Here is a 72,089-nt window from a genome sequence, read left to right on the forward strand (position 1 = left end):
TTTAAACAACTGTCTTTTCACATTAAATTTTATAGGAAAATAAATATTTGAGATTGGATTTGCACAGGAAAGACTATTTTCCCTTCTTCCATCTTCCTCATCTCAGTGATGAAACATATTCAAGTAATGAGTTCATAAGATTATTTGACAGTTATTTTGGAAAAGAGGAGAATAGTGAAGAAAGGAATATGCTTTTTTAAAAAAGTCAAACAAATCATGACTAAGACAATTCTGATTTAAAATAACACATGCAAAACAACATTGTGGTCTGATTCATCATACTTTCAAAACGAAAAAAAAAAAATCAAAGAAATTTAATAAGTCTTAAAAAAATCAATTCTGCTCTGCAAAAGCCAGAATACTAACACTGTAAGGAATACAAGCCTTTAACATGTATCAGAAGCCAATATCCTTGCTAACAGGGAGAGAGTGGGAGGTTCCTTTCAGGTGCCTTCTCCTTGGTGTTTTGTGTTATGGTTTTGTCCTGAATAAATGGTTTCATAAGTGAGCAGTTGAAGTAAATTGCCTTTAAATTACATTATGAATAAACTGTAAATAACAGAATCTTCACAGTGTATAGGAGAAATGTTATGTTCAGTTTTATTCCTTCTTGTATCTGAAAGACCTGAATATGTTGTAGAACAACATGCATATAACACAAATGCTACAGCATATTTATTTGCTTAGAGAAACTGCAGATCATCGACTCCATAAAAAGTCAATCCGTCCTCAACTGATATTCCAAAGAGTCCAGATAGGGAAGTTATGTGGTAATTTTCTGCAGTACCTTCCAGGTAAATCTGAGGTTTACTTTCAAAATCTAAGAAAGTTACCATCAATCAACTTTCAAAATTGATTTCTTGTGCATAATGAGATAAAGCTAAGCTACTTGTGGCTACCGAAACTATCAGCACACCTACAGAACACAACATACAAAGAGAGACTGAAGGATCTGTACTTATTTAGACTAGCAATAAGGACATTAAGACGTTTGCTGGTAGTGGCTACTATCTGCTCTTACTATGATAAGCACCTTTTTCTGAACCAGGGGAACAGCAGCACAAACACCCTGGGACCAGTAGCTAACGTAGGTGTTGGGGATGCAGAGTCATGGGCAACATAACTCGACCAACTTGGCCTACACATTCCTTCTGCTGGCTGAGACTGTCAACATTAATTCACACAAGAGAGCAGCCAGAGCAAGGAAGTCATAGCCCATAGACCAGACAGCAGCTGTCAGATAGTGATGATGTTTGATTTCTACCTGACCTGTCTCATTTCTTAGATACGAAAGGGTTTGCACTTCACTGATTCTTCTGCGAGCTAGCCAAACCTGCCTTGCCATCCCACCTAGAAATACAAATTGCTTAAAAAAAAAATAAATTCCTGACTGCTCAGGAATTGACCTCTGACAACGATAACATGAGAAGAGAAACATTATGTGAAAGTAAATAGCCTACACCTGAAAAAGGAATTCACTGCTTGAAATTTCACCATTAAAAGTAAAACCACAAAACCCACTTTATTTACCTTTCTCTGCTCACAGAAAAACATTCTACTTACCCTTTCCAAATGCCCTGGGGATTTTATGGGGATTCCTCCACAATAGCCATATTTTTTTGTTATTTTTTGGTGGGAAAAAGAAAAAGAAAACAAAGCAGATGAATATCATTCAGACTCTAGGACCTCTCCCTTAGTCCCCCACTGGGATATTTATGCTCACATTCCTGCCAGAGCTTCCTTTTCCTCCACCTCTGCAGGCTTTTGTAGCCACAACCACCAGCTTATGCCACAAAGTGAAGATCTTCAGCTCTTTTGCTAAAGCAGTGTTAGCATCAGCTGCTGGGACTTGGGACACCCCTCCTTCTGACTGGCAGGGGTGCTGTGGCCTTTATTACTTATGACAGAAAACACCCCCAAGCAAAGGAAACAGAGAGAGGGATCCCGCATCAGGCTTTTGCTGGAATGTGTTTTCCTTCCTGTAAGGCAATCCCTTGAGACCAGGACTCGTGGGTGTGCAACATATGGCATCCTCTTCCTGCACTGTGTTTTTGCAGGGCTCATTGAGCCACGTGGACATTTAAAATAAGAACTCCTCTCACAACATCCCCCCACCCCTACATAGATGTGTGTTATGGGCTATCCAAAACTCTCTCAGGTAAGAGAGAGGCCAGGTTATTTTTCAGTTCTGGTCTTTCAGGTCCTGAGACGTATCTTGTGCTGCAGTGCTGTGTCAGAGGGATGTACTTCTCCCAGCACACTTTTGATTCATGAGAGGACAGCCTTTGTAAGAGAAGCTGAGAACTTAAGCCATCTCTCTTTCCCTACTGGCGACCAGAGCTCTTGTTCTTAATGCTGCTTACAGATATTTATCTCCTGCACAAAACTATCTTATCTTGCTCCCATAAAGAACACTGTATGAGATGCATCTGGGAGCACTGGAGATGAATGCATGTTATCTGAGCCAGCCACTTTCAGGATGCCTTAGCTTAGAGATAGGGGAAAGGATGCTAGACCTTTTGTTTTCTACTGTGAAGAAAAAAAAAAAAATCCATGCTCTGGGGGCTGCTGAGAGACTTGAAATGAGAAATAAGGAGTCCTGAGGGGGGTGCAAAAAGAGTTCTCACAGAGATGAGGGTAAGAAAAAAATAGAAAGAAACAGAACTAGATGAAAGGGAAAGGGGTAAACAGGTATGAAGGGCAATGGAGAGAGCTAGTGAAACAGAGCTAGGAATGGAGAAAGGGAAGAAAAAGAAGACTGTTTTCTGGAGAGAAAGCACAGATCTAAATTCTGCAGGCCATTATCTATTTCTAAAGGAAAATGTCCAAACAGCAAGCAAAAAAAAAAAAAAAAAAAAAAAAAAGACCACATGACATCTCCCTCAGGACATGATCTTGTGGAAAGCCATGTGGGATGGCATCACTAACAGGTTGCTTTCCTGTGCAGGCAGGGATCTGGTTGTGCAGGGAGCCCAGTGCATCCCTAGAGAGATGAGAAGTCCGCATATCTGCTCATCCTGGCCCTGTTATTGGTTGGGGTCTGAGAGATGCACAGGGAAGAAACTGGGGCATTTTTGGCTGTCTATCTGGTTATCCAGGCACTGTTGTCTCCTTCCTCATGCTCTTCCTGGAAATCAGGAGCAAGTAATCTCCTTCCTTCCTCAGGCATTGCAAAGCTCCTCTGGATATAGTTCAAGAGGAAGAAGCCAGTGCAAGTTTTTGGGCTGCCAGGACATCACTTTGACCTTTGTGGTGCCCTCCTTTCCTTTCCCTTTCCCATGAAGATGATTCCAGCTGCTGTAGTTACTGTGTTTCTTTTGGGCTCCTTGTATGTAGGCATCACTGTGATAGAAGTTAGGGCTGACAGTTCAAGTACAGAGAAAAAGGGGCAATATTAATAACAATAATAATAGTATGAAAGATGTTATATATTACTTAATGAGACAGAGAGAAGAGAACAGGAGAGAAAGAAAGAGTAGGAAAGTATTCTGAGGTTCCAAGGCCTAAGATAGTCCAGCCTGTTCCCAGGAATTTTTTCTATCCTTCAGTATTGGTTGCATTGTGTTTTCCTTACAAATTTCTCACAAATCCAAAAGCCAGAGCTCCTACTGGCATGGAGAAATCCTTCAAAATAAATGTTAAAATAATTTACCTCACACCCCAGAGACACACTTTCATTTTGAACAGTTTGGCAGAGTTTCTGTTAGTTCCCAGTTTCATCCTCCAAATCCCAGAACAAACTAACACAAGCTACAGTCTGGAAAAAGAAACACCCATTTCTAAATTAAAGCTTTAAAATTCTTTCTACAAGTAGTTAGAAAAACTTTTTTAAATTGTTGTTATTATTACTTAGTAGATATCCAGGGAATCTAATCTAATGTGCCACCCTGCCTTGCAGTGTTGAAGTCCACCAAACTAAATTAATTAACTAAGTAGAATTAATTCCTTTGGGATCACCCAGTTGAGAACAGTGTTTTGTTGTTTTTAACCTTCAAAATGGTACCTGGGAGAAATGATTCTTTTTAAAGAAATATGTAAATGAAAAATTGTTCATGCTGAAAATAATGTATTTTCTATCTTGAACTAAGATTAATTAGGCTTCCTCCTCATAATGCCATTTCATACTGCCATTTTTCCTATTATTTTTTTGTCTGTCTACCATTCCAGATATTGAGGTAGAATATAAGATTTCAGGCCCAATTTAAGGCATAAAAGGCATAAGGCATAAATTAAGGCATAAAATATTTAGAACAGATCGAAAGAGCCTAAAGCACTGTTTCTTTCTCTCACTGTTTTATCACAGGTCATGTTTGCTAAAACAGTGATCATTCACTTGGTCTCCCCTGAACTCTCCTCTCCTCTAATACTTCACAAGTTTTCTGTAGAGGACTATAGGAAGATACACACAGTGGTTTATTTAAAGCCCTGTTTATCTAAAGCTCAGACAGCTTTCTATATTTTAATTGGTGACATTACCATTTATATCTTTATTTTCTCACGACATCATGCACATAACATGGCTTGTTCATCTGTTATGACCCTCCAACTGGAACAAATGATGTTATACTGCTACCTATTCCCCACCCTCTGTATGTGCTCTTAATTTCTCCTTTCTCACTCTGTCTCATTCTTCCTACTTCATATTTTGTCATTCCAGATTATTTCCAACCATGTTTACAACATACCAGAGTTAGTTTGAATCCTTACTTTCTTCTCCAGTGTCCTTGTAAGTCCCTCTCTGGTTATCTTTTACAGTTTTCATACCCAATTTCTATTGCATCTGGCAAGTTGTTAATGAAAAAGTTAAAAGAAATTCAGGCTATAGCTCTGCAAAGTTACATGCAAAATATTATTCAGTTTCAAGGACGTGGTCAATCATCGCTCATTTGTGGGAAGTAGAGAGTAATTTCTTTCCTCTGCACTTCCATATAGCTTTCATTTATTTTGTTTGTTTGTTTTCCTCCCTTTTTCCCCTTTCCCTTTTATTTCCCCTTAGTTAAATTGTTTAGTTCATGGTAGTCTTTATTTAATTATTATAATTATTTCCCTTTAATTAAATTATCCTTATCTCAACCTGTGAGTTGTTCTTTGCTTTACTTCTCCCCCTCCTTATCTAAAGGAGGGGGAGTGAGAGAGCGGTTGTGGGGTTTAGCTGCCCAGCACGGTAAAACCACCACAAGCCTGAATCACCAATAACTACTTTTTAGATGAGTTGGCACCCATTGTACATCAATTTAATCAGTCTTCCTCCCTCAGTTTTCTTTTACTGTTTCAGATAGTCACTGTGTACCCCTTCTCCACCAGCATCATCCCTTCACAACTGATGACAAGACAACACGATCAGGAAAAACACTGAGGTTTGACTGTTCAGTGTTCCTCAATTCCTGCCCAAAAGCCTGCCAGACCAAGTTTCTCCTGGTTCTTTACTTTGCTGCTAAACTGATACAGAGTGCACGAAGTATCGCTTTTTTTTTTTTTTTCTGGGGACTGGGGAAACACACCTTCCTATTAAAGACCATAAATAACTTCCTAGTATTGTCCCACCAGTGATGAAACCACTCATTTCCTTCTTCCTGGATGTACAAAAACATTTGTCCAGCCATGCCAGATTGCCTTTCTTGTTATTCACATATTATAGGGACATGCTACTTGGGGTAAAACAAATCAAAACAAACCTAAACCAGATATATTAATAAAACTGAGCAGAACGAAGGACCAAGGTCTATTGTCTATTCAAAGACACCTAATTTGGTAAAATACCCTTTTAATGTAATGTGTCAATCACTGTGGCTTTATTGTGCTTAATATATTTTAAAATATATTAAAAAAATATTTTTGAGAATCATATCCAACATTTCAAGACCATGTTCAGACTGCCTACTACAGCATCTAATGTAGAATTAGTCTACATTGTTTTATCTATTGCCAAGAACCAATAAGCAGTACAGACACAGATGGTGAAATTCATGTCACAGATGGTGAAATTCACATCACCTAACTTGTAAAGTCTTCAGGGTTTCTATCCACATCTAAAGTAGATAGTCTAGACTCCCTTTATGGAAAGTGGACAAAAATAGGAATTTCTCATTTGCAATTTCTCACTGTCTAAATTAAATGTTTAAAAAGGATTAAACAAATCATGGCCTGAAAACACCTATTTCTTTCCCTTAGTCACAAAAGGGATCAATATGATTTGTATATTCATACATGTTATCCATATTTAAGTTTGAAAAAGCATAATCTCATCTTGGAGCTGACATCCCACACAACCCACAGACAGAAGCAAAAGTTTTGGCCAAGTTATTTGACCTGTCCTGTCCTACCTTTCTTTGAAGACCTTATGGGAATTGACATGGGGAAGCTGTGAGAAAACATGGGCCCTGGAAATGCCACCATTCCCCAGAAATGGAGGGCTACATTAAGAGCTCAAGCTTCTTCCTCTTGTGCTAAATAGCAGAGAGGTGACAAATAATTGGACCATTCCAGTTTTCAAAACTGGGTCACAGAAGACAAAACAGTAAAGTTCATATGCCTAGCTTTTCTCTAAGAATCAACCTTTTGATTTGCTAACTTAAATTGAAGTGATATGTTAACAGGAAAGTGAACACATTTATTAGGCAGGCAGGCATCTTTAAGAATGCAACACTTGAAAGAAGTCTGATTCATGGCTTTGAAGGTGTTATACATAACCTTTTGAAATGCAGAGCAATGGATGTGACTTACACAGACTTCAGCAGGATCTTTCATATATCACCATGCATAGGCAAGTGAAGAACAATACCAGTGAAGGCAGGGGAAAGGACCAAGGATTTAGTTTGTAGAAATCGAAAGATGTAGTATTTAAACATAGCAGGTACCCAGAAACCATTGTTGGTAAACACAACATGAGGATCTAGCATTTTTTATCCATCCTTTTTTCAGGTTTGATTCTGAAGTATTTCAGTTGCAGGCTGCTGTTCGGAAGAGACAAGATTTGGTCAGAATATACAGGACCAGACCCTCAATTTAAAGGAGCTAAGTTTAAGCATATTAGTTGAAATAATTAGAATATCAGATACTTACAAATGGCACTTCATATTTGGGTAACAAAAAGTTGATGAAGAGACAGATTTCCAAGGTTTCAGAAAGCATACAGCAATACATCAGAGGAAAGGTAGTAAAGCATACAAATCCTCACTTAAGCAAAACCCTTCGCTTTCTTTTAAAATAAATATAAGTTTTCCAAGGGTGGAGGAAGCAAAGGAACTGGTGAGAGTCTGAGCAAGCAATACCATAAGTACCTCCTACCCAATATATTTGTGTTATTTATATAGAGAGAACCATCAACACCACTCAACACAAAGCCAGGCCTCAATAACTACCAGACGGTGATAGATGAATGGAAAGAGGAAGAACAGGCTTATGGTCTGAAATGGAAAAGTGTTCCAAAAAGCTCAGGAGAATAAACATGTTGAACTCAGGAAGGAGACAGCTAACTGTTTCAGACACCTTAAGGAAAAGTGCAGCCCTTTAGAGTGACCCAGCTGGTTTCCCTCTGTGAATCCATTTGAATATTGCTCCTTCCTTTCAGGGATCACCTCCAAAAAAAGCACTGGAAGCAACGATTTTTTTTTTTTTGTTTTGTTTTTGTTTTTTCCTGTTGATGTAGACAATGAAATTGTCTCTGATTTCCAAGGACATCCTGAAAGCAGGTAGCAAGCACTCTATGCTTCAACAAATGGATAACACATTAGAGATAAAAAAAAAAAAAAAAAAAAAAAAAAGCTTCAGCACTCCATTTTTTCTGAGACATTTCCTTTGTGTATCTTTCTGACTGGCTATTTAACATTGTTCCATACCAAGTGGTCACAGACACTACCATATTAAAGAGCACTGGGCAGAGTCTTCAGCTTCTGTAAGTTTTATATGACTTTCTATTAAACACAGTAGCTAAGCTACTATAGTCAAAAATATAACTAATTTGCAGTCAACCAGGTGAGATATGAACATACAGAATCCATGTCAGTATTCAGTAATTAGGGAGGCTTAACTCTATACTGCATGCTAAGAGATGCAGTCTGCTCTTCTAATTTCTAGACTATGACAACACAAGAAAGAACAAATCTCCAAGAACTGGAACCCCTACCCACCATGAATGTTATTTATGTTGGAGCTACATTTCCTGAAAAATAGAAAAACTAGGTAGGTGACAGATCTGCGTATGCAATTAAGCTTCTGCTTACATGACCTGTGTTACTCTGTTTATGCAAGAGTTACATCCTAGATCACTGTTGTATCAGCAAACTTCACAGACAAGATGATTTTTTTGCCATATTTACAGTCTTACCCTGAACTTTTTCAGTGATTTGGGGTGCTTTTACTCATTTTTGACTTCAGATATTTCTGCTCAGACAGAAATTATATGAATTTATAATTGCTTGATATAGTATTATCAATACCCAATATTTTTAAAACCACAAAAAATATTTTTCACAGGAGAAAAAGGAATTGATGACATTTCAAAAAGCAAATTATGATACAAGAATTTTCGAAGACAGTTTTTATTGGTACTATTGGTATTATTTAAGTAAATAAGTGATGTCTTAACTATATACGAAGAACTATAAAAGAATCTTCTACATGAAGGAAGAATAAAATATCTGCCCTAACCCTGACAAAGCAGCATCTCTTGTGATGGCATCCACCAGCAGCTGTCTGGAGAGGTAATTCCAAGATTCATCCTTGGTATTGTTGTTTTGGAAGACTCCTTTCTGACAAAATACTCTCAATGATAATTCATCTGTATTGGTTCCTATCTTATCCATCACTTTCCAAGAATATATTCCCCTGCTGGTAAATTACATACATACTACTCAGACTTCTGAAGCCTAATGGTAGATTTGAACCTGCACTACAGGAAAAAGTTTTCCAAGAGAGTTGCATTTGGTTCCAGAGCCTGCAACCTCATTCTGGGGCGCATGGCATTGCTTTGATACAAGCTCATTCCAGAAACTTCAGTAGAATTGCACATTGTATAATCCAGCCTGAGTGAATTTAGTAACAGATGCCCACAGCTTTCAAGACAGATGCCTCATAAGTAGCATCCAGACATCAAAAAACTTAAAGACTGCTGAGGACTTCACAAAACATAGGAAGTAACATTAATACATGGTTTTGTGGAGTTCAGTGCCAAAAATAAGAGCAGATATTAAAGCCATAAGAGCAGATACTAAAAGCAAACTTCAAAAAAATAACAGCTGTTTTGAATAGTTGCTAGTGTCAGGCATTGGGTGACTATAAAACTTCCTCAGCCATTCTCCTCACTGTCATCTTCCTACATCTCCACTAATACCCAAGCTACTGTTGTAATTTAATTTTACTTTATTGCACTGCTTGTCTAGCAATTCTAATGAGATAAAGATTTCTGACAATGTTGAAAGTTGAGGTGACAGCAATTTGTAAAACAGACCAGACAGTATCAGTTGCACAGGTTATAAACAAAAGGAAGAAGGAAAAAGAAACTTATTTTGCACTGTTTGTAATCAGCACAGAGATGAGGGATTGCAGTTCTCACTGCTAAGAGAGAGAGCATGTAGTTGGCTTAGCTCAGGAACATCCCATTCTGGGAACCCAACAAAACCAGCTTTCTGATTACTTTTAAAATTGCTTTTGTGTTGCAGGTACTTGAACCTTGCTCAGGAGGAATCACCAGTTTGAACCTCTTGAGTGACCTTTCACAGCTACTTTAGAAAATGCCTACATTGTGCAAGGCTGTGTCATGAAAAGATAGTTTATTTAGTAGCACTATACCCAGAAGCAATACAACTGTGGAAGTAAAGAGCATTGCTAGGGCTGCTTTCCTTTGTAGCAGAGCTCCACATAGTATTGGCACAGTTGCCCTGCTTCCTGACACCCTGAACAGAGACAGACAGACTACCTTCAGAGGTAGCTTGGTTTACTTTATTGCATCCTGTTCTGGACAGGATAGTCATTGCCTCTGCTCCTCTTTTGTCCTTTTTTTTTTTTTTCTCCTCCTAAACCAGCAGAGAATCTCTCTCCCACTTCTTTATTCTTCCCTGTTTTATCACAGTTCTGCAATATTACCTAATTTCTTATTGTTTCTAGAATACCATTACTGTTGCCTTCAATCTTATCTTTTACTAAATCATACGATTAACTCCTCAATTTTACACACCAAACCATCCTTGACCTCTATGTTTGCCATATGTTTTGTCAGCATAACTTTCCATCCTACCAATGAGTCCTTTTGAGAGGATTTTGGGAAAATAACAAGGTGGTTATTTTGGGGAGAGCATATTTTTGTCACATCAAGAAAGAAGCGGTTACATCACTAGGATAAGCACATCATGATTTCCAGGGGACTCCAATCTGTTTAGTAGCTGTAACTGCAGGTGTGAGAGAGCCCATGGCATCACGCTAATGTCCACAGCAGGATACCAGAGGAAGCCTGTAGTGAATGACTCTACAGCAAGAAACTTTGATGATTTGGGCTCATGCTGAGAAAAATAGTTGCACTGAAGTCATGAAATAAAGTAGAAAACAATATACCCTCCTACTCAATTGTTCTCTCTAGGTAGAGAATCCTGGGTCAGGATCTCTTTTATTACCAACAGAGGTCTATCATTTCACATCAGCAGAGAACCTGGCCCTCTCCTTAAGGGAGGGGGGCATGCATTAAATTCTACACTTAATGCACTCTCATTTCCATAATGATAAATGTGAAGTTACACTATTCTTTCAAGATCACAGTACAAAGTGCAAATGTGACAGATTTTTCCTACTTTTACAGTGGGATAACAGAAAACAGGACACTTCAGTACTTGAGGCCCAAAAGTAACATACGGTAAAAGAACTACATTTCCAAACAAATTATGGGGATTGTACAAACACAGGAAATAAAAACCTCCATAGGCAAGGAGAGAAGAGTTAAGACACTCTGCCTGGGATTGTAATCTATTTTCTTCTCCTGGTAAAAGCTGTCCTGGACCTGATATACCAGCTGCTGTCTCTGATATATGCCTCTTACCTCCCCATATGCTTCATGTATATGCTTACATATCACTCTGCAGTCAGCCAGCAGCTTTAAAATGTCACACTGATAGCTCGCCTGGTGACAATACGCACCCTCTGTGCTCATGGACTTAATTTATAGGTCTCAAGCCTACTTATATACATATAAAGGCAGAACCAAAGAAATGGTTTACAGTGACTACTGGACCAGCAGCTATTTCTTGGGCACTGTTACAACAGCAAACTCTGGAATGAGCTAATATAGATGGTCTCATCAGCCTGCGGCCTCTAGGAACAGAAAAGATACCACGATCATGTAGTCAGATACTCTGCACTTTACAGGCCATAGATTTTCATCGACTGATTCAGAGATTAATATCTTCAAGGCCACTCAGGCCACAGAATGATATTCAACTAATAACTTTTGTTTGACTCATAAATCTTCCAGTAAGGTGTTTGGAAGCTTTCAAGAAATAAGAAAAAAAACATACTTTTTGCTTATTTAAAAAATTGCCGCCACCCCCCCCCCACCCCCCCCCATCTGCATTGTTATGGATTAGATCAAGAACTTTTAACTCTCATTAAATTTTACTCCAAAACCCTTTTTAGTACCTGGTTGGTTCCTTCCCCCCCTTCCCATGGAGATACTTGCAAGTAATAGTCATATTACCCCTCAGTTTTATCTTTGGTAAGCTAAATACATATTTCTATAGCAAGACCTTGGCCTTGTTTGAACAATAAACGCATATATTTAAAGATACGATATCTACCTTCCTTGTTATCAAAATGGAAAGGAAAACTCCACAAAAGGCTGAAAAAAATTAAAATTAGAGTGTCTTCTGTGATGTAAAGAAAAGTGAGTATATACTGCTCAGGAGGCAACCAGAAAACACACAAAAAAAAAGGAAAAGAAACCTAGCTAGAGAGAGAGAAGGCCAATGGAGATTGTTTTCCAAAATGTTTGCAAGACATTGGGGGTTATTAATTACATGTTATTAATTAGGGGTTAGCTTAAGTCACCACAATTCCTAGGAGAGGTGAGGTCAGCTATTGGTGGTTCATCTCAGACTTAAAAAAAATAAAATATCTGCAGGTGATTTTTTTGTTATTTTGTTTTGTGTTTTTATTGAAGTGAAAAGACACATTTAGTTTCAAGTAGTCATCTGGCCTTCCCAGGAAACTCAGACAATACAAGTAAAGGGGAAGAAAGATTGAGTGGTCCTAGGTGCCTCTCACCTGTGAGCATTAAATCAGTGACTTCACTTGTTAGCAAAGAACTCTAATCACAGCTCTATGGCATAGCCCAAATAGAAGAGCACTATGCAAAGCCAAGCATTAATAAATAAAAATCAAGGGTTATCAATGCTCATCTGTGGAAAAGACACCAGTTGAGGTTAAAGTGTACATGCAGTGACTTCTAATTTTACAAGGAGGGACAATGATGATATATTTTTTACACAGTTGTCCACATTTCCTTGTCATTTTGTAAATGATAAAAGACTTAGATTTTAAGATTTAAGTTTTAGATCAACCTAATGCAGCTTCTAAATGGAGAAAAGCCCTTCAAATCTCAATATTATAGATACATTTCTCTTTGTAAATAATATCTGAAGTGTGAGTTGCTTTTAATTTTTTTCCCCAGTGATTTAAAACCTCAAAATTTCCAACTTTTTTTTTTTTTTTTTCTCCCAGTATACTGTAGTTCTTCTACTTCTCTAAGGAATCAACATCATTGCAAGCTCTCTGCCAGCAAACTATACAATTTTCTGATATCAGCTCACTAATGGAACATGGAGAATTGCTAGGAACATTCAGTATTTCTTCTTCTATTAGAATAAGTCCATGTATATAATTACTGAGTTTCCCTGTATACCTTCCAGAACTTGAAGGACACTGACCTGACAATGTTAAAAAGGGACTGACTATGAACTTAAATACTTCTGTATGTTTGTGCACGTTATCAATGTGTACATATTATCCATGACCATTCATTTGCTACTAAATTCACTAGTAAATCAATGATGACTTCTGTGGACAACATAAAAGCCTTAACTGATATAGTAATGACAAGGTTAGATTGTTCATATGCATGCATAACTACTTTGTTACAAGATACAGCTAACTGGATGCAGTTGTTAACACACTCAGTGTCCAGGTTGGAGTAACAGCAGGGTAGTTGTGCCACACCACCAGTGATTTGGGGGTTGGATGGGCAGATTAAGAGGCCAGCTCATACCGACCCCGGGCTAGTAACAAAAGTATATGGTAACATAAAAGGAGAAAGAATGCTGTTTGTTGAAAGTGCTTCTAATATTTTTTCAAACAAATTAAACATTTTGAAAACCTTGGGGAGACAAAATTTTGGCTCAATTAGCAGTGCAAGTCACAATGACCCCATGCATAGACAATATTGGGGTACTCTATTCAGTGAGAACAGATACCCGGTATATCAGTGTAATTATTCAGGCTATTTATTCACACAACATGGTGCATACAATTAGTTATGCTTACTAAATAAGTATTTGATCATCTACTATTCCAAAGCATCATAGCAATTATGCAGTAAAAGCAGGGAATCTCTGTATTTGTATTTACGTACAAGAGGATGGTCTCTGTGAGGAGCATGAAATGGTATCAGAAAACAAATAGCAAATTAAAATATTCCTAGAAATGCTACATTCTTTATGTTTGGGTCTCAGCAAAGAGCTTTTTCTTAGGAGGGAGACAAAACTGTTGGACATGATGTGGTTCATCACACCTAATTTTATCCAGTAAATGAGTCACCTTCAGGAAACCTCCATCTCTTTGACTCCAGATGGAATACAGAGCATTGGAATAGACCATGTTACTAATATTTCAGTGATTGAAGTTACATAAAATGAAGCTGACCCCTTATCTTTAAAAAGCTTCTTCAATAGACTGCCTCATTGTAGAGCCTGTATAATTAGGAAATTTAATTTGGCTGATGTAGGAGAGGAAGTGTCCATATATGAATATTTATAGGCAGTCTTCAATCAGCAGCAAAATCTTTAGGTATGCTTTCAACTTGGAAAAAGACCTGAGTATGTGCTTAATTTTAAGAAGTGCTTTGTGTTTTCTTAAATCAAAATAGCCATAAGGACATTTTTCAGTGATTTCATAATCACCGAGTTTGAGCTCCCCTGGTGCTACACAGAATTTCTGCAGATCTCATTCAATGTTAAAAAAAAAAAGAAAAAAAAAAAGATCCACTGATCCTAGAAGTTTCAGAACTACAGTCTTTCCCAAAACTCCTTACCTAAACCAATTCCACTCCTGAATTCTGACATATCTAGCTCTCCTTTTAGCCAGATTTTGTGTTAATTTATCTAGTAAAGAAAACATATGTTTAGATTATTCAGATATTTTTTCCTGTAGTTATGTTTATTGTTCTGACTGGTAACTTCCTGGGCAGCTCTTTTATTAAATAAGGAAGAAAACTATTTCTTAATAAAGCATTGCAGATTTCACAATGAAGCATATGTATGTATTAATAGACTTTGCTGTATCTCAGTACAAGAAAGGAACGATCACTACATGTTCTCTTTCAGCTTCTCTCCTTTTCTTTGCAGTTTAATGCTTTCCATCTCCAGGACAAACACAGGGACCATAAAAAGGAGACCTATGGGAGTGCTGCAGCAACAATGGCTAAAATTTTCAAAGGCATTCGTATATTCTGTTTACATAAGTTTCAAGAAATCCTATGACATTGTATCTAGAGTGAAACATTCTGACTCTGCACTAAACCAAACCAGCACTCATTGTATAACTTAGTCTGCAAAAGCAGAAACTGTACATCCCAGAGCCTGACCAGTTGTGAGTGGATCTGGTGAACTGTTGTAGTTGGGCTTGCTGCCATTCCAGCATGTGCAGTTTGGGAGTGTTTGTTTTTTTTTTGCTTTTTTTTTTTTTTTTTTTTTTTTTTTTTTTTTGCAGCTGTATATTCTTCTCCTGCTGAATGTTGAAAATCTTGAAGTAGAGCCAATCAGATATAGCTGAACTGCCTTTGCTGCAGTTTAAAAAAAAAAATCTGCATGCAGTTTATTTCAACAATAGACCACTCTAAACTCTCACTCCCTTCAGAGCAGACAGTTATATCCATTTTTTATATAAAAAAAAAAAAAAAAAAAAAAAAAAAAAGTTAGTACAAAGAACAGGAACAACAGATTAGATGGTTTTAAGGCCATATCCTATTTTAACTGGATTCACTGGGGGTGGACTTCAAGGATAGTTAAAACAAGTGCATTTAGCACGCTTCAGGGAATTCTGTCTCTTCTACTCCTACTGTAGTAAGTCTTTTTGGAAATAAAAAAAAGAAAGGTATTGCTGGTGACATACAAACAACACTCAAGTGAGGAGAACGTTTTACTATTTGAGTGAAGTACGAACTATCCATTGAGCAGGGGGTTGTGGAGCATTTTTAAAGTGCAAAGGAAAAACAAGACACCCAAGTGTCTCACTAACAGGAAGTGGGGAATCACATGGGTAATGCTTGGTTTTGGCTACTAAACACCTCTCTTGAGCTCTGTTTTTACAGTCTCTCATCCATTTAAATTTTGAAAATAGTCATTTGAAAGCAGTAGGATGAACTGTTTGCAGGATGTTAACAAATCCAGTCACATAACTATGCTGGTAAGACACATATTTGTATGGCAGGGGCTAAAACCCATGTCTTTTTCCTTACAGTACACCAGTGAGCAGATGAAGAAGTATTTCTATACTCTAACAATAAGTTTACACCACGGTTTTAGCCAGGGCTTCCAGAACCTTACGTCTATTGATTTATGGGTTGTTCAGAATAAGATTAAAATATTTAAAACAAAACCCCACCACCACAAACACAACACCTGCACAGAAGTAAACTAAGAGCTCCCAAACTTCATATTTGTGGTCCTTTGGGATGCCTTGCCTGCAGGATACAGCAATCAATTGCCACTTTGGGAATAGTCTGTGATAATCTATGGATCCACAAACACTGCACCCTGTGATCAGCAAAGAATGCAGCCTAAGTGAACTTGAGAGGACCCAGATCTGTGCTGTTTTGTAAGCCCTTTCTTCCTGCTGCAATGCTGGTGTGATCCTAATGAACTCAGTTAGGATTGCTGAGTACATCTCCTAATTATTTAGTTAATCACTTAAAGAAAGCAACTTGACTAAGTCAGTAAAAACAAACATCTTCATAATTGCTCTAGCAAGTTGCTGAATAAAAGAAAAGCATGTAAGTTTAAGATTGCTTTAAATTAAAAACAATTAAAATCACATAAGCCATGAGAAAAACAAAGTTCAAGCCTCCCCTGGGCTAGGAGTTTTGTAGAGTTATTTTTAAAGGAGTGATAGGAGATATGCTAAGCTACAGGTTCTCAGGGTCATCATAGCCATCTTCATTGGGCTGTAGTTTCATTCAGCGTAACTATGCCTTTATCACATGCCAGCTTTGTACTCAGATAGTCTGTTGAAACACTAAACTCTACACTGAAATATCTCTGCTTTTATAATTAATCCAAGGCTATGGAAAGCAGTCCAATAACAAAACTGAAGTCAGCCTGTTCCAACACCAATATGATGAGGCTCAGGCTCTCTAGCACAACTAATATAAAGTATACTCATAGAAATTAGCAGGACATTATTTTGCAGGATAAGTACCTTTGAGTAAGTTTAGCTGGTAATCCTTCACAGAGACTCTCAGCCGTCAATTCACAAGAGGCAGAGGGGAAGAGAAACAAGGGTTTTTTGACCTTGCATTTATAAAAGAAAGAACTCTTAATTTGGTGTCCTTCCCTCTGGAGAGGATACTACAGGAAAGCTGAAAATCATAGAACAGCTTGGATTGGAAGGGACTTTAAAGATCATCCAGCTCCAACTGCCCTACCATAGGCAGGGATGCCACCCCAGAGATCTGGTTGCCCAGGGCCTCATCCAGCCTGGTCTTGAGTATTTCCTGGGATGGGGCATCCACAGCTTCTCTAACCTGTTCCAGTTCCTCACCATCCTCTGAGTGAAAAGTTTCCTCCTAAACTCTAATACAATCTCCCTTCTTTTATTTTAAAACCATTCTCCCTTGTCCTATCATTGTCTGCCTGAGCAAAAAGTCAGTCTCCATCTTTTTATAAGCCCCCTTTAAGTATTGAAAAGCTGCAATAAGGTCACCTCAGAGCCTTCTCTTCTTCAGGCAGAACATCCCCAACTGCCCTTCTTCATAGGAGAGGTGTTCCAGACCTCTAATCAACTTCTTAGGCTTCCTCTGGACACGCTCTGACAGGTCCTCATCCTTCTTGTGCTGAGGGCCCCAGGCCTGAACACAGTGTTCCATATGAGGCCTCACAAGAGCAGAGCAGAGGGGGACAATCACCTCCCTCAACGTGCTGGCCAGTACTCTGCTGATATAGTCCAGGACACAGTTGGCCTTCTGGGCTGCAAGCACACATCAGTGGCTTATGTCAAGCTTCCACCAGAACCCCCAAGTCCTTCTCTGAAGAGCTGCTCTCAATGAGTTCTACTGTGTTCTCCACCCAGTCTGTGCTCATGACTGGGATTGCCTTGACTCAGGTGCAGCACCTTGCAATAAGACTTGTTGAACTTCATTAAGTTCACGTGGGCCCAGTTTTCAAATTTTCAAAAAGCAAGGAGAAAAAAAAAAAAAAGAGAGAGAGAGAGAGAGAGAACGCGCATGAGAGAGCAAATACCTCAGTGTTTTTATATTTCAGGAAATATCATCTGCTAATCTGATATGTCTGACTATGATTGGCTCTGTGTTTCTGTAACATGGGAGGCAGACCCAAGAATGGATTTAAAGCATATACATACATCCAACACCTTTGCTAGAGATACCCCAGTAACTGTGTTGGTTAAAGCATTCACACTGTAATAAGAAACATTTCAACTCTGGATGTGTCCCATCCATGCCTGATCCATCCAGACTACAAAGAGTAGAAGAGAAGCTGAAACCCTTGGTAAAGTACAAGACAGCTTAGCCCATAGTTCACATTACACAAAGACAATACAGATGAAGGACAACCAACTTTTGAGAGGATTTTGATATCCACTTAACTAGTAGTGAAAGCATAATTTACCACTTGGGTAATAAAACACACCAGTCTCCAGAGGTGTCAGGACTCTCAACTTCTAATTTCCAGCCTGTTTGGAGTTATGCAATTTTGGAGTCCTAGAAAGAAATAACTTATTGAAATTATGCTGCAGATAATACAGTTCCAACTATGTAAACAGGAATTGTGGTTTTCAAACATCAGAGCCCCTAGCAATGATGGCTTCCACTGTTTAATTCTGTGTTGTGTGAGGAAACCTTCCCTCTTCTTTGTTTTAAAGTTGAGCATGATTAACTTTATTATATTTATTTTTAGTTGTTTTGTTATGAGAAACCCATGTACCAAAGTCTGCTCTCAGATTTCCTGAACTCAGCAAGAGCTGATATTATGATGTATCCCCAATGCATCCACCCAGCTTCTGTTTCTGCTATACTGAATGTGCCGTCAAACAGCATCCTGTTGACTGGTCTAGAGTACAAGCAGATGATATGCTTTCCAGCAACACTGGGTACTAGATTGGAGAGAAGATGCCTTAAAGCCAACGCTGTCCTCCCTGATCTTTGGACATGACAATATTCTAGACAGTAACAGAGAATCAGTGACACTTTGTCCAATGAGCTCTTGACTGTTTTGCTTCCATGATATCATTAAACAAACTACTGTTCAAGGATAGCCAAGCACAGTGCTGTAGAGAAGACATAGAGACTCCTTATATATGCATTTCTCTGACTGTGTGCTACACAGAGTGATGGTTTGTTTTGAGGATTTGTATTGTATGGACACCGGAGGTTCCCCTGAAAAAACAGATACTTTACACACACAAATGGGAAAGAATTTGCTCCAAATAAACTTACAGCCTAAGTGGGGGTACATTAAACACTAACAGGCATGTTACATCCTTTGACTGCAAAACAGTTGCAAGATGAGGCAAACCAGGGACCTGGCTGTGTTCCAGAGACAGGAATATAACCTAAAGGTTCAAGCAGAAGTCACAGAGGTGGTAGAAAGAAAGATCTATGCCTGAGATAAAAAAGAAAGAAGAAGAGATGATCTCTTATCTTCGGGTAATTTTTCTTTTCTTTTTTTTTTTTTTTTTTTTTTTTTTTCATGCTTTACATGAAGGTTGAGAACTTGTTCAGTAACAATTACTGCTATTACTACAGAAAGAGAATCCTGTTCTGTGCCCCAAGGATTTCACAGGCTAATTGCATTTATAGTTGCTGGTAGCATAGGCACCATGTACATGTGTGCTGTATTTGCACCATTGTCCATCCTGGGTAACAAATCTAATTTGATCCTTTTGCATGGTAACAGAGGTTTAATTCCCTGTAATATAAAACCAGGCCTGAGTTGGTCCACACATGGTATGGGGAGTATGTGGTCAGTAACGTCTCTATCCCCATCCTCTGAGCACAAAAATAAATGGGAAAAACTGGAAGAAAAATAATACCTGAGGTCAAGCAGGAGGCCCTTTAATATGAGGTAACAAATAAATAGAATATTTTTCCTTCCAGGGATGGGAGGAGGGCAATTAGCAGAAAAAGGCAATTCAGAGCACGTACAGAGCCAAATGTTTTCCTGAAGCACCTCTCATATGAAGTATCCCTCTGCCAGGATTCAGCCTAGCTCTGGCTTCACCGTAGCTATATCTCTCCTTGACCTCTGGAAAGTCTTCAGAGTTTGGGATCCATCCCGACCACACACAGCCAGGTGTGTTTAACAGCCTGAAGCTTGTAGCAGAGGAGAAGACAAAGCCATCTTTGTCAAGCTGGCCAGCTAGTCAGGTGACCGCAGTGTGTGGCCTGCTGGGACACAGCACTGCCTCATGCCAGTGCAGGCATGGGCATGGGCTTGGCCATGGGCATGGGGTGCTTCCTGAACCCACAACTGGGACAGAACCATGTCAGCCGCTGCTATAACCTCTCCTCAAAGGCCCAAACACCCTCTCCAAGGCTGGGAGGCTGCACAGGATGGACAATGAAGGATACTTCTGGGAGCTTTCTGATCAGCCTCTTGCAGTCTTGTCATGATATTTGCAGGCTGAGATTGCAGCTTTTGCGTTATGTTTTGTCAAAAAAAAAAATAAAAAAAATCCAGGGAAGACATGGATTTCTACTCCAATTTCCTAGTCAGGCATAACTTCCTGGATAGAGACATTTCTTCCAACTTATTTATTTATTTTCCTTCAAGTGCAACTTAAACCTTCCCTTCCTGTTGGGAACAACAGCTGCAGCACACGACATCACCTTGCCAAGCCTGAGTGACTGTAAAATACCATTTACCTTGAAGCAAGATAGTATCAAAGAGAACAACTGTATGGGTCTGAATATGAATTCATTGCATAGCTCTGGTTAGGAGGAGGAAGAGAAGCTGCTGTATCACTTCTGAGCTAACTCTCTTGGACCTGAAAGGACTGTCACATCTAAAAGCATTTCTGAGACAAAAAGGGAATTTTTGTTTCCTTGCTTAGAAAAACACTCTGAGCTTTCAAAGGTTGGAGACACAAAAGTATTCACTAGGGCAGGAAGCAGATACTTCTTCTACAGGTTAATGGGAATATGGTGGCCCCAGAAGATGAAGTAATTGGCTGATGAAAGCCACACACACACTTCCCAGCATTCCTACATTATCCCACAGATCTGATAGATCCTGTATGAATGCCAAAGTGTTTAGATAAAAAAAAAAAAAAATGCTTTCAGCTACCCTTGTGTTACCTTCAACTTTTTGCCTTTCTTGAGGGGATGGGGTTGCTGGAAGCAACCTTTAAAGGTTACAAGGGAATTCAGACAGGCTGGAAAATGATGATTAACCACATTTTTTCCCCAACCCCACCCCACTCCAATCTTTTGCTCTGGGTTCCTTTAGTGCCTTCTGTCCCCTGAGGCCCTGAGTTGATGGAGGGTTGGGGGAGGCAGACAGCACTGGGCTGCTCTTTGTTTCGTGCCCTGGTCCCATGCTCCTCCGGAAGTGTGTTGGACTGTGTGGAGCTGTTGTGCTCACTTCCCTTTTCAACATCACATATTTCCTATTAACGATGAGTGGGAAAGGTCAGGGAGGGTCTCTTTAATGGCCTGCTCGAGGGCAAGCAACAGCCTTGCAAAATGGGTCCCAGGCTCTCTGATTTCCTGGGATTTCTAGTCTATTCAATAAGCAAAGAAAGAAATCTTAAGAAAACCAAAGAAACGAAGGTGAATGAACATGAAAGGAGACTTTCCCCATGTGGGCTTGGTTCTGGCAGAATCTTGTTCTGTAACGTTGAGCATGCCTTTCCCAGTGATTTTGGTGGTAGGAAAGTAGCCTTAACAAGAACCAAGACAGATAAAGGAAGAATTGCATATGTGCATGGGGTTAAACAGTAGGAACTACAGGACACAGATTATGGCAGTCCAGTGGTTTATGTCTATGCAGTTTCAAATAATCCATCACAGAGTGTCTAGGAAATGTTACTAACTGTTACTAACATAACAAGGGCATCAGTACCTTCCATCCCTTGATTCAGCTACAGTGGCTGAGAAGTCTTCTCCACAGGAATTCTGAGATTTTTCAGGGATCAGGACAATGAAAGTTTTAAATGTAATAAACTTGCATAACAACCCTTCTCATGCTCCAGGACAGAAAGGCCCAATTTTACCTGTGTGCTTTGCACTTCAAATACAAAACTAACATGCCCATCTTTATTTCAACAAGGAAGCCAGCTGGTGTAAATCAATGTTGTGAATTGAAACCAGTGGAGCAATGTCAGGAGGTTTTGCTGTATTTTTTCCTCTTTGTTTTGTGCCTTGCTTTGCTGTGTCTATCACTAAATGTTCCAGAGCTCTCTACCACAAGCCCAGAGTGTGGAAAGTGCTGATCCAAGTTGTTTACTGTATCTGTGCTCCCAAACAAGCTGTTATTTGGCATTGGCATGTAAATAAGTCAATTCTTTTCATCCTGTAGTTGTTAAATAAATACTACGAACCAAGTCCACAGCACTGAATTTTTGCAGGAGGTCACCGAGATGATTTCACAGAAATATCCAGCAACGGTTTTGCAAAACAGGATGAGTCTCAGCCTGAATTTCATGACTCTGTTTTTTTCCACTTCTATTCCAATGGTTACTGTGTTTTTGCTGTCACAGACAGGCAGCTAATTAACACTGACTCTTGGAGACCAGGAAAATGAAAACTGCACCCACTCTTCGTAGTATCTAAGACATTTGTGTTATGAATTACTTGAATTTTGGTAGGAGGTAGAAGTCCTAGCACATGTGAACTACTGTGTATGCATGCTAACAATAACTGTGTACTGCTGACTGCAGTATAGAGTACAGATAGCCAAACAGATAGCTGTACATGGCAGCAATATAAACAAGACAGCTGGTAGCTTAGTCCAGGCTGAAGAACTTGCTGTGGAGTATGCATAAATTATTCCATACAAACCAATAAATATATCCTATTAATAAAGAACAACTGCCTGTTAATTAAAATACAAATACCAATACTAAGAGGAAAAAAATTGTATAATCTTTACTCCACAGATGACAAACTGAGGCAGAGATTAATCAGTTTGCTCAGGATTCCACAAGAAACCTGTGTCAGAGCCAGGACTGCAGTTACTCACACATCAGCCTGTGCCTCAGCCACAGGCTCTTCCTTGGCTGAGCACATTTCAGGTTCATGCTATACACTGACATAACTACTCTGATCCAGTAAATGCCATTCTCAATTTACACTCGTTAACAGGACAGGATCAGACTGTGATTGTAAGGATGCTGCTGGGCAACAAAAATTGAAAGCTTTGATTTTGATCTCACCTAGTGACAACAAGCATTTTTGGAAGAGACTCACACAGCAGTGAGTTTTGCACTTAAATAATATCAACAGTCCTCAGTAGGGGCTTGAGAGGCAAATCTAATAGGTGAGTCTGGATTTGGCTAAGAATGAAAAGAGTGTTTTCTTTCCACCGGTTGCTGGCTAGTAAAAGCAAAGGGGTGGAATACATCCAACTTGCAAAACTTGAATACAGTTACTGCTATCTGCAAATGGGTGCCCCTCCCCGCTCATGTGAGCTACACAGGCAAAAGAGAATGACACATGTGCTGTTTCCTTTTCCAGTTGTAAAGGGGTCAGGAGCCAGGCAAGGAGAGCCTGAACAAGAGCCGCATTTTCCTGGGCTCTTCCAGCTGTTCTGTTCAATCCCGCCGTCGGTTCTGAGCAGGGAAGAGAGACTGTCAACACAAATAAGGCATTTTTCAAAGGCGTAAATTATGAGTTACCAAAACAATACGACATCTCAAACACGTGAGTACCCTTATCCCCCCTCCTTACAGTAAGAGTGGATTTACCAGTCTCTGCTTAAGGAAAAGAATCTCAAATGCATTTCATATGAAAGGGGGAAAAAAAATAAGAAAAAGAAAATGAATGCCTGAGACTTATTTGGAAGGAAAAAAAAAAAAAAAAGTTGTGATGAAACTGTTTTCCTTTTTAATTCTTTGTGTGTGTGTGCATGTGTGTGAAGAACTGAAACTGGCTCTGCAAACTCTGCCTTGTGAATAGGACGGAGCAAAGTCAATAATGTTTCCATCTAAACCCTGGCTTAGAAAGGTTTCATTTAAATAATTTTCCCTCCCCACTCCGCCTTCAGGAATGAAAATAGAGAGCATTTCAAAAGCTTACTGACGCTTTTCTAAGATATTAATGGTGCTGCCCAACTTCTGTTTAGAGTCTCAAGCTGTCTGTGTGTAATATGAGACGCAAGCCACAAACTGACAGTCTATATTTAAAGTCACAATGCGTTTCTGCTCCTGGAAATTTAGAAATGTGGGTTTAAGGACAAGCAAATTAGTTTCTCAGCAAGGGAGGGTACAGGAAGGCTAGTCCTCTTCTGGCGTAACTCTGCATATTTTAGTAAACTTGGAAAGAAAGAACTTGGCCTGAACAGTCAAGTGAGCACAAAAGCTTAACTGCAGCGTGGTAGCATTCCTTTGGGGACAGTATAAAAAAGAAAGTGGAAAGGAAGGAGATGGATTCTGGTCTGATAAACAGAAAAGTCAATAGAAAAAACTCTTAAGTTTTTGGTGCTGCAATAACAGGATGTGACTCTGTATCTTTTTCATGGTTTTGATATAGTCTTGTTTTAATTCAAGGCAATAATTTTGTAATATTTTTAATAAACAAACTGCCAATATCAGAATTGTTTATCATACCACAGTATCAGTAATGAAACCAGAAAGTACAGACAGGATTGCTGGGAGGTGCCAGCAATTCCAGATTTGTTGTGAGAATATTTGGTCTGTATGGAGGTTAACAGCAACGATGCTTCCCAAGCTTTGAATGGGGCGGGCTGATCCAGCAGAAATGGCACAGTGAGCAACATCTCTGGAATCCCAGCTAGAAATTTCTATTTACCCATTAGTCCTTTTTGCAAGTTCCTACCAACCTGAAAGATGACATGCTAGCTTTATCTTACATTTTATTCTATTTTATTCAGCACTTTATGAGATTATAGCTTGTTAGCTATAGATTCTGTTTTAGATTGTTTTCTGTTATTGACAGAAAAGTAATAAGATTAATTCAGGATTCTAGGAATAAAATCAAAAGCTTGAGTAAATTACTGACACTTGGTGCTCTCAAAATGTGTGCAAGAAGGTGGTAGTGACTCACTGAGGTGCATTTTGCTTATTGTGCAATATCAACAAGGGTCCAGACCCAACCTTGCATCTCTAGTAACAGGCTTGGCCAGGTGACAAGTCCAGGACCAGTTCCACAGTCCTGAATCCATATGTATCACTCCTGTGACAGATTCAGCTTGTCAGAGGACCCCACAGAAGGCCATAAGGTGGAGCTAGATGAGGTGTTAGTTTGTCTTTGGGGGTGTTCTATGCTTATAATTAAAAAAGGCTGATGCATCAGGTTCTCTGATATTTTTCCAAAATCTAGGCAGGAATTCTCAGCTTGAACCACTTTAAGAACATAGGATTGCCACTAAAAAAATAAGTGGTTTGCAGTGGAGCTAGAATAAGAATTCTGACTGAAATAAAGTGACTATCTATTCTTCACTTGTCCTCATAATTTCCCTTACTGATTCAGACAGGATGCTCCTGTGTTTTATTTCAGTTTGTATCTCTTTGATGTTGTTGTTGTTGCTTTTCCTGTTTTGTTTTGTTTGATCATTTGTTTTAATGATATGGATCAAATGCAGAGATAAAGAATAAAATTAATTTACAGGGAAGTCAGTACCATATTCTTGTATAATGCAAGTCTGGTGCATTATTTTTATAATGGCTGAGGTTTTGGGGGGGTCGGGTTTGGGAAAAAGGGTCTTATTTATTGAGTTAAATTCCAGTAATTTTTGCAAGCTACAAGATAACAAAAATTGGTGTATTGCAGAGCTTGGGCAACAGATACTTGCCAAGAAGGGAGAATGTTCAGGAAAACAAATCTTCTTCATAAATATGGTGAAAATCTTTGAAATGGGTGTGAAAATGCATAAAGCATCAGCAACACCCTTTGACTATGCTGAACATATTAATTATTTCCTGTGTACTTGCAGGTGAGACCATAGAGCAGCTACCTACTGATGTAAACTGAACAGGGTTAAGTTACTTAATTGCTCATGTTCTTTGCTTATCTCCTTGTATACACTTGCAGCTGATAAGGGATTTTTATTCATTCTATAAATACAGTATTATCCTGACAATCCAGGTGGGAGCAGACTGCTGTTTCAGATATAAAATGTTCACCTCTGCAAAGACAGCAAATGTATTCTGCCTCACTATGGGGGTGCTGTACCACCTAATGTCAGGCAGTTCCCATGCCTGGCTCTGATATCCCATCCTGCTCTGTATACTCGGTGGAGAGGCAGGTGAGCCAGCAGTTCAGTCTGCTGATGTTAGACAGTGTGTAGTGTATCTATTCCATCATTCATGGTTAATGAACATTTGTGTGTGGCTGGAATAAAATGGAATACCTAAGGAAAGAAGTCTGCTAACAAAACCAAAAATGGAGTTGGGGTTTCAATTTCATTAGCTGGGATTCAATACAATATTGTGTTGTGAATATATCTTCAGTTTCTTTTTTCCTCTTTTTATTATTATTATTGTTATCATAAGCATTATTAAAGGGACCTAGTTTCACTGCAGGGATGTGAACTTCCTGATTTTTAAATACAACTTTTTTTTTTTTTGTCTTTTACTGTTAATATATTTGCTTCTTCCTACCTCTGCTCAGATGCACAGGCAATAGCTGCCTGACTTATTACAAAATAGGAGGAATTCCACAAGTTTGGGAATCTTAACTCAGACTGAAGCTTTTGCCCTTTTCCTGTTTGACTGCAATGATCCAGTTGCAAGGCAATGGGGCAGCTCAAATGAGGTGAGGAACTCACGCAAGTAAGCGTCACCAGGTCAAAGGTTCAGCCTGGGAAGGCAGTGAGTTATGCAAAGCCATCTTTGGGGGTCAAAGGTGTTCATCCCCTCAGAGGAGGTGATCTGTACCTTTGAGGATTTAATCTGTACCAGGCATGCTGGGAATGTTTTATCTGGGGCCTCCTATACTCCACATGCCAACTTTCAGATTAATTAGGGATTATGAGGAGCAGATCATGTAGGTTGCTGCTCAGGGGGAGCAAACTCTACACTGCCCTGTCCCAGGTGCAGGAGGTCTTGGTCCCACCATGTGCAGATTTTCCACCTGCCACAATGACAGCTAGAGCTTCTCCAAAAAGAGTCCAGTATGTGCGAGCTAGAGCTTCTCCAAAAAGAGTCCAGTATGTGCGTGCTGTCCTCTCCAGAGAGGCTGAGAGTTTAGCAAAGGTGGCCCTCAACAAAGGTGAAATAACTTAAAGCTGTGAATGGTGAGTCTGGTTCTGAGGGCAGTCTTGCGCCATAACTCATGATGCAGTCCATCTAGGGGCTGTAAACTGGTCCTTTGATTATTCCCAGAGCAATACAAGTACCTTCGCACAGGGGATGTGAAATGCCACAAATGATTCCTGTAGCCTTTTAACCATATTATTCACTGCCTTGAAAGTAGATTTGTTTTCATTGCTCTTAATCAACAGAAGTGCTTGTCTGTGAGAGTAAATAATAATAAATAAATAAATAAATAAATAAATAAATAAATAAATAAATAAATAAAAGGAGAGACTTGATTATGAAAATGTTGGTCTTCACTGGTAAACTTGTGAGCATTTATAAATGAGGAAATCTGTGTATTATAATAACCTCTCATTTTTAGCACAGAAGGCTCAAAATGTGTCCCACAAACATTTATGTAAATTGAATACCTCTGCTTACATATTTGTCTACCACCACTGTGCATATGAATGGGAAAATTTGGCTTTATACCGTACAGCTTCTGCTTGACACTCTCACTGCCTGAGATGTGTGTGAAAATTTGTAAATTCGAAGTCTCAAAAGTCACCTGAAATTTCAGTAATTAACAGCAGAACTGCTGGCAAATTGCTAAGCTGGGGGCAGAAGACAGATGTCCATCGAAATAAGAACTGGCTTTTTTAAAATACGGATTTTTCAGCATTTCTGAGCACTGCTACCCCCCCCCCCCAAAAAAAAAAAAAAAAAAAAAAAAAAAAAAAAAAAAAAAGAGAGAAAGAGAAAGAAAAAAGATTTAGACAGTAGAAGATGTTAAAGATTCAGTTATGGCTGCTTATGTGGTTAAGCCTATTAGTAACACAGAATTGCACAGTGTCTGCATCTCATTGCTGATATGCTGCACCTTTCTTTCTAGGCTCTTGTGTAATATACCCCATATCTATCACTGTTCCAATGACTGAGTCCAATCAGCAAAGCCTTTTGTAAAACAGGCTTTTTGGACTGCATTCTCTAATGAAAGTCTGTTTGTGTGTCTGCTCTGCAGAGTGCCTGTCTCTATTGTTGCGGAGGGATTAGTATTCCTATAGCACAGAGAAATTCAAGAGGGATCTGATTGTTCTAGGTGCTGTACAAACACCCTTTCCTCAAAAGGCTGGTAGCCTCCATGCAGCAGAAAGTTTATAGGTTGGAGAAAAATGACTGCTTTCCATTCCATGGGCAGCTTTTGGCTATGGAAAGTCACGTATAGCAGCCACAAGGTAGGAACAAGAATAGATTACAGTAGATCCACTAGGGCAAGAGCATTTTGATTCCTACTCTCTATAATTCTGTAATTTCTTAATACATGCAATACATGCTTGGGGAAAAAAAAAAAAAAAAAAGACACCACCACTGTAGCTTGAAAGTCATATATTAGCTGGCTTCCTTGTTTCTCACAGAAACATCAGAAAAACTTTTAAGTTCAGTGTTTGCCACTATTGGGATCTTTGCTTTGTGGTGGTGTTTTTTTTCTTCTGTGGTGTTGTTTAGTTTTTTTTTCTTCACATCTGACTTGTGATAAGAAATGCATGAAAAACTCAGAGAGAACTCAATGCTGTAGTGACAAGAATACTTGAACACCATAGCTGGGTAGGTATTTGGGCAGCACACAGACCATGACTTAATTTTCTAAGTCAAATGCATTAGACAGTTACCATAGTTCATGAGAAATCCACCTGCTGCTAAGCATTCTGAAAACTACTTGGCAAATGGAGTGGCACTTGGAGAAATCAGGCTTGGTTTGCTAGCAGTTTATGGACACAAACAGAGAAAAGGACCATCTGCTCTGGATAATTTATTTGTATCCCATAATTCAACTACATGAAGCAACAATCATGCAACATAATAATAGGCATGCAGCTCATCATTTGTAGCTGAAATAAGATCCATGCTCCTCAATTTCTCCAAGAGTTATCATGATCTAATTCACACCAGATTCCTCTCTCTCCAATGTTAGCACAGAAATACAACGTGCTGCCTGTGCTCTGTTGCTCCCTTATTGCAGATGTACCTTGCACGTGTAGTTTCACCAATGAGACATCTGGCTAAGTGATTTTCCTCTTAATTAATCTTCTCATCTGCAAAGGAGACCAGTTTCTCATATCTGTTTCTCTTCTGACATATGTTTCACCACAGGGTTCTTCCTGATGAAGCAGAAAACTTCACTGAAAATCTCAACGGGTTAAACTTGTTCTGCTGCATTTAAGTTTTAAAGTGATTTTTTTCCCTTCCCTTTCCCTCTCTTTTTCATCTTTGAAAGAAATTCCAGTTATTTCATGAGGGTCTACCTCTTTCTTCTTCAGATAAGCCCTGAAATGGAGTTAAGCTTTTTATCAGTAAGTTGCAGGGGGGCCTTTGAACACACCCTGTGACAGCTCCATGTTATTGTGAGTGATAAATGCCTGTTTTACTGGGGACTGCATGTTTAAAATGTCTAATTTGATGAGGTGGTCCACGTTACAAAGAGCATATGTGACAAGGTTATAACACAGCAGAAACAAATATTAAGTCTTTACATATGTGTAGTGTTTAGATTTGGAAAGAGACATTATTTTAGCAACAGCAAACCTGTGAAGTGGATTAGAATTCTTTACGTACACACAATATGCATTGTGCATGTATATATATTATATAGTTTATATCTGTATGTATACTTATATAGAGATAAGTATAGACACCTCTTTTCTGTATTTATACGCTTTTTCACTAGTCAGACTTCTGGTTATGGAGAGTTTTATTTCCCTGGCTGCATCTCTGTTCACAAACCAACACCCACAAGCTCATCTTTCCTTTTTTATATGATAGATACCTTCAGAAGTAGCAGAAAAATGACCAGATTTTTGAAGGCTTAGCAGAGGCATAAACTCAACAACAAGAAAGAAAGCAAGAAAGAGGTTGAGACTATATATAAGAAGTTGGAAATATTACAAAATATCCTTTTCATATGATATAGTAAAACATCAGTGAAGCATCCATATTCTCTTGCAGACACAAGATTCAGGTGCCTCTCTGCTGACTGTATATACGGCCACAACCAGTCAGCTCACAAGGGTAAAGAAACTGAATCATTCTGTATTTGGACTTAAAGCAGCATAACATGTGCCTGAAACCATCTTGGATGCTATTGCAGGATCCATGTCTCCATAATCAAAGATAATGATTTAAGAAATGAGAAGGAAGATTCTTTGTGCTGGGAGAATTGCCTAGTTGCATCTCTAGGAAAATTTTCTAGGGAAAAAAAAAAAAAAAGTTTTAGCATATTCATGGTGAAATAAAACTAATTCTTTACAGAATAGCTACCCTCCTTTGGAAACAGAATCAAAAACCAGTTGAATTCTGTAATTCTGTAGCAACCTCAAATTGTGAAAAATAAATTTATACTGGAATAGCCTTCACAGAATTGTTACTGCAGATTAACTTGATGCCTCTGCATAAACAACTTTCTCTCTATGCAACAAGAATAAGCTTATTTTCTGAAAAAAAATAAAAAATAAAAAAATCATATTAATCTGTAAGCAAGGTCCTTCTCATCTGTTGTTTGGATATTTCAAAAATTTCAATCACTTAATAGGGGATGAAAAAGCAGCTGCTGATTACCAGCTTTAGCTAAACCAAATAATCCTTAGGTAATGCAAATAGTTCAGAAATCATGTAACCAGAGAAATTAAAGGGTTACATGTACATGAGCAGAGAGAAAAAATATATTTGTAGTGGATTGTGAAGTTAGCTTAAAAATGTTGTCATCCAAGAATTCAGGAAACTTATGCAACTTTTCCAAAATTCTGAAGTAACTAAAATGATACTCTGTATTTTTATATTTTATTTCTATCTTCTGAGATCTACATGGGTATAATGTTGAATTTGATTTTAAATGTTTTCTTCATACATATTAGGGCTAGAAATTTACCGTTTTATTATGAAATCACATTTTCAGTAGATATTGTTATTTCTTGAAACTTTAAGGAAGCCCTCAGATCTCATGAGCTAGCACAGGTTGTTCTTCTAATTATATGATGGTTCATTCAAGTGTCATGAACGCAGTCCCTCTTCTGTCCAACACAGGGAGCAAAAAATTAAATTCTTGAAGTACCTTGATGCAAAGATGCTCTCAGAGAGTGGACTATTTTCTGATTATTACCCTTCTCTTATATCTGCCCACTCAGATCATCTAGTTCAGATATCCTCTGCACCTCCTAGTACTTCATGCCTATCCCTTTCTCAGCTCACTAGTAAGTGCTCATATCTCAGCAAAGGACAGTCATGGAGGTCTCGGTTGTTAAACACCATTTTCTCGCTTCTGTCAAGGACATTTCTGGCAGTGGGAAGGAAGAATAGCACAGGAAAGGAAGACATAAATCTTCTCTTGTCAGTGGGCTGAAGCATGTTTCCTTTGGGAGTTGCCCTGTCTTCCTTCTCCATCTCTCTTCTCCATTGGTTTCTCTTTGCTCTCATCTTCACAGATTGCTATGAAACACCTCCCCCTCTCCAGATCTTTCCTGTCATGACATAGGCATTTTTATTTCAAACCTGGGATATATGTTGTTTACATCCTGGATCCCACGATTGGGAGAGTTTATTATTGTCTGTCTCCCTTGAATTTCCATAATTATGTCAGCGGATTTTGACTTTTTGAGTCTCTGATGCACACAAATCCAATTTTCCCTTTCCTGAACTCATTTGGATCATTTTTTTTTTATTATTATTTTTTTTTTTAAGAAGCCTTTACAACCAGTTCCTAATGTCAGTTAAGCTATTGGTGGAAACAGGGGGATATACACAGGATTAGTCTGCATCTCTACAGAAAACCCTGCATGAGGCGTTGAGCAGAGCAGACAAGGGAACAAAACAGCCTTCAGAGCCATGCTTCCGTTCCAGCTTCCCCTTTGCTTTGTGAAAAGGAGAACCCATGGTTTTCTTGTTCTTTTTCAAAACCTTTTCAAAAATTTCAAAACCTTTTTCAAAACTCATTATGCTCTGCGTACCTGGCCACTTTTTCTCTTACTCATCCCATTCCTTTGCCAGTCATGGAAACAAGTGGCTTCTCTAAAGAGTAGAAAAATGGCTTATGCTAACACCTGCATGGCTGAGAAGAATAGCAGGTCAGGGAGAAAAAGGGTGCTTTGTTGACTCTTCCTGTGCAGGCTGTGACCACCTAATCGAAAGAGACAAATTCTCATGAAACCTTCTTGATTGCCTTTGATGCCTTTTTCCAGTTCCCAGTGAGAGGTGGGTTTTCCTCCATGTTTAGAACTCAAGCAGTGGTTAGCGTCCGGGCTTTGCATTATTCCTAAAAAAAAGGAAAATCACCTTCTATAACACATTCCCTTGAGCTGGATGGATCCAGCCTTCAGACACCACTCCCATACAATTCACTTGCCCATCTAGGAGAATTTGAAGTAAGCTTAAGCCCAAGTCATTTCCAAAAGGCAGTCATACATGGTAACTTCATGTAGTGAGAGATGGGAAGGACAGATTTGTAAAGCCCTCAGAAAGAAGCTAGTTTGCTCATAGCCTGGGCTAGCCAAGTCTTTCCTTGTTTCCAGCTCTCCAATCAATGTTTCCTTCCTAGTCATATTAACAACAAGCTTTTACCATCTTTCCTTTCACATCCTTCCTACTCCTTCTTGATAAAAACAATCTTCTCTCCTGCATAGCTCCCCTACATAATCTCTTTTTATTTTGCTTTGTTTAGTCTGTAAATTCCTCAGGACTGAATTCACCTCTTCTTCCATTTCCTTTCTAAACAAAAGTCACCATAAAATTGTTTGCCACTTTTGTGCTCATGATGAGGAGAGCTAAATACATCCGTCTTCCCAAGTTACGTCATCATGTATCTCATTCTGGACAGAGATGCCAGGAGACTTCCTGAAACCTAAAGATAAAACACAAAAAAACAACCTTAGGTATGACATCAACTTGCAAAGCATATCAAGCTGGAAGAACTCTAGGATTTTCTCCTTGAAAATAATTTTCCCCTAAATATATTCATTTATATTCTCTGAGATAGTCTCTAGACTGTGGAGATCAAAGCAAACTGGAAATCCTGCAGAGTTTTTAAGTGCGTTCAAGGTGCATTGTTTCAAAGCCTTGTGCCTGAACATTCAAACACCATGGAAGAAATGAAGTAGCAGGTGGTAACACATGTAAACATGATTGTTCTAATCTTCATACTTTTCAACTTGTCAAAGCCTAAGTTTGCGACACATTATGTGACAAAGAGCAAAAATAAGGGATGATGCATGCACACACACACACATAGGGGAGCATAAAATCCAAGGACACCAGCCAGCTTTGGATTTTCTATTTCAGCCACATTTGTGATCTTGTAAGTTATTTACAGCAATAAGGATATGGATTTACCAAATTTATGCAGAACTTGCAAATCTGTGCACAGAGGGAGTGTTGCTTGGGAGACTGGAATACAACACTGTAGTTGTCTACTACCTTACTTTTTTTGCAAGTAAGTTTTTCCAAGGTAAAAAGTATAAAATGCCATCCATTACAGGCTAGTGGCAATTTTTAAATGTCTGTGTATTGTGAACAGAGATAACCAGTCTCTAATGTTCCTCACTTAGCAACTGAATCATTGTAGAAATATTTAAGGTGGTTTCAGAGAGTCAAAGGGAGGTAAAATTAGACTATTTTTCTTTTTATTACCAATAAAGAAATATAAAAATCATAACAAGAGGTGTCCCCCAGATCTGTCCTCTCTCTTACCATAACTTTTGGTTTATGTTCTCTGATCAGCTCGTGCTGCAAACATACAGCTTCATCACCTGAAGTCCTGGCATGTAAGCAAATATTTGACAATTTCTGCTTCTTTCAGGTTTGTACAGATGTTCTCAGGAAACACCCTACTCACTGTAAGTTAGCATTGCTTTGCTGAAGTCAATGGCATTGAGATAATTGTGCTCTGGAATTTGAGATTGCTCATATTGATTTCATTGAAGCTTGGATGAGAATTTACTGATTTAAGATATTCACTTTTTAGTATTACTATGCTTCAAATGTCTTAATTTAGTTCCAAGCAGCCTCATCTACTATCACCACAAATTTTAATGAAGGCTAAATGATTTATCAGTGGTAACTAGAGCTGTTGTGAGAATCAGCCGTGAAGACAGGGAGTAGCAAACAGAAATAAACCTATTGAGTATGTTCCAAAAGAAGAATCCTTCCTGCCGATTCAAGTTTCTTGCAAATTAAGAAAATACGTATATGGCTCCTGAGTTCATTCTCCATCGGGATTAATGATCCAAAAGGGACTCCTTGTACCACAGAGGAGTAAATCACCCCTCCTACTTTTGGCCGGCAGGATGTGACTGGGGAGATAAATGCTTTTTATTTCTCTGACCTTTGCTATTGCTTCTTGGTAAAAGATTTCCCTTTCTGGAATTTGTTAATATAAGACAAAGACTCTTCCTCCTCCCACATTCTGTGTGAGATGCTTAATTTCTTCATCCTGGGGACATAAATTTGAGCTAGAAATACAGCATGAGCCAAGCCCTTCTCTTGGATTACCTGTGCTGATTGCCTTCAGATGGGATGAATGAAACCTTTAATTTCAATTGTATCTGACTCTTGTCAGAAGGTTCATGACTGACTAGAGCAACAATGTGGTGGCAGAGATGGATGAAACTGTTTTAAGTGTCATTCCTATATAAGTTAAGATCAGCTTTAAACACTGGGGGAGAAAGCAAGTGGAGGTAGAACCACATGACAGTTTTAAGACAAGATGCAGCCTATAACAGCCAGCTCTTCCCCCCTTCATGACTTATACTTCCTTCAAGGAAAAGGTCATGGCTTCTCTCCCAGTTACTGCGAGCCTTCCCCAGGCAGGAAGCATATCCTGTGTCCTGTTTTCTCCAGGGGCCAGCAGCAGAGCAGAGGGGACCATTGGCTTTCACTGTTCTGTTCTTAAGTGACCTAAGTACCCAAGCAGTGGGTAGATCTCCCTCCCTTTCAAATGCTTAGCAGCCCACCCCAGGCCTTTACACAGTCCAGCAGCTGCTGGAGGTGACCAGAAGGGGAAAAACAAGCTATTCCCTTTGGAGGCCTGGCTGACTATTTTTGTCAGATATGAAATTGCAGCAGTCACTGGGGGGGGGGGGGGGGGAAGTAAATGTCTTGTGATTAAAAACTGCATCTGTGATTTCTTCCTGAGGAGAGGGGTGTATTTTCCTCACTGGATGAGAAACTGGAACATCTAGTACTGTGTGGCATATTAAGGTAGCAGCTTGCTATCTGTGGGCAAATGCATCCATATCCCTAAAAGGATTTGTACTTCTTCTCTCCCATACTGGACATAATCCTGGGTGGGGGGAGATGTAGCAAGAAATGCAAAATAAAGTCCCTTCGTAGGTGCAAAGTCATGGCAAAACAGATGTGGCTGAGGGCCATATAATTTCTCCAGACTCCCAGGACACACATCTCTGTCTTTCCCATTCTTTCTGGGATATTTCCAGACCATCTTCTAGTTAGTGGGATTTGGTAACAATTCATCCCAGAGATGAGATGGGGATACTGACACCTCTTCCCATCTGGTACGGTATCCAGAAAAAAGAAAAAAAAGAAAGTGATTACCAAGATTGTTTTGATCCTGATGGCACTGAGCTTTCTCCCCTAACCAGGACTTAAATGCTTGCTGAGCTCTGCATGGAAGTGCTGTAACAGCAGTGCGCTGATGGTCTTGTTTCAGCCAGCATCAGACACCTAATGGAGAATAAAAAGACAGGACAACCATCTGGGGGGCTGAAGAATAGGAAATTCTTGAGAAAGAGTTAATATTTTAGTGTTTAAAGGGGTGTCGTGTTATAAAAGCCTTTGCATTTACCAGAGTTTCTCACTTGAATTACTTTAACCACCTGCTCAGCGTTTGGCAGGATTGGGCCTTATTTCCCCCTCTTCCCTCTTCTTGAATGAGCTCTTTTACCTTGTAATTGAAGGAATTCAACCTTGGGAACTCAGCATTGCTGAAGGCACAGTTTGTGTCAGGGAGCAAGGCATCCCTCCACCTGGCTCCTGCAGGTAACCACAGTGCCTCCAGGAGCCACACAGAAATGCATGTGACTTTATCCTCTCATCCCTTGTAACAGCCAGTTGTGTAGCAGAAGCCAGCCCCAGAAATGCAAAAGGATATTGCCTGAAGTTATCCATGCAACTCAGCACAGCAAAAGGGTTGCCATCATGCTTAGCCTCTGTTTGCAAGCATAAGAGGATGAGGGCAGGGAGTTTTTGCCACTTCTGCTTCCCTCGTCATTCAGTAGAGCTCCTTCCTATCTGCCATGTGAAAATGTTCAGTGGAAAGCTTTAAGGAGCTACAGCCAGACTGCTGTGTATGTTCCTTATTTATACAGCATGTACAGCATGAGTGGCACAAGGAAAGGCTACCAAGTATCATGAGAGTAACTTAGTGGATTTAGAACATAGTCATTTAGGTCTTGGGTAGGAGGGAATTAAAATCAACAAGTCCTGTGATATTAGAGGCTGTTATATCCACTTCTTTCAAATTTCTGTTCTATCTATGCAGAGGGAACCAAAAAATGCAAAAGGGATATGGGCTCTTCACTGATTCATAACAGATACATACTTGTGTCCAAGCCTTGCCCTGACATGGAGTAGAGTGCAGCTCTCCCTGAAATAAACTGCAGCTCACACATATCTTAGGGTGGAACTTGGCTCTTAAACAAAGTTTAATGGGAGCCTGCTCTGGCTGAACTCTACTTATGACTTCATACTTTCCAGGGCTGTGCTGGTTTTTTTTTGTTTTTTTTTTTTTTTTTTTTACCCTTCTTTATACTAATAGGTGTTTCAGTGGGATAACTTGACCTTCTGATACTATTCCAAAGCACACTTCTTTGGAGGCAATGGTAAATAGTTTGGGGATGTTATAAAAGAGCTTTGATAAATTATCAAGCTCTTTCATGATTGTTCAAGAAGGCAGATATTTTCAGCCTGTTAGAATCAACTGGTGAATAAATCTGGGAATTGATAAAACAGAGAGGATGGGCAGAGGCTGTATCTGGTGATCTTAACACTGGACCCTTGTTTAAGCCATGTTTCTAATATTCATAAAATTGATTTTTTAAAAGCTTTTACCACCGGCTCAACAGTGCAGTTGGAAAGTGTGAGAGATCTGCCACCAACTTCAAAGTGAGCAGAAGCAGCTTAACAGAGAGTGTTTTTATGAATCCCACCTTGCATATGTACCACTTTGTATTTCACTGTGCGTTGGAACAATGCCCTGCTTTGCCACAAGTGTAAATGGGACCGTAATGACTGCTGCTGTGCAGCTGCAGAGTGTGGTTGCTGCTGATTAAGCTATGGCAAAGCAACATCCCTCCAGGAAGGCAGGGAGGGAGGGGCAGGGTCAGAGCTCTGCCTGAGGGTCCCTATTTTTACAGCTGAGAGGTCCCTTACTTCTTAGTACATTCCTATGTATTCTTACACTGACAATACCATGCCCTCAACTTTTGCCAAGGCCTTCTACGGCCACTATATTTCAAAGGAATCACTTGGCTGTGAAAAAAATAAGTTTTCAGTTCTTTTAAGAGCAATCTAGCAAGGAATTATCTTGTTGTATCCAGCTCTTTTTTACCTTTGTGCTTCGCCTTTGGGGAAACCTGTTTGTTCTGAGTGCAGATATATAATGTTCCTCACCTGCCTGAAAGAGCACTTCTGCCTTTTGCCCTTTCTGTCTGCACCTAGCACACCCCTCCTTGTTAACAGAGCAACCAATAGTCAGACCACATGGTAGTGACTTTGATCATTTTACCAATAAGTAAATACCCCCTGCCACCTTTTTATATTTTTTATTTTTTTATTTTTTCCATTGGGCCAGTTTTCTGTTGGATCAGCTTGAATGGAAAAGGGTTAGGAGCAAGAATGCCCTTTTCAGCTGGAATGTAAGCAGCCAGCTCAAATCACAACAATTCACTCTCAGCTTTCCTGCATGTGTATATCATACATTTAGGAAAGGAACAGCCCAAAGACTTTGCAGTAAGCCAAAAACATGTTGATCAGAGAAGTGCCTTAGCAAGCATTTGTTGCTATTGAAAAGTACCAGACCATATTTCTTTGCTTAATGACACACATTAATCCTCCACTGAAATTGCCAGAAGTATCCAAGCTTAATCTGGCTTTAGAAGTTTAAAATATAGTCCAAACTATATAAAAATGAGGCATTATGACCAAAAAAAGGAGCTGGAAAAAAAATAAATAAATATCAGTACTGTCCCTTTGGCTTTTCCTTTGTTGTTCAAACCACTAAAGACATTCTTTGAATCATTAAAAAAAAAAAAAAAAAAAAAAAGTCGATTTTTTAAATTGGTGACCAAAATATGAATATCATCCCATTACTTCCACCCACTACCATTTCTGTTTTCAGTCCAGTTTCCTAATGAAATGAGTCTTATATGTTCCTGCTGTCTAACTGTCTGGTTAATCATCTGTTCATCCATCTGTCACTTCACATCAAGAACTTTTGGATCTACTAACCAGTGTCAACCAGATTTGAAAGAGAAGCAGAAGCCTCAGAGATGATTATGGTCCTCCAAGTTGTATGAAAGTCAACATTTGTCTACAGAGAGCCATTCAAGTGAGCAGTAACACAAAAATGGCTCCTTACTAGGAGAATAAACTAAAGAATGTTCTTCTCTATGTAGGAATATATTAGCAACAAATTTTGGCAAGATCATGGAATGGCTCTGGTTGGAATGGACTGTAAAGATCATCAAACTCCAACCATCAGGATAAGGTTGCTTCTGAAAATATGACTACACTTAGTAGGCCTAATGCAGACATGTAAGGCACTATTTAAGCACCTGTTGGAGAGATCTAGCACTGCTTATCAGTGCACGTCAAAGGCTCTGACTACCTTTTAGAAAGGCTAAGCCCCCAGCACAGGTTAGGAAAGGGATGGCTGAGCAATGCTAACAGTAATGGTTGGGATTTATTTTCCCTAATTATAGTCTCCAGAAACCTAGGCCTCTAATCTATGCTAGTAGTTGGCTTAAGTTGGGTAAATTGGCTTCTTGGCTGATAAGAATGGAAGTTCCCACTCCCTCCCCCAGTATTCATCACACTTCTGCAGGAGCTGAATGGATTTCCCTGCAAGAAGGGGTGTCCTTCCTGCAGCACCTTCAGATATAGTATAGATTATGTAGGCTCTTTTCTAGTGGCCAAACATCTCATCAGGCTAGTTATTATCTCTCCACCTACATGGTACTGACTGTTCATTCTTCATTAGGAGAGAGAAACATTATTAATTAATTGCTAACGAATCTCAAAACAGAGTAAGTCCCTCACTGAAAAATATTCAGTATATGGTTTCAATGCAGGTTGTTGGTGTTTGTTTTTTTTTTTTTTTTTAATGCTCAGCTCTGTTAATGTGTTCAATATTCTATTTGCCAAATAAAGCCAGACAACTGTCCAAAAACAATGGACAAGAGAGACTTTTTTCTTTCTTTTTTTTTTTTTTTCTCCCAACAATTATTGCACAATCTGTCTAGAATTCCTCAGATGAATGATAGATGCTAAAGAATTTTTGTTAAAATTGCTCAACTCAATTCAGACAGATTGGACTGATACATAAATGCTTTTCAGATAACAAAGCAGGCTTTGTCTTTTTTATTGCAGCAGATAGGCAAAAGAAATCTGCATGTTCATTGCAGAATCCTTGGAATATGAGAAGTGTTGTTACCCTGAGCTATATTTGCCTTGCAAGTTTCTAAGGTGTCTTATTTATTCTTATCTTTTGTTTAATTTGTTCAATATTTAAAGCATTTCAAAGATTGTTTCCACTACAGATATCTCTACTAATAATATTAACCTCATCAGTGTTCCAGGAAAGATCTCTGTGTCCCTAAAGAGCATATGCTAAACATCCTGACATTTCTACTTGCAATGCTTGGTAGACAAGCACCTTAGGCAAGCATTGGTGTAGAGGCTGGATGTAGCTGAATACAATTCATATGAAATAAGCAGGGGAACAGAGCACAGCCATCTCCTGTTTTCAAGAATTATCACCTGTAGAACTGCTTAGCTACAAAATATTGGTGGTGAGAATGAGACATAAAGGAAGAAACCTGCCCATGTTTGGAAAATTATTATACTTTTCTAAGGATAGTAGCTGGGCACTAAATCCTTTGAATTGTCAGGATAATATCTTTGTACATGACTGCAGGCTTTCACCAGCTTCCAGGTGATTTCTAGGTCACATCACCTGTAATTTAAGTACAAGGTCAAATCTTTTAATCTCAAAACTAGAAACAGACATTTAGCAGCTTTAATAAACTAATGGTCACATTCCTTTCCTCTCATGTTCATGTTCATTAAAACAAGCTTTTCGCCAGCAGCAGAACCACTGAGACACTTTTGCTTTTGGATTTATGTCCCTAAATCCCACCACTGACATACACTGGCTCCCTTCCACAGCAGTTCTGCAGGGGAAGGGAGAGGACATTGCTGCAGCTCGTATTTACCTACATGCACAACCATTGGAAAGCATGTGGTGACTGGACAACCAGTTGCTGCAAATTGAGCTTAAAATTATGGAATTCTTACTGCCTCTCCTTCACTGCTGGCCTAATCTGGTCTCCCTTTTTTCTCTAACCTGCAGTGTCCAGGAAAATTGAGGCAAAAGTGCCTGCTCTTCCTTTAAAATCCATTGGAGCTGAATAATGGAGTCAAAACTTCTAAAGTCTGTAAGGACAGATAATCAGACATACAACAGGAACACCTACATTTCACAGAGAAAATCAGCAAAAAAATGCTGCCAAACATATTTGGTGGAAATACTTAACATACCAAACAAACAGCTTGGTCTGTCTTAGTTAGGGGGACTAATTTTGGCTAATGTTTGTTTTGAATCATAACACATCCAGAAAAAGGGTGTGTTTCAAATGTAAACTAAAACCTAATCCTACGGAGTCGTTAAGGTTATAAAATCAAGCTCAACAACATTTAAAAATACATAGATCCCCTTGTCCTCTGATGACATCATAAAAAGTCCCCAGAGTCAAGATTGAGGCTGGTAGACCATGCAGGTACACATTAAAAGCACATCTTGGTAAATAATTACAAGCACTTCAGAGGTTGAATTGTTTTACTATATCATATAACCAATTACACAAGTGAAGGAATTGTCAATACATCACCTCCTCCAAGAACTCTTTCCACTGAAAGGTTCCAGCTGAAATTTTTATGCATATGCTTCTAACATGTAAAGTTTAAATCAGTGACGTATGCCTTTTCATGAGTTGTTTCTCAAGAATTAGAGGTTAAGTATCTGTTACAGATTTTGAGATGGCTATTCACCATATCCATCCTCAGCTACTTTGATTACCTGTGATCATTTGAAAAATTTTCAAAAAAAATCAATTGCTTTGCTTTAATCAATTCTTAATTGTTAATCAATAGTTCATCAATTTGCATTGCTTTGATCTCAGTGCATGAGCAAATGGCTGTTTTGTTCTCATTTTGAGTCAGCAAAAATGACTAGAGCTTGAAGTTGTTGACTGTGGAGGACAGTCAGGCAGAAATTATTTGGCAGATTCTCTGGATATTTAGTGTTTCTTTCAAAAGCTTCTCTATTGACAAAAAAAAAAAAAAAAAGTAGTTTTCTGTTCCGATGTGGAGTGGGATGGTGGAAGAAGTAAGCATACATGCAGGAAGACTGCCTATTCATGAACTGTAGCTTCTGGTTTGATTCATATCTCATTTGTCACTGCTTCTTTAATGTAGCAATACTAGATCAATTTATCTTCCCCAGCAAAATGTACATTTGGAGTGTGAGCCAACTTTGTTATGGAGGAAAAATGTGAATTTAAATCTGCCCCTTCTGAAGGGGATACTGTCATTTAAATTCTCTTAGTGGATATACTGTGCCTAAATGACATCAGAATAAGTGGTTGATATTCAGGCAGCCCAAGCAAATGAGAAAAAAATACTTCTAGTAAGCAAAAATAAAACTATGTATGTGTATATATTTATATATGCATATATATATATATATATATATACACACACAGGTACAGATATATATATTTTGTTTAAACAGAAAGGAAGTTTTCTTTCAAGTTCTCTTACGGGAATAAATAGAAAAGTTTGATATAACTAAAAAAAAAGTCTATGGTTTGTTTAGATAATGTAGCTCTTTTAACCATTTTCTTCTCTTTCTTATATTTTAGTTTTGTTTTTTTTTTTTTTTTTTTTTCTTCAAAATATAGAGTATCTGTTCAGTTTTAAGATTTTTTTTTCCTAAATGTCATTAACACTTTCTCCTTTCCTCCTCTTATCATTAAGGTATATCATACCACTATTTTTTGACAAACTGACTTTTAGTGTATCTCTCCATCTCTGATTTTCTCCAAATATCAAGTGCAATTCAGTTTAACAAATGAAGGAGAAATGTGGATGATGCCATTCTCCCTGAAATATATACTGATACTCCCTGAAACACAGGGGAAAAAAATGTTTTATTTATTTATTCTAGAAAGGTACAAAATAATTTGATGACGCTGTATACCAAAATCAGATCTGAACTATTAAAGTTATGTGGCAATCCTAATCTAATTAAATTAAATCTAATTAATGTAATATGCCATTTATGCTTACTGTATTATACAGCTTGAAAACTCTTGAACAGACCATGATTTTAATTGAAAGAGACTAGATTTTTTCTTCTCAAAATGAATGACAAAGTATTTACTATCTGGGATAGCAAGGGGATTGGGCCGAGTGCATTTTTATTTTGTAGATATTTTTAATCTGCATGATTTACTTTACACATGGAGCACAGTCCATTTACTTACGCAAAAGATCATGCGACTGTTGTATCTTACCATTATTGTCATTATAATAATTTAGTATATAAATGGCAGCCAAATTATTCTGTCTCTTGTCCAGATTGACAGATGAGAATCTGTTCCTTAATTTTGAAAGAACAGCCTTGATGTGTTTCATTATCTAATGGGAGATGGTGATGGCTTTTTCAGCAGAACGTGTCAAATTGATGGGTTCAGGCTGATGACCCTTTTGGATAAGAGATGCCAGTTCTTCCTGGGTATTACACATTTAGTGCAAATATTAAAATATGTAATAACTTTTTTTTTTTTTTTTTTAAATCCAGAGAGGCCTTAGTGTTATGCATCTGATACCATAACACAGGCCAGAGAGCAAACTGAACAATTAACTTATTTTTAACATTAAGTTTTCAGGAGTTTGTTCAACTCATTTTTACATATGCAGCTGTAGTGAACCAGTTCTAACTACAGCTTGTAAATTAAATCAGTATGCTAAGGTTAATAGATTAATGATTTTCTCATGAATGCAATGTGTTGGCAAGGCACAAACATAAACCAAAGGGCAAGGAGGACACACCACAGTTGCATAAACAATGGAGAAGTTAAGACTTCATTAGTTCTTCAACGCTAAATGTGTGGTAAGAAGTCTTGCATCAGTGATGACAATAGAGACACATTAAGATCTGTTTTTACAGTCAAGAGGAGTGCTAACTGTACAAGAGCATACAACGAACAAAAAGAGCCCCTGAGAAGGGAGAAGTGAAAGGAAATAAAGTTTTATTTTATTTAAAAATTAAAACTGCAGAAATTATGTTAAAATTTTTTAACAATAACATAAGCTTCCTAGTGGTCTCTATAGATTTAAAAGTTTACAACATTTTAATGAACCCAATAAGGCACCTTACTACCACCCACCTTCAGTGGAAGCAACTGGATCAGTGATGAATGTTTTTGAACCCCCACTCAAAATCTTTACATGAAAAGGCAGTCAACCTTCAAAATTAAGATTTTTTAAAATAAAGCGAAAGGACAATTTACTAGACTCCTTATAGGTATTGCTGAGTAAAGTGTCTTTCATTAGCCTCAAGTTACACTTAAAATTCACTTTCAAATCTATGATGCGTGAAAGATCAATCAATAAAGAGGGAAAATCCTTTTCTGCACTATGTTCATATCTGGCTTGAATCATGAACTGGATCTTAGTCAGTTTGAACATACCCCTTGTTTACCGGAAGTCCATAGATGGATCATACTAATATTTAAGACAAAACAATTAAAAGTTGAATTCTCAAGGCACATTTCAGCCTACAGACTACTTACACATCTCTTGACCTCTAGTCAGTATCTGCAAAGCATATCTGTGGACACCAAACTCAGGTTGGGTTGTTCTTCACTTGTAAAAGTCCTACCAGCAGGAGTGTGCTTGTTTTGTTTGTTTGTTTTTTACAGAGGTTAGATGAGCCAATTAAAAAGGAAATCTTACAGCATGTTTTCTAGTCTGCATACCTAAGAAGGAAAGCACTGCACGATTCATCACTATGCATCATTTAAGTGGGTTGAATGAATTAAGTGTTTCTTATGCAACAAACAGGCACATCAGGAGAGCAAATGGGTTACCTAAGAAAAGCACTTAGAGACCTACCTGAGTGTAATAACCATAAGCAGACAGCAATGGAGCATCATGATAAGGGTTGGCTTAGGTTTCTGTGAATCAGAAGCACAAGCCTGTGGGCAGGAAAATCTGGAAAGGCAGAAGTAGTGCTGCCTGACTGGTGTCAAGTGGCCTTGTAAATTGTAGTGCAAAAGCTGCTTATCACACATAGATATCTGTATAGTTATTCTGCTTGACTAACCCACTCCAAAACTGCAGTATCTCTCACAGCTGCAGGGGATTCATGAAGATGAATCCCTGTAAGCTCATGCTTTTCTTTATATATTCAATGCCGTTTAGCAGTAAACACTTGTCCAACTTTAATTTGGAGTTTTATCTTAGGAAATGAAAGAGACACTGAGAAGTCTGAGGTAAGGTATATGTCATTCCATCAGGTTGCCCTTCTGAATTGCACAGCAAAGATATAGTACTAGTAGACTAGAGTTATCCTGTAGGATGATCTCCATGTTTTCCTTGTCAAATATTCCAAAAGTTGATCCCTTAGCAAATACAATTTTCTTTTCATGCCTTTTCCTTGTGCAAATCCATAATAAGCAAACAGGTAGGCATTTAAATTGCTAACTATAATGCTGACTGAAAAACCACTAAGGCTGCAAGCACTGGATTTTTTTTTTATTATTCTGGAAGCTCCATTAGCAGGTAAAAACAATACCTGAAATATAAGGTGATATTAAATAAACATATAAAGCATATAATAATAATAATAATAATAATAATAATAATAATATAATTATACATTGTATTATTTTATATAATTTTAATATTTTATATATACATATACTTCATATATATAAAGTAAATATAAAACATGATCTAAAATCCATGCTTTCTACGCTGGGTGGGAGAGAATACCTACATATTTCAGGAACAAATATGCCCCTTCCTCTCACCATGTAAGCAAAATGTCCTGTTTAGTTTGTATCTCTTCACATAGTTATACTTCTAAAGTAGCTTACTGATAGGTCTTGCATCTTTATGAATACCTGAAGGGAGGGGGCAAAGAAGATAGAACCAGGCTCTTTTCAGTTATGCCCAGTGCCAGGACAAGAGGCAACGGGCACAAACTGGCACACAGGAGGCTCCATCTGAACACCAGGAGGCACTTCTGTGCTGTGCGGGTGGCTAAGCACTGGCACGGGCTGCCCAGAGAGGTGGTGGAGTCTCCTTCTTGAAGAACTCCAGAAGCCTTCTAGATGTGGTCCTGGCCAACCAGCTCTGGGTGGCCCTGCTTGAGCAGGGGGTTGGACCAGATGGCCTCTAGAGGTCCTTTTCAAATGTAATCATTCTGTGATCCTGTGATATATCTGGGTTGTCCTAACACTTTGTGTTTCCTTTAAAGTCTTGTTTCCTGATGTCACAAAATTATGCCAAAATTTCACTTTTCATCCACAGAGTGTATTTGGTCTTTGGTACTGTGGAAAAGATCTAGAAAGTAAGACTTTAATGCATCTCAAGCATGAAAGAAAGGGAGAAAAAATTGTATTATTTTAAGGGGATGATCATAATTTTAAGCAGGGAGTGACTTATAGCTTTTAGTGACTCAGATTTGGAATTTAAAGAACAAAGGAAACTGTCACAACTGCCAGGAGAAACGTATAGCAAAATAAGGAGAGAGCTGAACCTCAAACATTCTCACTGCTGGACCTGCCTTCTTGAAACAAGTGATCCTCATCCAAAGTGAAGTAGAAGCAGTTTAAAATAGAAAAACTATCAAAATTAACAAAATTGAAGTTTTACTGTAAAAAATAAATAAATAAATAAATAAATAAATCACACCTGGAGGAGAAAGTTTAACAGATTTACTGACAAATTTAGCAGGAAAAATCATCACTGGCTACGTTAACATGAAAGCTACTTATACTGGCTTTTCACCTTTGAAGTGCTAAGCCAGAGATCTACTTGCAGTATTACAGTCAGAAACATTCCCAAGGCTTTCAGAGGCTGCTGTATTCTTGGCATGATTTGATAGATAAGAATGAGACAGGTAGCAATTGTCATTCTATTGCAAAAATCCTTATCTGTAAGTTTATGGACAGAACTGGAATTTGATGAATTTCAGGTCATGGCACAAAGGCATTTCTTTCCCTTCATTCTGGCTTTTAGAAACATACTTTCCAACAACAGACAATTTGATTTGTATGTTTTATTCTTGATTTAGCTAACCCATTTTGATGGCCAAGAGTTTTATGAAAAACAAGTTTTCCCAGGCTCGTTGCTTTCTGTGTCTCATGGTAACCAATGGCACTAAATAACAACACTGTCTAAACACATTCGGGACCAGATTGTAGCTATGGACAAGGGCCAGTATAACAGTAAGAGGAAGTTTTGTGGGGGCAGTTTAGCAATAGATAACACAAAAGATGTCCTTGAAACGAAGGCAAATAACCAAAACAGATGCAACAGCAGTTACTGAAGTACAGACATTTGAGTGCTCTGCATGTTAAGAAGAGCAGAATAAAGAAGGTATAAGAGGGCTCCAGCTAACAACATTTGCTCAGCTAAAAATTCTGTATGTTCTATATCTTTTCTGCTTAGGGAACTGAAGATCCAGTCCTACGGCATTGCAATTTATTTCCCTTGCAGGCCAAGCGGAAGTTCAAAAAGAACATGCTGAGATTCTTGGCCAAGCATGTTCCTGTCCGGATGGTGTCTGTTGTCTCACCCTTACTCTGGGAAGATGGCCTCATTTGATGAGCACATGCCTTGCATTTTCCTTAGTCGTGTTTTGTGAAGGGTGATACCATTTCAGTCTTGAATGACACTGATACCTTCCCCCCACCTAGAAATATTATTATATTGCTATGTATCACTTTGCTATTTTTGGACAAAGTAAAATCTCAAGAACTGCAAGACAGGCACTGAGGGTCTCTCTCTCTCCTCCATCATCCTTGCTCCATAACTGTTCTGGGGAGAAGACCCTGGAAAATTCAGGCCGTTGGCTGCAGTGTCCAGACACTCTAAAGGATGCAGCAAAAGTCAACAAAAGCCAGCTGAGAGGACAGTGAGGCTATTCTGGCCTGGTAAAAAAATGGAAACACAAAGGAAAAGTAGGACTCTCATCCTTTCAGTAAAATGAGAACTGTGGTGACTGAAGCCTCATCACAGTGCTAGCTGTTTGCTGAACGGCAAGGACATTGTCAGCTTAACAGATCAGTGCCAACTACGTGATAGCTCAGGATGGGGCCATCACTCTTGTGAAAACTTAGAAAGTACAGTATTGCAATGAAAACTTTTTTGCAAAGTGATGATATTGTAATCCATTTTCAAAAAGCACTTTGGTGGCAACTACCAGAGATAAGGCACCTGTTTGTTATCTGAATCTGAGAGACACATGGAAAGAACAGAAAAGAACTGGCAGTTACTCACCTACCTTTTTATAATTAAATGAATCATGATTTGATCAGGAATTAATGTTTGGAAACAAGTCATGAGGTTAGGGAAGCACTTTAGAATTCACACCTTTAAGTATTTCATTTCTGTAGAGGAGCTTGTTTTTTAGCATGCAGTACATATTTGGTATATTATGAAATACAGAGCAGTTTGACCTTGAAACAATTAATCTCTTCTGAGGCACATGGGTTTTGAATGGATATAGACATAATTAGAGAATTTAAATTACACAAGGCATGCTCAATCTTTCCATCTGGAAGAAAATGTGGAAAGGACATCTGTGGGAGGAGAGGAAAGGCCTTTCTCTTTCCAGAAAAAAAAAAAAAAAAAAAAAAAAAAAAAAGTCCCATGACTGGGAAGAGAGGGATTCTTTGACTCTCAGCTCTCCTCAGTACATTACAATCTGATATGAGACCAGTCATGAGTAAGGAGAAAGCTTCTGATACTATCTTACCCTTGTATTGGCTATCACACATTTAGCCAAAGAGACAGATATCAACCATTTATATCAGTACTACTATCGAGCTTATTAGAAGGATTTGGAATTAACATTTTTACATTTTCAAGAAAACTTTGCTACCTGCTGTATTTACCAATTGGAAGAAAGAGAGGAGAGAGAAAGAGGGAGAGAGAGTGCTCACATAAAACTAGTTGCTTTGTTAGGACAACAAAAGCATTTAGAATTGCAGAAACGATACAATAATTAAAAACTAAAATAAAATAAGAGTGTCCTGTCATAAAACTAGCATGGACAAACCACAGGAATTTATCACCTTCTCAGACACCCACATAATTCAAGAGTACATGAGATGATACCAATGACATGAGATAAAGAGCTGAAAATAAGATGAGATTTGTACCTGGATCATCTACAGAGAAGCTAACAAAGAAATACTCATCTATGTGAATTTACTTTCAATAAAATAAAAAATATTATAAATTTTTCAAAATTTTCAAAATTACTATTTTTCAAAAATAAATTTTCAAAAAATAAAATACTTTTCAAATAATAAGGAGAGAAAAATACTCACTGGTTTTTAGGATTTTTTTTCTTCTTCACTCCAAAACACTGCCTATTCATTAGTTGTTTTGAATATTTTTTGTAAGTTCAATAATTAAATAATCAAAATACAATTCAAATTCTAACTGCTCTTTGAGCACCTTACAACCTTTTAGACCAACTTCTTACACCTTGAAAGGACATGTCAGATACTTCTCTTTTGCTTTCAAATTGCAAAACTATGTATATATTTTTAAAGAATTATAGTCCAGTAAATAAAATAATTTGATTTATCAACACAAAATTCAGACTTACTCGAAGCAAGGACTGTTTTTCACCACATGCATAACGGGATTTTCTTGATCCCAAATGTAGGTTTAAAATAAAATAAATGCTAAGATTAAAAAGAGAATATTCCAGATGAATAAATCCTAATTAAATCAATAGAGCTAAATTAATTTTCAAGATCCAGATCATAGCCTAAAAGCCATAAACAGGAAAATAAATAGGTGTCAATATTTCTTTTCCCAAAAAACTACCTTTCTGAATGTAATCACAGTACCTGAACACTCTTAATTTAATCATTCACTGGAGGATGTTACAGGTAACTGCTCATAATAAACAGTAGGTGTTTCCCTGAGGGCCAGGGTAGTTTCCATAATGTGCTAACTGTTTTTTTTTCTAGTGTTATAGTGAAAGAAAACTATTACAGTACAGCCAGTTCTAATGAGATGTTTCATAAACGTCTTTTGCTAATGAGAGATCTTGTTTAAGTTCTGAATTTCAGAGGTTAAAATAATACAACACCACTAGAACAGTTGATGCTGTTACATGTAATCCAAGTCCTTTTTTTTTTTTCTTTAATTAACTTTTGTATCTTCTGATCTATTTATAGATGCAAACATCGAGAACTCCTCAGCTGGAGCAGATGTGGCTGTTATTGGAGGTAAGTAGCACATCATACTTAGCGGCACCATTAGAATTAAAACAGCAGGATGGTTGGTTTCTTGCATTTTGCAAACCCCCTACTTTGCTGACAAGACAACAGGAGCGGCACAATTAGAGTTAATGAGGCCAGTGGGAAATCTGCTCCCAGAGGGGCTATTGGCAAGATAACGAGATGAGATAATGAGCATAAACCATCGAGCAGTACCACCCCTTTCCATTCTTCCTTTTAGACAAGAATCTAAATGTCCAGTAGCAAAGTCAACCTCTGATATTGCTCATCATTCCCTGGTCCAAGACTATCGTATAATACAAAATTGGTGTGACATCTTTGATTTGAATCACACTAACTCACACCAATGGACCCTTTATTCTTACAGAACATACCACAGAGCATTTCCTGGTGTTCCATTAAAGCTCCCTCATGCATTTAAACTAAATACAGTTGTCAGGATAAATGAACAAAGCTATGTTCACAGAGAGAACCCTGTCTTTTTACTTTTATTGTGTTTGTTCATTTCCATGCTAACGCACTAATTTCAGCCATTCACAAGGGGGTATACCAATCATTAGTGCAAATTGGAGAGGTTCTGTTATATTTCCCTCAGGTCCCATCTCCTGTAACTTTAATTTCAGCTTTCTATGAACAAGTAGCAGGTAAATTGATTTGTACTTAGTCCCCTAGGCTTATTAATATTGTGCTATTTCTAAAGCCTATTAAAGCCTCTTGTGTCAAGGGATACCAGTGAGGTCCTAAAAACTGATGAAGCCCCCAGTGCAACTAAGATATTATTGTAAACCTAAAGTTCTCTGTATGGGCAGTTTAATTTCTGCTAGCAATAACTTCACATTCCAGAATCAGGCACCATAAAATCTGTGGGATAGCATTGCAAGCATATTTTTTAAGATAGAGTTATCATTTCTGTTCACATTGCCAATGTTCTGTTCAGTCCCCCGTCTTCACGTCAATAGAATATCCAAAGTTGGTTACTGATGCTGATAAATCGAAAGCTTTGGAGATACCTGCTGCTGACACATATCTTGAACACAGGGGATGGAAGAGATGCACTCTCTACCCACCCTTCATTGTCACTGCAGAATAGCAGGCCTTTCCAGGGAGTGATTCATCTGTCCAAACACAGACATTTGCTTCTAGAACAGGAATCAGCCCCTCTGGTCTACTGATTGTAGAAGAAGCCCAAGAAGACTAACTCAGATGGAGCCTCCTGTACTGTAGATGCCTACAGTTAATCAGATGAAATCCTACCTATTGCATCCTCACAGCAGCCTTACACTCTCCACATACTTTTTTTTTTTTTTTTTCCCCTAGGCTTATCCTATTCTGGTGCTTCTTATTGTGTATTTCTTTAATATTTGGTTTACTTCTTTAATCCCCTAGTCCTGGAGTCACAGGAACATAGAATCAGCTCAGTATTGTGTACTTATATAGAATTATAAGCTTATATAGCTTGTTTTTATAATAGTATTATAATTATTATTATTATTATTATTATAGTAATTTATATATAATAATAATATTAATAATAATAATTTAGTTTATATAAGCTAAAGAGCTTAGAAGCACATCCAAGTAGTATCTAAAAAGTGTTTTAAAAAAAAAGAGAGAAGGAGAAAAAAATAAATAATGTAAAAATCATAGAAGTTCAATAAATCAGCTTCATAATACTTTATCTATCTTTTGGATTCTTAAATGATCAATTTGATCTGAGAGGAAGGATATAGACCTTGTAGTTTTTTAGCTATTGACTTATCAGTGATGCCTCTTTTTCTGGACTTTCACCTTTCCTCATAGAAAATGAAAAAAGAAAAAAAAAAAAAAAAGAAAAAAAGAAAAACTCTGGGAAGAGAGGACACGAAGTGTTCTTCTAGTACACAATCATCCCTGGAGAATTACTTTCCTTCACTAGGAGTGCTTCCATTCACAGTTTAGTCCTACACACATTTAGGTTGCCTATGGAAATTTTTGTCCAGTCAACACATGGCTAGTTTTATTTTTTTTAGTTTTTTTTTAGATTAGTTTTAGTCTGGGAGACAGAGAAGTTCTACCCATAACATCCTTCTCCTAGGTGTCACTTCCACATTCATTACAATACAGCTTTCTTAACTAGAGCACAGCATGAGATGGCAGCTCCCAAATATAAAGCAGTACTGCAGGCACATGGCTCCTGCTACTTGTTGAATGTTTCCTAAGAAATATTCAGTGGCCTTTACTCCTCCTGAAATTGAATACACTCAGTTGGGCAGGATCAGGTTTCCCGCAAACTACCTGGGATATATGGTACCATAAAGATGAAAGAAACTTTGTTTTTGTTTTAGGTTGTCATATTTCTTCTCATTGTGGAATGAACTGTGTAGTTCCAGTGAATCCAAGAAAATCAAGCCACTGATTTTGAAAGAAAGCTAGCAAGAATTTGATCTGCATTTCTGCAGTGTGTATACCCCATCTTGCTTTTGACAGTGTCAGCTCATCGGTTTGTTTCATCTGTAATCTGTTCTGACCCTAGCCATTATAACATGTGAATATCTTGTGATACATAGACTTTCCCCTATCAAGTAACTGAAGTTGTGATGCCTGGCTGCAATATTCTGCTTGTATTTTATTACTGACAATGCATTTAACTGGTACCTTTCTTCTAGGTGTGATTGCTGCAGTGGTATTTGTCCTCATTTGCCTATTGGTTGTGATGGTCCGGTACATGTACAGGCATAAGGGCACCTACCACACCAATGAGGCAAAAGGAACTGAGTTTGCTGAAAGTGCTGATGCTGCTTTGAAAAATGACCCTGCTCTCCAGGAAGCTGTGGATGAGAGTAAAAAGGAATATTTCATCTGAGAGGCAAGGATTTCCATGGAGACTTCCCCAAGGGAATCAATCAGAAATACTACATCAACAGAAGTGCTAAGAGATGGATAATATGAAGAAGCAGGCAAGCATCCTAATTGAAAAGTATCTCTTTATTTTGTCACTGGGTTGTTTCTTTCTCTCTGCCCATGAAGAGCTAAATGCCAGATACTTGCCTGTTGATTTTATTAGCAACACAGCTGGTCACAGTTGAAATCAATATCAGATAAGAAGAAACAAAATCTCAGTATGAGTGATACACCAAAAGCAGATAACGATAGCAAATGTCAAGCCTTGACATTTGGTGAAAATAGCAGATGCCAATGGAAAACATCCTCTTGGAGTTAATGATGCATCCTATGCTGATATTATACAGAACTACCTGAAATTGAATTTGAAATGGTCACAGAAAAAAAAAAAAAATCAACATTAAACTAGATAAAGCTGAGGCAGCTGGAACAAATAAGCTTTGTTGCCCAGATATCTCCCCCCTCCTCTTAAAAGTGCCATTTTATTGGCACAGGAGACTTTGTTTGTTGGGAATTTAGATGGGGACTTTTCTTTTTTGAATTTTTAGAATTTTAAAAACATAAAAGTCAAAGAGACTTCAAAGAAACAAAACTGTTGAAAACCATGGAAAATGTAAGAATGAAGGATTTATTTCTAACTTGCTCTGCATGGCAGCTTGAGAACTGCAAAATGTTGGAATTTAAACTGTAGAAAATAACAGTCAGTAGACTTGCAAATATATTTCCAATTAGTTGGTAGGTTCCCTGTATGCATGCAGGGAATAGATGGGTATTAAAAGGTAAAGCATCTTGGTTTGAGCAGGCCTTTTGAAACAGTGGAGCTCAGCTAGATTTTTTTCAAGTAAGATATTTTTGCCCAAGTATTTATTTATTTATTTGTTTTGCATTGGAAAATACTCTCAGACACCCCCTTGCAAGATTTTGGATTTCTGCAAGAACAGGAATTCAGTTCTGGTGCATATACTGATAAATCTTTTGTAAACGCAACTGTAAGACTGTCACTAAAAAGAAGTTTGTTCATCTGAATGCCACCGGCTTGTATTGATGTCTCCATCTGTAAGGACTCTGTATATCCTTTGCATTGTCCTAGATAAGAGAGTTACACTGACCATCAGTGCTTTAATATAAATAAATAAATAGATTAGTCACAGTGGTTCACATGAAAAGATTTTATTCCTTGCCTAAAAATCAGTGGTGATGAGTTTCTGTAACCCAGTAAGCCAGCTTCCTAATTGAAGTCCACAATTAGCTCCAGAAATAAGATAATTGTTTTCTGTACCTGCTCATCCCCATTTGCAATGGTTCCCTGGACTACTGAAAATAGAGGGGAAGAAATAAAAGATAAAAAAAAATAAGGAACTGATGAGCTCTGCTCGACTCAATATGTTTTTTCCTGTGTTTCGATCTCTATATATAAGCATGTGTATATATACATGTATACACACACATATAAAATCATCTACAACTGCTTTCAAGACACACTTGTGATCACTTCTTGACACCAAAGCTTGAAAGCTCCTGGATACATTATTGATGTTGGCCACAAAAATGTTATAGTGAAAAGACATCAGCGCAAGAAAAGACTGTGATGACCCAAGTGGGGATATTTTCATCTTTTCAACCACAAATGCAGTCTTTTCTTAGTACCTGAAGTAGATGGACTTTGAATTACTCTTAAAATACCAATACCTTAGATCTTGAATCTCCATGTGTTTGCATTTTAACCAAAGAATATCAAAATCTTGCCAATTTTACTAAATGCTTAAGATATTTTTTCATAACATACTGTTGCATAGCTACATTCTATTCTGTGGCTAGTTCAGTACAACATGCATGCAACCCAGCACTAGCAGAGCTCAAACATGACTGTTTTCTTCTAGGATACATTACTATTTTAATCTTTTTACTGCTTTTGAAAAAGGAATCTGTTTTTATTTTTCTGGGACAAGTGTTGGAGAAACTGAATAATCTTAGCTGTAAGACTGAGTTTGTAAAACTGAAGATTCCTGACCCTCCAGCTCAATAAGAATGTAAGTATTGCCTCTGAGGAGAGGGTAAATAGGGTGACGTGAGCTCCGCTGGATCTCTCACACAAGCCATGTGAACACCAAAAATCTTTCTTCAAGTGCTATCAGGACCTATAAAAGACTGCCAACCTTTCATCACCTTCTGTACACTTTCATCTACCCAGAACTGCCTGATGTAGGTTTGGCTGTTGAAAAACATTGACTTTAGAGCAAGGTGTGAGGATCATGAGGAATAAATTTTCAGCTTTTTTTGAGCCCAGTCATGAAATTCTGTTTTTTGTTGTTTTTGCTTGTTTGTTTGTTTCTTTGCAACTTGATCCTGATGCTTCTAATTAGACAACTGTGACATACCTGTTTCAACATGGGAAAATCTGAATTAGTGTCTCTTTTGGTGGAAGGTTGAGTATTTTAATTATGAAGTGGATTGAGACAGTGGTTAACTACACACATTTGAACTACAGTAGTCAGATTTTCTGGTGATACAACATGAATTGAGCAGAACTCAGCCAATTCTTACCAGTTCAGTCAATGCCAAACTTTTCTGTCATTGCTTTCCCTAACTGAATGCAACTACTAGTCTTTGACTATATCCCTTCTTAGTAGCTTAATTAAATCTCTTTATCCTACTTTCCCTATTCATCCATGCTAACAAACTGTACAGCAACAGCTTCCCTATCAGTAATGAACCACTCTGAATGTTTGCAGAGCAGTGACTCTGGCATGAGCTACAGTTTCAGCTAGTTTATATTTTTTTACAGTGTTCTTTTGGGTTCCAGGACTTTGTGTGTTTAGAAATGACTCAAGCATGCTGAACAGAGAAAATAGATATTTTTTTTTTTGGCAATTTTCTGTTTATTCGTATGTTGTTTTTTTTTTTTTTTTTCAGGACAAACTTTGCTTTGTAATGAAGAAAGCCCATGACATCTGAATGACTGGCAGAACTCTAATGACTTCATCCTGCTTTTTTACTCATACAATAACTCCGCTGTCTTGAGTCATTCAATTTAGTTGTAAAAAGAGTGCATTACAAACTTCCTATTGCTTTTAGAACTAATAATTAGCAAAACATCCTTCTGCAAGCAACATGCTGTGCTAAAGCAAATACTATGTACAACATCAAGATGTCTCGGTTGGCAGCCGTATCTTTTCATAAGCAATGATCAATTGATTTTAACAATTTGCTTCCTGAATAGGAGAAGTAAGGAAACAGGCTGCTCTTTTGCTGAGGGTCCAGTTGTCCTGCAACTCTCTGGTGCCACATTTCCCTAACCATGCCTTCATTTCTCACGTGCAGTCACCCAGGCTCCCAGCAAGATCCCCCTTGACTTCCTATGGCATCCCTACAACTGACCATTTACTTGCTTATTCATTTATTTTGTTATCATTGAGGATGCTATGTCTGTCTCTGATGGCTAAGAGCCAATTTTCACAAAAGTTTTAACTTTAGACTTCCCATCCAGTGTCAAGTTTGATCATACCTGCCCAACCTGGTCTCAGATTGATTTACAAAGTTTACATTTGACACATTTTTCACAGAAAAGGGGTCTAAAACTAGTATTGCAAACTCTGGTTAGTTAAATTGAATGCCATAAACCTCCAGCATTCACTAAACAAGGGATCAGGATGATGATTCCTGAAGCAGGAATTTTGTCCTGATTCCTTAATTCTTTGTGAAAACTTCTGGAATCCCACCATGCACTGAAAGCTATAGCCATTTTTATGTGTTGTTTTTTTTTTCTTTTCTTTTTTTCTTTTTTTCTTTTTTATGTTTATGTAATAAAGAAAAAAAGAAAAAAAAAAAAGGAATTTCACTTCCCATATTCTCATATTCTATATTCTCCTGTCCTGCCTTAACATCTGGAATTGCATTTCTTGTAATTTTGTAGAATACCTGAATCCTCCCCTGCACTAAAGCAACTGCTTATTAGTGCCAGCACCTGTAGCTCAGCAGGGCAATTCTATCCAAAAGCAGTTAGTCCCAACCAGGTATCTGCCTACCATGTCTTAGACCTGGTACACATTTTTTTCTGAGGCGTGGCCACTGTCATTCCAGGTTTCCCTGGGGCCAAAGTGCCATTGCACATTAATGCTGTCCTGCAGAGGACTTAAACATTTTTATTCTTTTTAGAACAAAAGGACCAAATCACTTTGTGAGTCTATTAAAAATAATATCATAGGATTTCCTTAGAAACATCAACATGGATTTTTCTTTTAAATCAAATCTAGAAATCATTGGAAGAACACCACAAAGGGAAAATAAAAAGGACTGTTCTCATTCAGCAGGGAATGCAGAAAAAAATACCGTAACATTTATAGCAGAAGGATAAGTAGGATAGCATTGTAAGCCACAGCCTGCGAGTATTCCTTACAGAGTACAGGAAACGCTGATACAAGATGTAAATTAGTAAAAAGATACAGAGTGGGAGAAGATAACTAGATGCCAATAAAGATGTAGAGGTTTTTTTTTTTTTTTTTTTTTAATCAAACAAAATAGATAGTGCTCTTTGAAAATATCAAAGTGCATTTGTTGAAGGTAAATGCTGACAACAAATTTCTTTGAATTATATGAGGTGTTTGAATTCCTTGCATGTGCCAGTCCAATCAAAAAATGTTAGAAAATAAACACCAAAAGAGCACCCTTATTAAATATATTAAGAGCTGTTTATTGCATTTTCTAAAATCTCTCTGTTTTTCACATAAGAAGGCTTTGTGTGCTTTGAAAATGCAGAAGCTTCACAGCAGCAGTTCATAAAAGACAGAACACTAAAGAACCCCTGAACAAGCAAGGAACACATATTTAAGGTCTGGAAATTCAGGTAGTTAATAAAGGAAATTAATGATATCAAAGAAAAACTCAAATAGTGAGTAAAAATTCCAGCCATATTACAAAGAAATGAAATGCTTATGGTAGTAGAGGTCTTTCTCTAGTTCAAGATATTGTCAGTGACTGGAAATATGTAATCATTATTCTATGCGATGGTTCCCTGTGTGGCTGGGATAAAATTCCACTGAATTCTACAGAACAAGAATTTCACTGACTATATTTATTCTTCTTGCAATAAAATTGTATTCCCACCCAAGTCAGAAAGAAACACTCTAAATTAAGGTAGAAAACTTTAAAAGAGCTGATCTTTCAGTATAATCTAACTTTTTACATCATTTTTCTGTTTGTTTTTTTTTTTCAATCTGTACACATGGTTAAAAAATCTGATATACTGTATTAAAGTCTATTTGAATTGCAGCATTGCTATGACAAGAAGAGCAGATACAGCATTCAAAGCTCACTGCTGGTTGTATGTTAAAACTGACTATAATGTTTGTATTTTTCAAAGCTATTAATACACGGTTGTTGTAAATTACTTTGAATTGAAAAAAAGGCAAAAATATAAATAAATACATAATAACATTATAATTAAAGTTGTAGCTTTCAGCATTTAAAAGACTGTTCTCATGCTTTTGTTTGCCTTTAAAATGTCATGAGCTTTTAGAATCACCAATTATATTGTTTACCGAAGAACGTAGATCAAAAAGGATAAGTAGGACAGAATTTTTCTTAATAGTGCATACTAACTCTAAAAGATACACTGCTAGTGTTTGTATTAAAAAAGCAACAGAAACTTTTGATAGATACAGGAAGGAGTCAAAATTCAAATAAGGAATCAAACAATTACTGTCTCTGAAGGAACACTGCCCCATGGATGTCAATGTGGATCTGTATGTTGGTTATCTAAGGCATGGTGTTTGTAAAAATTCTAAGCAGGCTCATAAACATTTAATGAATATTTACTGATGGATGGCTTGCCTTCCTCACAGCTGCTATTACCAAGTGCAAACACTTTTGTTTAACACTTCTGTTTCGTTCTTCGTGCTTTCCATACTTCTGTTTTAACTTAGTATGTCCCCAGTTAAAGAATACAGAGGCTAAGCCTAGTGTAATATTTATTGTTATTTCGCTTCTGCCACTTTTTTTTTTTTTTTTTTTTTTTACAAAGATCATTGCTGATGGTGGGAAAAACAAATAAATAAATAAATAAATACATATATATATATATAAAGGCTCTTAAGCAACATGCTATTCATGCTATTGGGTCAAATAATGCCTCTAAATGGTTACGTCTTGCAGGGTACCAGAAAGATAGTGGATCATGTAAGCTTTAATATCTATAAGCAAAGAAGTTGAGGTAAGAACAGCTCTTCTTTTGGACCTTTCATGTGCCACAGGACTTTCATGTTTAGGACTGCCAGCAGTAGCCGAATGGTTCATTAGCAGTGCTCTTGCTGGGATGACAAGCAGGGGGTAGAAGTACTGAAGAACACCCACTGGATCCTCCAAGATTAGTCAGACCATATGATATTTTGACCTTGACTTCCTAACACATCTAACAGTGAGATTCAATGTTATTGGAGGTGCTTCAGCAACCCAAATCTGTGATGGCTTGTACTGTTAACAGCAGCAGCACATGGTATGTAATTCCATGGAGACTAGCTATTGGCTGTTTGCCAAGAAATAATTAAAGTGTGTTGGGACCAAATTCTCTCTTTATGGATGATCAGTATTTGACAAGTTTACAGCTGAAACAAAGAGCTGAGTAAAGAAAAAAAAAAAAAAGAAAAAAAAAAGGAAGCCATGTGAAAATAAGTGTTCAGCAGTACATTACATAGTGACATTCGACACACATGTATGATTTCCTTCAAATCTCTTCAATCATCTATGCTGAACCTAGAGTTGGTACTGAATATTCTGACTACAACAAGAAAGAAAAGGGTCCAAGACCTTGCTGTAATCAACTTGTTTCCCAGCAAAGATTTTAATTAACATTTCTATTTCAGCTTAAAAAAAAAAAAAAAAAAAAAAAAAAAAAAAAAAAAAAAAGTAACACCCAGCTTTCTTCAGCTAGTCTTGCTAAGGCTGCACAAAGAGAGGTTTTCTAATTTTTGATCTTTGGCTAATGACCAGGAAGACTTGAGTGGTGACTCAGTCTACAGTATCTTGGAAAAAAAGTATCTAATCTCCCAGGAGGATTGCTAGCAGATTTACTTGAAAGCTCTTTTCTCTGTGACATATGGATATGCTGATAAAATGCAACTCAACACCACATTCTCAGTTACTGAGAACAATCATCTTTATCCGTTCTAACACCTAATGGAGTGATCAATAGTATTTTAATAAAGCCTGCTCTAGATCATTTTTAATTCAAATAAGATTTTATATTGTATTTCAATTAAATTACATTTTCTGCCATTCTTTAGTGTCAATTTCTGCTTTCCTTTCCATTCATATTTTTTTTTTCATTAAAGTATTTGTGGCTCTCAAGGCTCCCCATACCTTTTCTAATGTTGCTGTAATGTCATGCATAAATAGAACCTTGCACTCAAAACTTCTATACCACTGAAATCTCTTCATTCCCTTCTGTTCAAAAGCAGCACAGCTTACCTGCCAGAACAGAAGTGGAAGAATCAGAGAGATTATTACATCTCTCAGCTTTCTGGTGAAGGGATAAAGACCATCATTCCATGAAGGGAGCTCAGGACTCTCTCAGTCTTTTTTTTTGCATGACATGAGTGATGCTTCTGACACCAGGATGTAAGAAAGCAGAATGAAAAATGAAAGGCATGGCACAGAATCAGGAACAAGATGATTCCCCTGAACAGCAAGGTGCTGAACACATGCCAAAAGTTAAGCCACAAGAATCAGTCATAGAGACTTCTGCCCAGCTCCCAAATAATTATTTTTCTTACTCTTCTCATTCAATATCTCTCCTCCCTCCTTCCCCCCAAAACCCATCTGGCAGCTGTGTTTAAGTTTAACCAGATCTCTCATCTCTGCAGCTGTACTGACTGCAATGAAAAATGAATTACAGGCCCAAGTAGCAGAGCAAATAGTTCAGGATCAGATTACTTTAAACCTTATCTGACCTACCGTTATGTGTACTCACTGTCCAACTCAGAGGTATAAGTTACACAGGTTTTTAAAACCCGTCTCAATTTTTTTCATTTTGCCCCATCCCTCCAGCCAAGTTTTTGTCCTCTCATGCTGTAGGATCAGAAAGTTTCTGATTACATTCTGGCTGATCTGTTCAGACATCTAGTTCTGGGGAGAATAAGGGGATTATTGATGCTTTATTTGTCTCTCAAAATCAAAAACTATAACTTAATAAAAGTTTTGTCAAACCCATACAAATACTGGTGTATCACTAAAGAAGGTAATGACACAGTCCTGAAATGAAGGTCACAGTCCCAGAATAAGTCAGCCTCCCTACCCAAATCAGGGGGACACTGAAGGTGTAAAAGAAAACTTTACCAGAATATTGTTCAGGCACGGACCAAACAATAAGTTTTCAGTAAAACAACTTCTTGGCTGAAGTAGAATTATTTTTGGAAAAAATAAAAAAAAAAATAAAAAAATAACTCTTAATCGTCTTACTCTTGATTTCAGGGAGAAATAAACATTTAGTCTGAGGAAAAAGTAGTTTTAACTAAACAAGGGAATATGAGGTCATTATTCATATTATTCCTACGACATTATTCCTACGACAACTTATTTTCTAACAGTTCTGCTCTGTATGGTAAAATTTTCACAAAGACAAACTAATATTTTTGTTTCATTTTCCCCCTGCTGTATCATTTGTGGAAAGTGTTTGTGTCATTTTATCTAATAATCATTCATCTTGTGCAGTGTCTTCTCAGGTCTTGCCCTCTCGCTTTACATGCAGTGGGTTGAGGCGGAGAAAATATATATAATCATTCATTTCCCTTCCCTGCCTAGCCATGAGTACAGGGAGGAGTTCACATCTTCCAGGGGTTCTTTTTCATTTTGTTGGTATTGTTATGGAAAATTAAAATTCTGAGAAAATGCCATACAGTTTCTTAAAATTATGTATTTTATATCTATATATATCTGCAGTCATTACTGAGAGTAGCTGCAAGAGCATATCTTTGTTTTTTATCTGGTAACTATCTGGAGACATTTTCCAGTATTGGCTTTTCCACACGTTTGCCGTGAGTGCAAGTTTAACACTGTATTTCTTATGTCCTTCTAAGTATTCAAGCAGTATTCTTCCAGAAAGCTTGAGAAAATTAAAGCATCATCTTTCAGAGCAAGGCTGCATAAGGATGGATTAGGATCATGGCACATTCTGTTGCTACTAGTAGCTTTCTGGGATTTTCATTTCATTTGAGTTGGCAGTCAAAGCTGACTTCAGATTTCCTTTTGGATTTCCTCTCTAAGGTCTGTTCTGTAGAATCATAGTCATAGAATGCTTTGGGTTAAAAGTGACCTTAAAGAACATCTAGTTCCACCCACCCTGCCATGGGCAGGGAGACCTTCCACTAGATCAGACTGCTCAAAGCCCCATCTAACTTGAAGAAGAAGACCAGAAAACTCTTTAGATTGTGTAAATAAGCCAAAAGCTTCACCTATCTCAGGTAAAGCTCAATTATTCCAAACAATAACATTTAGTGATTTAATGTCTTCCACAAAGTTGCAGACTTCTACAGTTATACATGCTGGTACCTTAAAAGCCACTGGTCATAAAGAGAATTGAATGTTTGACCACTCGGGCTAAAAGCAGAAACTTCCTCAAGTTTAGCAAAGCAATTAAAAGCTTCTAGCTGAGACTGGTGCCCCTCAGATCCCTAGTGTGTCAGAAACACTTAATACATGGAAAGTGTATTGGTGCATGCATTGGAATATAAAAAATACAAGTGTCTTCCTGCAAGCCTCTATTTCCCACAGCACGATATGTATTCAGCAAGTATGACTTTTCAATAACCTATACCAAATATCACTTTTAGTACTCTCTGCCCCAACAAGAAGTTGTCATGATGACATTTTCTCCCATTGCAACTAGCAAATTTCTGATGAGGCTTTCTTCAACTGTGCAGTATCTTGTAGACAATGCAGGAGCACCACAAGCCTTCTGTGAGTTAAGGAGCAAAAAAAACAATGACTTACCCAGAAGAGCATTGACATTTACTCTTATAAGTCATTTGCTTATCAAAGTCACTTAAACTAGAAATTTATTCCAGAGAATGTTCAATTTGCAACATATCAACAATTAAATGGTTAAATATTGGATTATTTTTCTATAGTTCTCTGAAGAAAAAAAAAAAAAAAAAAAAAAAAAAAGTAGCCAGTGCACCTATTAAAATTATTTCTTACCTGAAAAATATACTATTAGTTAAAAGCAAGTGACATGCATTGTCAGTACTGCAAAGCTCAGGAAGTGAAACTCCTTGCCAAGATGAAAAACTTTCTAAAGGCTTGTAAACACCTGAAGCCACAAAATCTACTGACTTTAAAGCCAAATGGTTGTGATTTCTCATGCCCACCTAATTAAGGACACTGGAATGGAGGACAAAAGCAACCAGCCATCCCAAGAAGTCTATGACATGAATTATACAGGATGATTTGGCCAGATTAGCATTTCCAGCCAAAAAGGAAAAAGTCTATGAGGTGTTGGGAAAGCAGGAGTGAGGGACTCCATTTGTCCTATGAGCAAGGCACTGAGTGTTTCCAGATTTGTAATGAGACTTAAGTGCACTTTTTTTTTTTTTTTCCTTTTAATGCTGTATATATTATAAGCAATATGTCTTTGCTGATGAAATTCCTGATAGGAGTAAAATAAAACAATCCCTCCAGAGATACATATCTGTCTGCTCCAGATGGGTACATGCAGCTGTTGGGGCACAGGGTATTACACAATCTACTTATGACTCATTTATCATATCAGTGTAAGGTTACGTAGAAGGAGACTATCTGCTCCTTTGAGGGGACCTGGTCAAGGACCTTTTCCAATGCAGCAAGGGATAATAAGAAAGGGAGATAGTAATAGGAATTACTTTTGTACTAATTGGTAAGAAAATAGATGGAATGTGGAAATGTTGATTCAAGCAAGGTTGTCTGTGTGAGGATGTCTGGACTGAGATTATAAGAAGTAAAGAAGGTGGAACAATAAGCAAAATGCTGAGGCACAGACCTGACAAAGCAAAAATGGAGACAATGACAAGAAACAAACCTCCCACTCACACTGGTTGATGGGCTGTCAAACTACAGGAGCTGCTTCCAGAATGATCAATCTGGAATCACATCTGATAAGATTGTGGACCAAGGGGCCCCAGAATGAGAGGTTACAGAAAGCTGAAGAGCTCTGCAAACCCACAGAGGCACGTACAGGGGAAGGGAGAACAAAAGGAAAGGAGAAGGGATAGGTAGAAAAGTGTATAAAAGGTCTGGATGCCTGTAAAACAGGGTGGGCTAGTATTTGTCTGGGCACACCTGATCACCACACTGTCATCTCATATTTACTCATTAAATCTTTTCATAACTATCTGTCTCTGCATTTTAGCACTATCTTTCCTGTGTGTATGCATGCTGAAAGGACTATGTGCCAGCTACTGGCAAGAGCTGTGTGTGGGTGCGAGTGGAATTCATGCCAGCTACTGGAGTCAGGCCGAGGATGTAGGCCTGCAGGCTGTGGTGCCAGCTACTGTAGCAAGTGAGGGTCCTAGGGTCAGCAGCTGGAGGGTCCATAACTCTCTGGATCTGAAAGAGTCCTACAGACTTTGTGTTCAGAAAACCAACTACTGGGGACATGCACTGAGTGAACAGATGCCAAATAATGAAGTCAGGCCAGGGCTGTAAGGCCTGTGGACTGCGGTGACAGTTACTGGAGTGAGTAAAGATCCTAGCATCAGAAGTTGGATGGTCCTTTCCCAATTTAGGGAGGGGTCTACAGACTTTGAGCCCAGAGTGCTAGCTACTGGGGACCTGTGTGAGTTAACTGGGTCCCAGCTCCTGAAGTCAGGCCAGGAGTGTAGGACCACAGACTGTGGTGCCAGCTACTGGAGCAAGTACGGTCCTAACATCAGCTACTGGAGCATGTGGGAGGGTCTTCTACTCCCCCCATGAGGAGGGGACTACTCCTCTCCTAGACATGAGGCTGGAGCACTGTGTGTCCACAAGCCAGGTACTGGGAGAAGACTGGCGTGAGTGAGGCAGGTGTGGGCTCTGTGATGGCAGCTGGAGCAGAGCCATGGAGCCTGGTGTGGAGAGCAGAGCCTGTGTGCCTGGTGCTGGCTGCTGCAGGGGGGAAAGTGTCTGCATCTTCCCCAGACTACCATGTGTGGGTTGTTTGTGTGTATTCGCAAGCAAAATTCAAGCAGGACCTGCTGGCAAGTAGCAGAATCTTGGCTACTTGCCTGGGCTGGGGCATCAGGTATACAGGGGTGTCTATGTTGGTACTCTCAGCAGGATTTGCAAATGTGGTGTGCCTGAGGGATGAGTGTGTGTATTTGCAGCAAATTTCAAGCTGGACTAGTCAAAAAGTAGGCAACCCATGAATGAGGTAAAATCAGGTTAGGGGCCCAGGATCCAGGCAAGGCTGCTAGATGGACAGAGGAGCTGTGCTGGGGCTGAAAGGATCCATGGATGTGTGTGTGTGTGTGTGTGTGCTTGCGAACCTAAAGAGTGCTGTGAACCTTCACTAGTGAACTTTTTTCTCTATCAGCTGGGAAGGACAAGGGAGACTTCGATGTCTGTGACCATGTTGTATGGGAGTCCGGTGTTTAAGCACCATTGAAGGCAGTCCTTGCCTTGGAGGGCCTGTGTGACCATTCATATCAGTGTCCTCTCTGTGTCTGTGTGTCTCTGGGATAGCAAAGATGAGCACATATCAGTTGCATTTGCAAGGGGAAAGTAGCAGCTACATCCCCCAGCCTGGGCAGAGACCCCAGATCTGGCAAGGGGCTGGGCCCCAGGAAGGGGTCCTGGGCCAGAGCAGCTGGAGGAGACCACCACACTCATCACCTTGCTTAATTGTCAGTAGCTGTTGTGGCTGCTAAACTAGCCTAATCCAAGCAGTATTTCCACAGGCAAAACCTGAATGCAAATACAAAAAAAAAACAACCAAACAAACAAAACTCAAAAATCATAAAACAACAACAACATAAAAAGGGGGGGGGGGGGGGGGGGAGGGGGTGGAAGGAGGCATGAATAAAAAGATCTCCATATGTTACTGTCTGTATTTTCTAGGTTCTTACAGATGGTGAGCGAAACAGCAATACATCTCACATTTACTCTGAGCAACATGTCCTGGCTGCACAACACCTCACCAAAGCAAACTTACAAACCACAGAATCTCACATTATAACTAGCAGGGCAAGATACTGGTCCAAATCTATTTCTTAAGGTCTTTTACTAAGCCTACATAGAGAGTGTTAAACTTTTCACCAATGTACCCATTATCCCCAGTAGGAAAAAGATCAGGGAATGATTTGTATCCCAAGGTGCACATCGCGATTTTGGGTGTATCATTTGATAAGGACACAAGCAAATGCCTCATTTGGCTTCAGAGAAGAGAAGTATCTAGACTTGCTCTGGCCACCCCAGACTTGCACAGCTTTCTGTGGCTGTGGCTTTTTTTCAGACCAGCTGTTCTATCCCACAGTTATCACAAGCAGCTCTGCTGTTTCACATCTCTCAGATCCATGTGCAACCTCAATAATCTCTGTATCATCTGCAGCAATCTTGCAAAAGCCATCCACTACAGACAAAATACTTTCCAGAGGGTCTTATCACCTCTGGCTGAACCAGAGAAAATGGACCTTGCAATAGTTTTAACAATGGCTGAAGGACTACAGATGCTGAGCTTAACTTGCACCAGCAGCATGGTCAGATACTGAAGACCAGAACACCCTTTATGCTAGAAATGCTGTTTTGGTGGGTGAAAACAAAAACACATGGACCTGGGAAGGCAGATGAGCTCTCCCTTGGTACCCTGAGAACTGTCAACAGTGAGCCCATCTATCCTAGCCCTGTGCAATATAAATACATCTACATACCTGTGGTTCAAGAGCAGCGTGGCCACAAAGTCTAGCAGCCTGGTCACAGACTGGGTGAATTAACCCAGTACCTATTTGAGGTTTTTCAAACCCACTTACAACATAGTCTGAGAGAAATTTCTTCTAACAGCTGAGTCAGACAGGAGCAGGAATTCATGGTGGTCACTCACTATGAAAATCAAGCTGTGGATCTTACAAATATTTTATCACTGTATAGCACAGAAAACCTCTTCTTAAAATTCTATGTACCTGTGAACTGATAGGCAAATCCTAAGCAGGGACTCCCTGCAAAAGGCTGTTTTCTTGTTTGGACCCAGGGCTTCAGCTCAGCCCACAAGCAGCTGGTGTAAATTAACACACATCTCTTGACTGCAGTATTGCTACTTTGACTTAAAAGAAAACTGAGTAATGTAAATTTGTCAAGGATCTGATACACAAATGTGTTGAAACTTGAGATCTGGTAAAGAATAGTTCTGAAAAAGCTTAAATCTGTGACTTCAGACCGAGTATGTTTTTTGTTAAATTTCCAACAGCAATTTGTGTTGCAATAGGTAAATTGGAGAATTACAATGACCTCAAACACAACAAACAACATCTCTGAAAACAGAGGGATCTGATCCTTTCTAAATGATACTGGCAGAGTCCTAATTTTGCAGAACTGATGCCTTTTGTTTTATCTCCTCAGCACAGTTAATCTGACAATGTGCTACTGTAATTATGAGCCAAGGCAAACTTGCATACATCGTAGGAAGAATATTTTTTAACAGAAAAATTGAATAAATTTACTATTGTACATTAATGACTTCATTAAACAAATTTCTCAGGATTTTGGGAAGGGAGATGAAATGATAGGCAAGAATTATCTTCTTCAAACATCTGGGAGCAAAGCACAGCTGGCTCTCTATTGGAGCTTGGCACTCAGCTCGCTATGAGACATACTTGAGTACATAAGAGAGGCTCTTATAAAACTGAATCATTTGGGCAATTAACACTCAAAGCAATTTTCACACAAGCCCTTGATATATGAAATTTGAGTTTTACATGTGACAGGCAAGCTTCTGTATACAGGCAGCTCCAGCATTGCTGTAGCACTTCAAGGTTTATGAAGGATAAAATGCTTTCAAAGATGGAAGGTGCATTAAACAAGTTTTCTGCTCATTTGAAAGGGAAGATTTATTGACAATGTTTTACTGTTACGGGCCTGTTGAAAATTAGTTAACTCACAGGAATATTCATATTGAGAGCAAAAATTTGGAAGTTTTATAAGCATTATAATGCCTTACAGGACTAAAGAAAGATCTTTTAACTAATTATCACCTTTTGCACAAGCTGGATAGTCTGTCTTAAAGAAGCACAACTTTGCACACATTTTCTGCAGCCAGCAGCAGCTTAATGTAATAACCAAGACCAGAACAGAAGATGATTATATATATATATATATTATATTACACATTATAAATTATATATATAATATACTATATATGTTATACATATATATAGTATGTATATATACATATATATATATAAAGACAACATAATTAAAGTGCTTATTAATGTTAAAAGGCTACGTAAAATATAGTTCACTGACTTAGAATTCCCATAGATCAGAGAATCTACAATGTTTAGAATAGGTAATCTCGTTTATATAGCAGCCAGAAATTGTGTCAGGCAAGTAAAGGGGGTAAAATGTGGAGTTAGTCGCAGACAAGAAGATTAGGAACAGCAAATAGAATTTGTTCTACCATCATCCATAACCGAAGCACTTTGCAGAGTAATGACATCACCCTTAAATCTAAAGCATAACATAAGAGGAAGAATGACTTTCTTCTCCCATCCATCAGTCTGTGAATTGTGAGTGAAGGTTCAATGTTCACAAAAGTAGTTTTATTTATATTTGAATATTGAGATTATTTTCCCCATTTTAAATTAAATGCAGGAATGAGTAAAATAGAAAATACGAGGATACTCTACATTTTGCTACTCCTTTGCTTCTGCATGATGTCTGTACGATGCTATATTGCTTTTTGCTTCTGCAAAGGAGTGTTTTCAGATGCTCTTTGAAAAGGAATATTGTGAATTAAAGCAATACAAGGAAGGTTATTTAGAAGACAAAGTTACATATAAGTATACACTGTCCACCTCTCTGCTTTTATACAATTGGTTGCTTTTGATAAAGCTACTCAATTTTCACAGAGCTAACTGAGAACAGAATCAACCTGAAGACCCCTGGATTGATTAGAGTTTTTAAAGTCAGAGTTGAACCTATCTACAGAAGCAGCTTTCCTCTCAGTAAATGCTTCATAGTAAGAAATAGAGATACAAGGTTAGATCCTTTAGACCTAGCAGGAAATTGAACAGAGATGCCTTCAAGAGGTAGACCTATGCATTTGAGCTATCTCAGAAAGCCTGTATTTACTGCCTAGTAAGGTCAATAACAAAGACTTTATTTATGCATTGCGACTAAGACTGACAATAGCACTTCACCATTAAGTGCCTCAAACTCATTTCATCCTGAACTCATATTCTACCAAAGCTATTTTAGACTTCAGTGACCAGGAGCTTTTTATCAATGACTCTAAATTCCCAGCATACCTTGCTTCTTGACACAGACTCAATCTCTGCAACTCTGGGCTTCATTCCCAAAAATGTTACTATTATCTGGGAAGCATAAGACCTACCAGTCACCTAGGGTTTTCAATCTAACATAGCAACTCAGTGCAGTTAACTTTCTGTGCTGGCTTCCACTAAGAAGCTAATCCTCTCCTATTTGGTAAATAGCCACAGTTGGAGAGAAGCATTTATATTTTATTTTTTGAGTCAATTGTCCAATTTGGCTAGAGGGGTGCAAAATAGAGTGTTTTTCTCTTGGGTTTCAGAATGTGTTTGCAGCCAAAGATGAAGTATGGAGAAAAGTTTGAGGGAGGAAAAACTGCAGTGAGAAAATGCAATGACCTTTAGTGAAGGGCTCCTAAAAATAGCTCTTCCCAGAGAACATGGTACTCTGAATTAAGGTAGCAGGTCTGTACGATGCTATATGGCTATGCTATGCAAGGTTGATTTTCTGGACAAGCAGGATACTTGGGGGAGGAGTGCAATTTTTATAGACCACTGGGGGCGGGGGAATCAGGACAGGCTTAATGCATAGCCTTGATATGAAAAAAATAGGTATTTGGCTTCCACTTTGTGAAGAGCTATTCTCCTCTTCAAATAATGAATTGTTGTGTCAGAGCTCATTGGAATGAACTAGGATAGTTTGCCAGGCAAAGTCCTGATGGATACCTAACAGACTTCAGCCCAAAGTTTGTCTTATCTCAGATGGACTTGCTTATGGAATCCAGATAAATTGGTGGCAGGAATCTCTGCTAACACAAAGCAGCTGCTAGCTGGAGATAGGACAAATTCTAGTCATGGAGGTGGCGTATTTCACATGAGCTGACAGTTTGGGAACATTGACAGAATGTTTCACCTACATGTTACTCTACAGTTTCTTTTCAAAATCATAATACTATTCTTTACCAAGGTTAAATAGGACTTTGCTCATCCTTTTGTGAAATATTAAACAGATCTGCATTTGAATCAGGACACTGCAAGCCTGAGCTGTGGAGTTCCTAATCCAACTTCCTGTGGGATATCCTATAGGTGAGATGGATGTAAATATGGAAATGTTCTTCATCAGAGAGAGTAACATGATATAAAGGTCAATGAGGGCAATTGCAGGTTTTGCTTTGAAAGTTTGGTATATCCAAACAAAGACCATCTTAGCCAAAGGAAATTCAGTATTATTGATCTAAAGATTACAAGTGAGGAACTGAACCCTAGTAACCAGTGAGTAATATTTATAGTTCATAACAAAAGAACGACTCAACATACTTTGAAAGGGTGATATAATGGGTGAATAAACTCATTCTTTGGATGAGGCAAGCACCGCAGAGAAGGATAATGATTTTAGTTCCCTGCCTGGCAATACTCACCTGATGCTGGCACATTTCTTGCATGCTGGAATAGCATGTCCAGTTCTGGTGTTGACATTTTAAAGAGGATGTTGAAAAACTACAGGGTGTGCAGGGAGAAGACACAAATATAGCTCAAGCGATGGAGAAAAATATTTACAGGGGGGGAATTTGATCTTATCTCAAAGAAGACTTGAGATAGCCATGATTAGTACATTAGTAACCTTCCTGGGGAGAAAATAGCATATACAAAATGGTCCTTTAATCTTGCAGAGAAAAATGTAACTGACAATTTATGGAAATTAAATTTGAGCAAATTCATATTAAACATTTTTAATGAGCATGATTAACCACTGAAATACACTGAAACAGAGCATAACAGGTTTTTCTTCTCTGTGTCTGTACTAATATTAAAACAAGCTAAAGCTCTCATTAGCAAAGCTACAATCTTTCTTTTATACCGAGATATGGGTGAAAAAGATCACACTCACGCTTCTGTGACTGCAGGTCAAGACAGGCTATGTTTTCTGAAGTAACACGTAAGCCAAAGCACAGGAAAAGTTATTGGACTCCATCCAGGAGTAACAGTGTGAGACTGAATGACTGAGAACTTGGACTTTTCCATCCAAGGGTCATGTTTTAGCTTGCCGATCTACAAATTTATATAACTTAACTTGTTTGCAAAATACCTCAAATACCCATACTTGCCCAAAGCAAGCTTGCTTGCAAAAATCATTTACCTGCATAGAGGGCAAGTACTGCAACAGGTAATAAAACCAGCATTACTACTGTACCTCATGCATGAATGAAGCTGGTAGATATTGCCTCCTGGAAATAACAGTTCAGGAGACCTATCAGCTGCTCAGGTACTGTTTAACCTGCAGGCATTGTTGTTTGTGTTACTTTACACAAAAATGCGTTAAGTGTTATTGCTTTCTCCAGCAGATATAGCACTACTAATTATCCCATCATGTAGTCACTTTGAAGTGATATAAATAGCCCAGTTAGTGTCATTTTACATTATCCAGCAGAGAACCTCCAAAGCCTGGTTAGGGCATGGAAGTTGCTTAAAAAAAGAAGCAGGTCACTTTAAAGACAGATTCTGTATATTTTTCCTTACACGCTTCAGATGCTGCTGTTTGCTTGAATCAAGTCAGTAGAGAAGGAAAGTGAGAATGATAAATAGGGTGATGAAAGAGATGAATTAGTAAAGCCCTATTGCAAAGAATTAACCAAAACCAGAGACATAAAGGATGATGCAGATAGTGTTTGCATCAATCTCTCCTAGACAGTATACTTCGCAATTCTCCCCTCCAAATTAACTCCACTGCTTGCATCATTTCTTCCTCCCTGCAAATAGTAATTTTTTATTTTATTTTTTTTCCCAACAAAGTGGCTTCTTCTAAAAATCCTGCCTTAAGGACATCTGATGCTCACCCTTGAGGTCCACCTCACAGCTGAGAAACGTAGTACTTGGGCTGGACTGCTTACTCGAGCAAGACATTCAAGACAATATGAGAACAACTATGGGAGATCACACCTCATAAATGGGAATACTGAATTTTAAACTGAGGCTTAGAAGCCATACATAGATAAAATCAGGAGGGAACTTTGACACACAGGCTGGTTTGGACCATTTTTGAGCATGCATA

General features: G+C 38.3%; 1 protein-coding gene across 1 annotated transcript; it reads left to right on the top strand.

Annotated features, from left to right (window-relative positions):
* The first annotated feature begins 23,176 nt into the window (after positions 1-23,176).
* Positions 23,177-54,905, top strand: GYPC (glycophorin C (Gerbich blood group)). Its single transcript, XM_032190494.1, has 3 exons — positions 23,177-23,350; positions 49,677-49,727; positions 52,385-54,905. The coding sequence occupies exons 1-3, from the start codon at positions 23,317-23,319 to the stop codon at positions 52,579-52,581; spliced, it is 282 nt and encodes a 93-aa protein (XP_032046385.1). The 5' UTR covers positions 23,177-23,316; the 3' UTR covers positions 52,582-54,905.
* Positions 54,906-72,089: the final 17,184 nt, after the last annotated feature.

This window comes from Aythya fuligula, chromosome 6 (genome assembly GCF_009819795.1).
Source record: "Aythya fuligula isolate bAytFul2 chromosome 6, bAytFul2.pri, whole genome shotgun sequence".
NCBI lineage: Eukaryota > Metazoa > Chordata > Aves > Anseriformes > Anatidae > Aythya > Aythya fuligula.

Coding starts and splice junctions, on each gene's coding strand:
- GYPC (XM_032190494.1), top strand. CDS start 23,317: ATGAGTTACCAAAACAATACGACATCTCAAACAC. Junction 23,351..49,676: donor CAATACGACATCTCAAACAC/GTGAGTACCCTT, acceptor ATCTATTTATAG/ATGCAAACATCGAGAACTCC. Junction 49,728..52,384: donor AGATGTGGCTGTTATTGGAG/GTAAGTAGCACA, acceptor CCTTTCTTCTAG/GTGTGATTGCTGCAGTGGTA.